Raw genomic sequence first — 71,802 nt, forward strand, 5'->3', positions numbered from 1 at the left:
GAGGTGGATTCGGTGTGGCGATGAACTTCAAGATGGACTCGATGGCGCGGAGTGAAGATCGACCAAGATGATGCCGGACGTGGGCGTCAATTTTGCAAGACCCTCTTTTGCGTTTGTCCTACTAAACTTGGCTTTTATTTGCGCGTAAACTGTGTTATGTTGTTTTGAATTTGAACTTATTTTGTGGGAACCTATGTCAAATGCGAGAAATGGGCGTTTTCTGTTTACGGGTCGACGCGGCGGTGTCCGAGCAGACCCCGCAAAAGCCGACCCGTAAAAAAGTATATTTCGCGAATATCCTTTTATACGAGTCCGTTTGGGGCGTCTGCATCTGCGGACGTCCGCCAGCCCGCAAAGGCCGTTTTCCACGAACCACAAACACGTTTTGCGGGCCGGCCGGATGCGGGGTCTGCTAGAGTTGCTCTTATGCTCGGTCAAAGACAAGTGGAACAACTAACAAGTGCAATTACGGTTTTCGTTTAAATAGTCTTAAGAATTTGGATTATGTGTTGAAATACCCTGAAGTTACAATGTTTGATTTTGATTTTATTGGTTCCATGTCATCTCGAACCAAAATAAAATGCAACTACGAATGGATAGTTCTTGTAAGAGCATCTATAACCGGGCACCTCAATCCCCCTTCATATGCCCGGGCGGAATGGCCCGGTCAGTGACCGGTTAGAGAAACGCGACCTAGACGGATGCTTCAAACCGGTCTCAAACGCCAGGACTGACTAGCACCCCTCATATCCAGCTCAAATATGGGGTGGATATGGAAAGGACCGGGCACGTCCGCCACGTCGGACGCAGCCCACACTGGCCCACCCGACCCCACCGTGGCCACTCCACACCGCCTTCCCGGACCAAAACGTAGCCACTCCACTCCGCCTCCCAAGCTCCCGTCCGGCGATCTTCGGCCTTCTTCGCCATGGCGGGCAGCGGATCCGAATCCTACACCTCCAGATACATCGACCACGAGTTCATCCCACGCAGCCCCGAGGAGGAGATGACCATCCGGCTTGCGCTCCGCCGCTTCTGGGAGGAGGACGCCCGACGGCAACGCTTGGACTTCTTCCGTCAGGAATCCATTGCGTCCACCCAAATGGCGCATGGATCCACCACTAGGTGTGCCATCATTGCCTCACTAGAGGCGGTGCGGTACGTCTGGCATCCGAACGCGGTGGCGAACACACAACCCCTCTGTTGGCGCGCCGAGCTGGAGGATGCACCATGGGCGTCGCCCGACGCAAACATGGCGCGGTGTGCCCGCCGTGCGAGGCAGTGGGCGCGGGAGGCGGCGGCAGCCCTTGCAGCGGTGGACGTTGGCGAGGCGGAGTCGCATTCTTCGGCGCCTCCTATGGTGCACCAGTGCGGGCGCCACAACCGCGTCGTGGTGGACGTCACCAGCTCCTCCCAGGACGGATCCATCATCGATCTGACATCCACCGGCACCGTCAGGGATCCGAGCTCCAACGAGGAAGAGTAGGGCATGGGAGACGGCGGCACCTCGAGTCCCTTGAGCCGGCTCGTGTCCCATGTCCTACTCCACCTCGCCGGCGACTGGACCAACACTCTGGGGAGTGCAGCCGGCCGTCGGGCATGGGCACGGTGGTGCCAGACGAGCTTCGCTTAATATTAGGTTTACGCTGCATGTAATAGTATGGATTTAAGGTTCCTAATTTGAGATATCCGGCTGTAGAATGGACTATTTAAGACTTGACCGGTCACTGTTAACGAACGCGTCCAAACGCATTCGTGGGTATTTGAGGGGTCGGATTTGCCAAGTCCGGCCGTAGATGCTCTAAGACCGCACACAAACTATTATCTGTTCGTGTTGTGACAGTGACAACAGCCATAATAAATTACCGACTTTTAACGACGGCAACACTTGCAACAATGAAATTCCTCTGCTTAACATTTGCAACATGAAGAAAAGCCATTTGCGACATGAAATTTATCTGCTATCAGTAATTAGCAACAAGTATAGGTTGAAACCCGACGCTTGCAAGTTGCAACAATCTACTCCATACGGCACCCCATACTGCTTGGCCTCCTACACGAGCCGACGAGAATGGAGCAGGCATACGCGTGCGTGCACCGTGCGCCGTGCACGGCTACTAGCCCAGCCCGTCCACGCGCCACCGGGGGTCGGCCCGGCCGCCGGCACCATCGACGAGCTCCGCGTCCTCCGAGGAGCCGAACACGAACCGCGCCCACTCCCTCGCCTGAGCCTCCACCTGCGCCTCCGCCTCGCGCGCGCCCCCGCCCGCCGACGCCGACGCGATCACCGCGGCCACGCCCACGACGACGAGCAGGGGTGCCAGCAGGGACACCAGCTCCGCCGCGCCCTCCGGGATCATCCTGCGCGCGCCGACGGTAGAAGACAGCCTGCTAGCTCCGAACGAACCTGTGCGCGTCAGGGAATGGCGGATGTGCAGGCATCATGCAGCGTCGTGCGTATATAGGGGCGCCGCGCCGCCTCGCCCTAGCTGGCGGGCCGCTGCTTTCTCGTGCAGCGCAACCGCCAACCAGCAGCCATGCATCGTGTGAGCGGGGGCGCAAAGGCCTCGGAGATCATTTCGCTTTCGGGCCATGAAACGCTTAAAGCTACGGAAGAACTGTACTGGGAGGAAGAAGAAGATTTGTTCGTGCATACTCTGTCGCTTTATGGTTCCCTGTCTCCGTGGGAATTCCAGTTCCGGCGCCCGTCTCGTGGGGTTGTGGTTGGTTGGGGATCCGGCGGTTGAGCTAGCACCCCTCCACAGAAGCCAGCGCCTCCCCTTTGGTCTTAGAGCATCCCCAGCCGTTGGCCCCCTAGGCGACGATTTTACGCTGCGCTAAAATCGGCGAGGGTCACCCCCCAGACGCGGGTTTTATTTTGAAAAAACCCAAATTCGGTAAAGTTCGGCTAAATTCGGCAAACTTGACATAATATTGGACATATTCGGCGTTACATAAGTTATTTAAAAAAAACCAACTACGGGGCGAAGAAGTCGCTGAGTGCGGCGGAGTCGCCTACGTCGCCGCCGTCCACGTCGTCGGCGGCGGCCATCTCCTTCTTGATTGCGCGATCGCCCCTGCTGGACCCCTCCCCGGCGTCTCCATGGCAGACCGGCGGCGGCGGCACGTCATTGTCGTCGTTGTCATCGATGACGACCACGCTCCCTTGTCCCGGCCACGGCGCCGAGCTTCGAAGCGCTCGAAGGCGAGGCACTGGCGCTGCAGCTCTGTCTGCGCCCAGTCGTCGCGCGCCCACTTAAGGGCCGCCGTGTCGTCGAGCTCCTCCTCCTGGACGCCGCCGGCGAGCCCGGGCTCCGTCTTCACGACGGGGAGCCCCGGCTCCATCTTGACGGTGGCGAGCCCCGGCTCCATCTTTGGCTTGACGTAGCGCGGAGGAGCCGAGGAGGGGGCGCGCCTGCCACCCTCGTTGATGACGATGCCGGCGCTGCGGGTGTGCCGGCCGAGCGGCGTCTCCGCAGCGGGCTCGGCATTGACGCCGAACAGCGCCGGCGAGCCGGAAGAGTGGGAGTAGGAGCGGGAGGACGACTGAGAGGAGGACGAGGAGGAGGAGACGAACCTCCTGGGCGCCCATGGCCCGGCGCTCCAGCGGGGGGGGGGGGGGGGGGGGGGCGGCCGCGGCAGGGTATGCCAGCGGCGGTCATTGCCGCCCTCGAGGCACAACAATACCTCGTGGAGTGTGTGGCCGGGGACGCCCCACCAGACGCGGCGGCCGTCGCTGTTCTTGATGCCGCCCACCACCGGTGTCCCGTTCGTGGACGCCAGCCGCTGCGCCTGCCGGCGCTGGAAGTACTACGCCACGCCGCGTGGTTGTCGGCGGCGTACTAGGGGAGGGCGCGCTGCTCGTCCGTCAGGGACGAACGCACGCGGTCGACCTCGGCGGCGAAGATGCCGGGGCACGCGTCGGCGTTGGGGGGATGGGGACGCCCCCGTTGCTGAGCCTCCACCCCGCCGGCCCGGCGCGCATGTCCGGCGGCGCCGGGATGTTGGCCTCGAACAGGAGCCACGCCTCCCACTCCTGGAGCGAGCGGCGGCCGAAGCCGTTGGCCGCCGCGGCGTTGCCGGGGAAACGTTCGGCCATGGAGAGGGAAAGGGGAAAGGAAGGGAAGGGGAGAGCGGCAGAGCTCGACGGCGGATGGGCAGCACGGCGGCTGGTTTGGGCTCGGCGGCTCGGGCTGGTGTGGCCAGCGGCGAGGGGAAGCCTCTGGTTTTATAGCCCCAGGTGGTGTGAACGCGTGGCGGAAGGGGAGGCGTCGCCGCGCCCGCCAGCCCGTGAAGCGCCGCCCGTGAGGAATCAATCGCAAGGCTGACCGGCAGCAGCCTTGCCATTGATTCCCCGCCGGAAACCGAGGCGTTCTGGGGAAGACGAGGCGCGTGCCGCTAACTCGGCGGGCCCGCGGCTCTTTCACGCCAAAACCGCTCGCCCCGGCGCACCCAGCGCGCCGGGTTCGGCCTGAGGCCGCCGGCGCCGATTTCGGCCCAAGCCGGCGAAAAACGTGCTCCTGGGAGCGCGACTGGGCCGATTTTTGAACGCCGGCGCGGAAAAAACTTCTGGGAGGGCCTGTTGGGGGCGCGTTTCAGCTAAAGCCGGGAGACAACTTATAAATGTGCAACTACACAATGCATGATTTTTTTTTAAAAAGACCAAGTTGCATACAGTCTATGAAATGTGAAATTACATTACAATCCTATCATCTACCTACTAACTTGCAGTAGATCGAGCCTTATACACTTCCAAAAATATAGCTGAATTTAATCAGTACTAAAAATTTACATTTTTTCTTTTGTATTTTGACATATATACTATCGCCCAAGAGGGGAAAAAGATGGATTTCATCACAATATACAAAGTTTTGTAGGTCTTTTAAGTTTTTTTTAAAGAACCATGTGATCGCAAACCTTTTGAGTACAAGAAAAAACATGAAAATTTAACATGTTATTACCACTACAAACTACATATTTTTCTAAAAGTGAAGGATTATCCAAGGAAAAAAATATGTATATATTAGTACCATGATTTCAAGTTTTAACTTGAATCTTGTACATGTCTTACTGGCTAATCTCAATTGGTATGAATGCAAAAAGTTCTTGCAGAAGATTATAAGCATAAAAATTAGTGAGACGGATAAGTGGTAACCGTTGGTTGAATCGAATCATAGCTAATCGTTGATAAATTATTTTCTACTTTCAACATAAAGCAATTCAAGGAAAGTTCAATACAGAGCAGAATGAGATATGTGAAATAATATAAGCTCAGAATATACATTTTTGTAGGTAGATGACAGGAAGCAGTCAAATCACACAAGTTTGCTTCTTACACAGACATCTAAGCAAACCATTGGAGTACCAAAATCAAAATAAAACAACAATAAAAATAGAAGCATAGCTGAATTTCATCACCACTAATTAACCATTTACATATTCTGATCTCGAGGTAGGATTATTCAAGAGATAATTCAGTACATAGTGATCGCCCGCTAATTTCCTTTTCCAAACCATGGCAGCCAATTTCCTTAACACTATGGTTGCAAGCTTCCACTGAATGTTGTACAAGTTTACTGGCTACTGCAGGGCCCTATAGCTCAAAGAGAGAGCCTTCATTTCTTTTTCCTGATGTCTCCTTGACAGTCCTACTCAAGAGCTGGTGCTACCTCAGTTGGATTACCTTCAAACACATCGGCGCCAGATGATTCTGACTCTTCGGGGAACTCCTGGACTTGGGTTGATTCCTTAAAAGCAGGAGTGTCTCTGAAGTCTGATGCCCCATCGTTATATGTAGCCACGGCAACGCCGCAAGCAACCAACTGCACAAGTGTGCAATTTTTTTTAAAAAAATTACTTCCATTGCATGAGAATTAACATGGTTAAATGGATGGATTAATGTGATGATCTAAGTGGATGGGATAACAGGTAGAGCTATCTCTACTTATTGAGTGGACATCTGCAACAATAGGTGGTTAAGTTGTCATAATGCCAATGATCAAACACAGGTCAGGAATGTTAGCCAGCAATGTAAGCTAACAAAGAAGTGGTAAATTATCTCTTGTTAAGCAGTCAGCAAATGTAAATAAATAGCTTCATGTATGTTTTCAGCAATCTAAACAAGTACCAGCAGAGTTCTAGACATTGGAAAGGATTCACTCTTTTGGTTCACATGAGGAAAAGAATTCAGTAGCTCAGTGCACTACAAAGAGTGGTTATAACATGAACATGGAGCCCTCTCTGTTTGCAACTATTAGAAATGATTTAGCAGATAATTACTCGCGATCTAAGCAATTTTAATGGCAGTCCCAGCTTGTCGAATTCAAGGGATTGCTTCATGCTGACTTCCACTTCCTTATGTGGGAAACATTTCAACTTAGAGCTATTCCACTGCAAACCAAATTTCTCTGGCGCGGACCTCTCAAGAAAAACTGAAGATTTCCCCTTTGAGAAACTATATTCAGATCCTACGTCACAGAAATGTGCTACAGCGCGAAGTAATGGAGGAGGAGGAGGTGCTCACGGAGAAGAAGACGCCGAAGGCCCACATGTACTGCACGAAGAAGCCGAGGACCTCCATGTTGGGCCCCTCCCAGAAGTCGGGCTTCTCCGGGTCCGGCAGGTACGGCATGGGCTCCGTCGACACCTCGAACCCCAGCGGCTCCCCCTCCCACTCCACGCCCTCCCACGCCGGGCCGGTGTCCTCGTCCGCGTCGGGGGTCTCGACGCCGCCGCGGCGCTTCTTGCCGCCGCGCTCCTCGAGGCGCCGCTGCGTGCGGGACGAGACGCCGGCCCGGCGCGCGAGCGCCACATGCAGCGCGGCGCGGCGGCCCAGGAGTGGGAGGCGATGGCGGGCGGCGGTGGCCGCGCCGAACGGCGTGGGGGAGCTGAGGAGAGACATGCGGCCTGGGGCTGGAGGCGGCAGTGGCTCTGCGCGACTGTGCGCGCGCGGGGATGTGAGGTGCTGACCGCGAGCTGAGAGAGGTCACGTGGAGAGCCTGGAGCGGGGAAGCTCTGTGTGGGAGAAGATGAGATAAGATTTTTATTTTCCTCTCCCCTTTTGTTTTTCAGTTAAGTGAAGTATTTACACGCGCATAGGTCATTTTTGTTTTACCCCATCTAGAGGGGCGAGATTACTTTTTTTAATACAGTACAGACACAAGCGCTCATATACACGCGCATATACTCACCCTTATGAACGTACATACGCACACCCTACCCCTATGAGCACCTCCGAAAGACTGAATGTGCATCGCCAGAAATCCTGAAATAAATCCAGGAATAAATGCGAGCACCAGGACTTGAACCCTGGTGGGCTGAGAATACCACAGTCCTTCTAACTATCCAACCACATGTTGGTTCGCCCTTTTTTTCTTTCTATTTTGTGTTCAACAACTAATTTTTTTTTTGTAACAAGAGGGAGGTGCACGAGGCGCCAAATTCATTCAAACATAGATCAAATACAAATTACAACGGTGAATAACAACACCTGGGCAAACCAACTGTGGGAATGCGGCTAAAGTTGGACAAGCGGTTTGTCTATGAGCTAGTTTGATGCACGAAACAGGTTCCGTGCTTATATTTAGAACCCAATGAGCACAGTCGTGCACAACTCCATTGAGATCCCTTTTGATATGAAAGATTAAGGGGTTGAACTGTGTGGAGTTGCAAAAGAACGCAAGAAGGTGTTCCGTAATGTCCCAACGAGTACAAGCAGAATTGTCATCCTTGGCGGTAACACCTTTGGACAAAGATAGGTTGTCTGTATGAAAAGTAGGTCTCTGAATGTTGAGCTTCCTAGCAATGACTGCAGCTAGATGCAATGCTCCAGCTCCAACCACAAGTGGAGAAGAAGCTTGATCCATTGTGGCTTCAACCATTATACTGGATGAGACTTCTTTATCAGGGATTTGAATATAAAAGCCTAATCTTATTGTTGTAAGGTGCAACCTTCCAACGACCTTGGAGCTCTTCCTAGAAGCATCCAAAAGAGATCTTTGGCCCCACAATAAAGATCTGTAGAAATAGAGCAACATTGGGAAGGCAAGGCATGGTTAGAGTCATTAGAGCTTATTTTTTATCAAGAGGTTGGTCCTGCTCATCAGAGTAAGTGTTGCAGACAGTGGTTGCATTCTCCATCTAATGTACCTAGTGGGGAGAGAATTTTTTTCCTATAGAAAAGACGATCATTTTCCAGCCTTCCAAAGGCACCGTAAGAAAGTAAACAAGTTTTCACATAGTTGTAGGGGTGGTTCATAAAAAGTAAATGTTGAATTATGCTTTTCCTGTTGTCATGATTGAATGCAAAAGTACCAAACCCTAAAGTACCACAGGCTATAAAACTAGGCTACTTTCGCAAAAAAAAACATACAAGGAAGAGGAGCATATCATCTAAGTCGGCCACACCTGCAACAAGTTTAGTTTATATAAACTCAGTACATGCCCGCTCTGAGCCCACTGGGGGGGAGCTTTCCTTAATAGCCTCCATGCAAAGGTTTGAATTCTTGACGCCAAAAGCTTTTGCTTCCAAGCCTGCTTAAGAATATTTTTTACCTGTGAAGAAATTTGTCTTTGCTGGTTGTTGGGAGATTTCTGGATTGTCTACAAGTAAAGTTTGCAAGTGCTCTTTGAATTGCATTTGCAAGAAGGGGTCAAATCCCAACACAAAATATCACTACCATTGTCCTACAAAATAGGAATTTGAAAGTGCATCTAATTTCATTGGTGGATTTTGATAATCAATGTCAACATATCTCAAGGAACTAATATCTCATACAAGTTTATTTCAGGAAAAGTTCCTTCTGGGTGCAACAAAGTAATAGAAGGTGACCCCTACAAATTGCATCAAGACAAGTGTTGGCCAAGTCTAAGGACGTCATTTTAGTGGCCAAGACCACATTGAGTCCATAGGCAATGACGGTGCTATCAAATTGTGATGAAGATGTTGTGGTGAGTTTAGTTCTCCATGTGCTTAAAGACCAAACTTCAAAACCCTAAAATTCCTTCAAAGATTCCTCCACTATATCTACCTAGTTCCATTCACTTCGGAGCTTCCGAGCTCTTCCAGTCGGAATCGCGGAACCTTTCACTAGATATAGTTGTTGCATACCTCTTTCCATTCAGAGCTTCCAAATGTTTAATTCGGAATCACCGAAGCATCTATAAACCTTTTGTTGTTGTGCCAGTCGGAATTTCCGAGGAGAAAATTGAAGTGTGTGCCATTGCTGAAGTGTACCTCTCAGAGCCTACGAATGATCTTTAGTTGGACCTTCTGAACCGTCAGAAAGTTGTCTCCTTGTTCACGTGGGAGCTTCCGAGCTATGTAATAAAGTTGGTAACAATTAGATTTCCGGCCCCTCCTATTTATGCCCCCACCTGTTCACTCAAAGCAAACTCCACTCACATCATATGTTTTGAGAGAGAACTCCACCTCCTTATGCTGATTTCAAGGGCTTTCTACTCCACCCATCCAGGTCAATCCTTTGAGATCTAATCCCCTCTTGCTTTTTCCTCTTTCCTATCCAATTAAAAAGCCATCTTGAGAGAGTTTGAGTGTTTAGGAGTTTGTCTTTTGAAGCACAAAAGCAATCCCTATCTTGTTATGTTTGGAGGGTATGCACCTCCTGAAGGAAATATGCCCTAGAGGCAATAATAAATTTATTATTTATTTCCTTATTTCATGATAAATGTTTATTATTCATGCTAGAATTGTATTAACCGGAAACTTAGTACATGTGTGAATACATAGACAAAACATAAGTGTCCCTAGTATGCCTCTACTTGACTAGCTCGTTTATCAAAGATGGTTATGTTTCCTAACCATAGACATGTGTTGTCATTTGTTGAACGGGGTCACATCATTAGGAGAAAGATGTGATGGACAAGACCCATCCGTTAGCTTAGCATTATGATCGTTAAGTTTTATTGCTATTGCTTTCTTCATGACTTATACATGTTCCTCTGACTATGAGATTATGCAACTCCCGAATACCGGAGGAACACCTTGTGTGCTATCAAACGTCACAACGTAACTGGGTGATTATAAAGATGCTCTACAGGTGTCTCCGAAGGTGTTTGTTGGGTTGGCATAGATCGAGATTAGGATTTGTCACTCCGTGTATCGGAGAGGTATCTCTGGGCCCTCTCGGTAATGCACATCACTATAAGCCTTGCAAGCAATGTGACTAATGAGTTAGTTGCGGGATGATGCATTACGGAACGAGTAAAGAGACTTGCCGGTAACGAGATTGAACTAGGTATGAGGATACCGACGATCGAATCTCGGGCAAGTAACATACCGATGACAAAGGGAACAACGTATGTTGTTATGCGGTTTGACCGATAAAGATCTTCGTAGAATATGTAGGAGCCAATATGAGCATCCAGGTTCCGCTATTGGTTATTGACCGGAGATGTGTCTCGGTCATGTCTACATAGTTCTCGAACCCGTAGGGTCCGCACGCCTAACGTTCGATGACGATTTGTATTATGAGTTATGTGATTTGATGACCGAAGTTTGTTCGGAGTCCCGGATGAGATCACAGACATGACGAGGAGTCTCGAAATGGTCGAGAGGTAAAGATTCATATATTGGAAGGCTATATTCGGACACCGGAAGTGTTCCGGGTGATACCGGGTCACCGGAAGGGGTTCCGGGCAACCCCCGGCAAAAGATATGGGCTTTATGGGCCAAGTAAGGGAACACACTAGCCCACAAGGGGCTGGTGCGCCCCCTATAGGGCTAGCCTCGTGGGGAGAAAGGGAAAGGAGAGGAGGAAAAGGAAAGTATGAAGTAGGACTCCTACTTCCTTCCCCTCCCCCCCTCCTTCCTTTCCCCCTTGTCCAAATATGGTAAGGGGGGCCGAATTGGACTAGGGGCCCAAGTAGGATTCCTCCTACTTGGGCACGCCCTAGGCTGCCTCCCTCCCTCTCCCTCCTTTATATATGTGGGGAGGGCACCCCCAGAACACACATCAATTGTTCCTAGCCGTGTGCGGCGCCCCCCTCCACAGTTAACACCTCGGTCATATCGGCGTAGTGCTTAGGTGAAGCCTTGCGCCGGTAACTTCATCATCACCGTCGCCATGCCGTCATGCTGACGAAACTCTCCCTCGGCCTCAACTGGATCAAGAGTACGAGGGACGTCATCGAGCTGAACGTGTGCTGAACACGGAGGTGCCGTACGTTCGGTGCTAGGATCGGTCGGATCGTGAAGACGTACAACTACATCAACCGCGTTGATAAAACGCTTCTGCTTTCAGTCTACGAGGGTACGTGGACACACTCTCCCCGCTCGTTGCTATGCTTCTCCTAGATAGATCTTGCGTGATCGTATGAATTTTTTTGAAATTACTGCGTTCCCCAACAGTGGCATCCGAGCCAGGTCTATGCGTAGATGTTATATGCACGAGTAGAACACAAAGAGTTGTGGGCGATAATAGTCATACTGCTTACCAGCATGTCGTACTTTGATTCAGCGGTATTGTTGGATGAAGCGGCCCAGGCCGACATTACATGACCGCGTTCATGAGACTGGTTCTACCGCCATGCTTCGCACACAGGTGGCTAGTGGGTGTCTATTTCTCCAACTTTAGTCGAATCGAGTGTGACTACGCCCGGTCCTTGTTGAAGGTTAAAACAACAAACTTGATGAAAAATCGTTGTGGTTCTGATGCGTAGGTAAGAACGGTTCTTGCTAAAGCTCGTAGCAGCCATGTAAAACTTGCAACAACAAAGTAGAGGACGTCTAACTTGTTTTTGCAGGGCATGTTGTGATGTGATATGGTCAAGACATGATTATATAAATTGTTGTATGATATGATCATGTTTTGTAACACAGTTATCGGCAACTGGCAGGAGCCATATGGTTGTCGCTTTATTGTATGAAATGCAATCGCCATGTAATTGCTTTACTTTATCACTAAGCGGTAGCGATAGTCGTAGTAGCAATAGTTGGCGAGACGACAACGATGCTTCGATGGAGATCAAGGTGTCAAGCCGGTGACGATGGTGATCATGACGGTGCTTTGGAGATGGAGATCAAAGGCACAAGATGATGATGGCCATATCATATCACTTATATTGATCGCATGTGATGTTTATCCTTTTATGCATCTTATTTTGCTTAGTTCGATGGTAGCATTATAAGATGATCTCTCACTAAATTTCAAGGTATAAGTGTTCTCCCTGAGTATGCACCGTTGCGACAGTTCGTCGTGCCGAGACACCATGTGATGATCGGGTGTGATAAGCTCTACGTTCACATACAACGGGTGCAAGCCAGTTTTGCACACGCAGAATACTCGGGTTAAACTTGACGAGCCTAGCATATGCAGATATGGCCTCGGAACACTGAGACCGAAAGGTCGAGCGTGAATCATATAGTAGATATGATCAACATAGTGATGTTCACCATTGAAAACTACTCCATCTCACGTGATGATCGGACATGGTTTAGTTGATATGGATCACGTGATCACTTAGATGATTAGAGGGATGTCTATCTAAGTGGGAGTTCTTAAGTAATATGATTAATTGAACTTTAATTTATCATGAACTTAGTCCTGATAGTATTTGCATAACTATGTTATAGATCAATAGCTCGCGTATAGCTTCCCTGTTTTATTTTTGATATGTTCCTAGAGAAAACTAAGTTGAAAGATGATAGTAGCAATGATGCGGACTAGGTCCATGATCTGAGGATTATCCTCATTGTTGCACAGAAGAATTATGTCCTTGATGCACCACTATGTGACAGACCTATTGCAGGAGTATATGCAAACGTTATGAACGTTTGGCAAGCTCGATATGATGACTACTTGATAGTTTAGTGCACCATGCTTTACGGCTTGAAACCGGGACTTCAAAAACGTTTTGAACGTCATGGAGCATATAAGATGTTCCAAGAGTTGAAATTAGTATTTCAGACTCATGCCCGTGTCGAGAGGTATGAGACCTTTGACAGTACTTTGCCTACAAGATGGAGGAGAATAACTCAACCAATGAGCATGTGCTCAGATTGTCTGGGTACTACAATCGCTTGAATCAAGTGGGAGTTAATCTTCCAGATAATATAGTGATTGATAGTGTTCTCTAGTCACTATCACCAAGCTACTAGAACTTTGTGATGAACTATAATATGCAAAGGAGGACGAAAACGATTCTCAAGCTCTTCACGATGCTAAAATCGTCGAAGGTAGAAATCAAGAAAAGCATCAAGTGTTGATGGTTGACAAGACCACTAGTTTCAAGTAAAAGGGCAAAGGGATAGAAAGGGAACTTCAAGAAGAATGGCAAGCAAGTTGCCACTCCCATGAAGAAGCTCAAAGCTGGACCTAAGCCTGAAACTGAGTGCTTCTACTGCAAAGGGAATGGTCACGAGAAGCGGAACTACCCCAAATACTTGGCGGATAAGAAGGATGGCAAAGTGAACAAAGGTATATTTGATATACAGATTATTGATGTGTACTTTACTAGTTTTCATAGCAACCCCTGGGTATTTGATACCGGTTCAGGTGCTAAGATTAGTAACTCGAAACGGGAGTTGCAGAATGAACTGAGACTAGCTAAGGGTGAAGTGACGATGTGTGTTGGAAGTGGTTCCAAGATTGATATGATCATCATCGCACACTCCCTATACTTTCGGGATTAGTGTTGAAACCTAAATAAATGTTATTTGGTGTTTGCGTTGAGCATCAATATGATTTGATCATGTTTATTGCAATACGGTTATTCATTTAAAGTCATAGAATAATTGTTGTTCTGTTTACATGAATAAAACCTTCGATGGTCATACACCCAATGAAAATAGTTTGTTGGATCTCGATCGTAGTGATACACATATTCATAATATTGAAGCCAAAAGATGCAAAGTTAATAATGATAGTGCAACTTATTTGTGGCACTGTCGTTTAGGTCATATCGGTATAAAGTGCATGAAGAAACTCCATGTTGATGGGCTTTTGGAATCACTTGGTGCTTGCGAACCGTGCCTCATGGGCAAGATGAATAAAACTCCGTTCTCCGGAACAATAGAACGAGCTACTGACTTATTGGAAATAATACATACCAATATATGTGGTCCAATGAGTATTGAGGCTCGTGGCGGGTATCGTTATTTTCTTACCTTCACAGATGATTTGAGCAGATATGGTTATATCTACTTAATGAAGCATAAGTCTGAAACATTTGAAAAGTTCAAAGAATTTCAGAGTGAAGTGGAAAATGATCGTAACAAGAAAATAAAGTTTCTACGATCTGATCGTGGAGGTGAATATTTGAGTTACGAGTTTGGTCTTCATTTGAAACAATGTGGAATAGTTTCACAACTCACGCCACCTGGAACACCACAGCATAATGGTGTGTCCGAATGTCGTAACCGTACTTTACTGGATATGGTGCGATCTATGATGTCTCTTACCGATTTACTATTATCGTTTTGGGGTTATGCATTAGAGACAGCTGCATTCACGTTAAATAGGGCACCATCTAAATCCGTTGAGGCGACACCGTATGAACTATGGTTTAGCAAGAAACCTAAGCTGTCGTTTCTTAAAGTTTGGGGCTACGATGGTTATGTGAAAAAGCTTCAACCTGATAAGCTCGAACCCAAGTCAGAAAAATGTGTCTTCATAGGATACCCAAAGGATACTATTGGGTACACCTTCTATCACAGATCAGAAGGCAAGATATCCGTTGCTGAGAATGGATCCTTTCTAGAGAAGGAGTTTCTCTCGAAAGAAGTGAGTGGGAGGAAAGTAGAACTTGATGAGGTAATTGTACCTTCTCTCAAATTGGAAAGTAGCTCATCACTGAAATCAGTTCCAGTGATGCCTACACGAATTAGTGAGAAAGTTAATGATGATGATCATGAAACTTCAGATCAAGTTACTACCGAACCTCGTAGGTCAACCAGAGTACGATCCACACTAGAGTGGTACGGTAATCCTGTTCTGGAGGTCATGTTACTTGACCATGACGAACCTACGAACTATCAGGAAGTGATGATGAGCCTAGATTCCGCGAAATGGCTTGAGGCCATGAAATCTGAGATGGAATCCATGTATGAGAACAAAGTATGGACTTTGATTGACTTGCCCAATGATCGGTGAGTCAGTAAGAATAAATGGATCTTCAAGAGGAAGACGGACGCTGATAGTAGTGTTACTATCTGCAAAGCTCGAATTGTCGCAAAAAGTTTTCGACAAGTTCAATGTGTTGACTACGATAAGATTTTATCACTCGTAGCGATGCTTAAGTCTGTTCGAATCATGTTACCAATTGCCACATTTTATGAAACCTGGCAAATGGATGTCAAAACTACATTCCTTAATGGATTTCTTAAAGAAGAGTTGTATATGATGCAACACGAAGGTTTTTTCAATCCTAAAGGTGCTAACAAAGTGTGCAAGCTCCAGCGATCCATTTATGGACTGGTGCAAGCCTCTCGAAGTTGGAATATACACTTTGATAGTGTGATCAAAGCATATGGTTTTATACAGACTTGCGGTGAAGCCTGTATTTACAAGAACGTGAGTGGGAGCACTACAGCCTTTCTGATAAGTATATGTGAATGACATATTGATGATCGGAAATGATGTAGAATTTTCTGGAAAGCATAAAGGAGTGTTTGAAAAGAGTTTTTCAAAGAAGGACCTCGATGAAGCTGCTTACATATTGAGCATCAAGATCTATAGAGATAGATCAAGACGCTTGATAAGTTTTTTCAATGAGTACATACCTTGACAAGATTTTGAAGTAGTTCAAAATGGAATAGTCAAAGAAGGAGTTCTTGCCTGTGTTGCTAGGTGTGATGTTGAGTAAGACTCAAAACCCGACCATGGCAGAAGATAGAGAGAGAATGAAAGTCATTCTCTATGCCTCAGCCGTAGGTACTATAAAGTATGCCATGCTATGTACCAGACCTATTGTATACCCTGCCCTGAGTTTGGGAAGGGAATACAATAGTGATCTAGGAGTAGATCACTGGACATTGGTCAAAATTATCCTTAGAGGACTAAGGAAATTTTTCTCGGTTATGGAGGTGATAAAGAGTTCATCGTAAAGAGTTACATCGATGCAAGCTTTGACACCGATCTGGATGACTCTGAGTCTCGATCTGGATACATATTGAAAGTGGGAGCAATTACCTAGAGTAGCTCCATGCAGAGCATTGTAGACATAGAAATTTGCAAAATACATACGGATCTGAATGTTGCAGACCCGTAGACTAAAATTTATCTCACAAGCAAAACATGATCACACCTTGGTGCTCTTGGGTGTTAATCACATAGCGATGTGAACTAGATTATTGACTCTAGTAAACCCTTTGAGTGTTGGTCACGTGGCGATGTGAACTATGGGTGTTAATCACATGGTGATGTGAACTATTGGTGTTAAATCACGTGGCGATGTGAACTAGATTATTGACTCTAGTGCAAGTGGGAGACTGAAGGAAATATGCCCTAGAGGCAATAATAAAGTTATTATTTATTTCCTTATTTCATGATAAATTTTTATTATTCATGCTAGAATTGTATTAACCGGAAACTTAGTACATGTGTGAATACATAGACAAAACATAAGTGTCCCTAGTATGCCTCTACTTGACTAGCTCGTTTATCAAAGATGGTTATGTTTCCTAACCATGGACATGTGTTGTCATTTGATGAACGGTGTCACATCATTAGGAGAATGATTTGATGGACAAGACCCATCCGTTAGCTTAGCATTATGATCGTTAAGTTTTATTGCTATTGCTTTCTTCATGACTTATACATGTTCCTCTGACTATGAGATTATGCAACTCCCGAATACCGGAGGAACACCTTGTGTGCTATCAAACGTCACAACGTAACTGGGTGATTATAAAGATGCTCTACAGGTGTCTCCGAAGGTGTTTGTTGGGTTGGCATAGATCGAGATTAGGATTTGTCACTCCGTGTATCGGAGAGGTATCTCTGGGCCCTCTCGGTAATGCACATCACTATAAGCCTTGCAAGCAATGTGACTAATGAGTTAGTTGCGGGATGATGCATTACGGAACGAGTAAAGAGACTTGCCGGTAACGAGATTGAACTAGGTATGAGGATACCGACGATCGAATCTCGGGCAAGTAACATACCGATGACAAAGGGAACAACGTATGTTGTTATGCGGTTTGACCGATAAAGATCTTCGTAGAATATGTAGGAGCCAATATGAGCATCCAAGTTCCGCTATTGGTTATTGACCGGAGATGTGTCTCGGTCATGTCTACATAGTTCTCGAACCCGTAGGGTCCGCACGCCTAACGTTCGATGACGATTTGTATTATGAGTTATGTGATTTGATGACCGAAGTTTGTTCGGAGTCCCGGATGAGATCACAGACATGACGAGGAGTCTCGAAATGGTCGAGAGGTAAAGATTCATATATTGGAAGGCTATATTCGGACACCGAAAGTGTTCCGGGTGATACCGGGTCACCGGAAGGGGTTCCGGGCAACCCCCGGCAAAAGATATGGGCTTTATGGGCCAAGTAAGGGAACACACCAGCCCACAAGGGGCTGGTGCACCCCCTATAGGGCTAGCCACGTGGGGAGAAAGGGAAAGGAGAGGAGGAAAAGGAAAGTATGAAGTAGGACTCCTACTTCCTTCCCCTCCCCCTCCTTCCTTTCCCCCTTGTCCAAATACGGTAAGGGGGCCGAATTGGACTAGGGGCCCAAGTAGGATTCCTACTTGGGAGCGCCCTAGGCTGCCTCCCTCCCTCTCCCTCCTTTATATACGTGGGGAGGGCACCCCTAGAACACACATCAATTATTCCTAGCCGTGTGCGGCGCCCCCCTCCATAGTTAACACCTCGGTCATATCGGCGTACTGCTTAGGCGAAGCCCTGCACCGGTAACTTCATCATCACCGTCGCCACGCCGTTGTGCTGACGAAACTCTCCCTCTGAATCAACTGGATCAAGAGTACGAGGGACATCATCGAGCTGAACGTGTGCTGAACACGGAGGTGCCGTACATTCGGTGCTAGGATCGGTCGGATCGTGAAGACGTACGACTACATCAACCGCGTTGATAAAACGCTTCCGCTTTTGGTCTACGAGGGTACGTGGACACACTCTCCCCGCTCATTTCTATGCTTCTCCTAGATAGATCTTGTGTGATCGTTGGAATTTTTTTAAATTACTGCGTTCCCCAACACCTCCTAGATCAGGTAGGTGCTTGGAAGTCTTCAAACTTATGAAGAACCCAAGAAGTTTGTAAGGGCTCAAAGATCGCCTACTTTGTGATCGTGGGCGTGCTCCATGGTGAAATAGGTCAGTTGCTCCTTTGTGGACCCTTCGTTGGTGGACCGTTCCATCCTGGAATCTCATAACCGAGATCCTTATAATCTTAGACCGTTCTTCAGTCAAAGCCTGCATTGACCGAGATCCTTATAATCCCTTATTTGTGTATCTCTAACTCTACTTGTTTACTTTCACTTGCATGTATTTATTTTCCGCTGCCTATACTCTAGCAAAATTATATTTGTATGTATTTTACTTTTCAGTGGCTATACTCTAGCAGAATTGCATGTGTAGCGTGTTTGATAGAATGTTAGAAAAACCTAAAGTTGACAAACAAAAAATTAAGAAAAGATGCCATTTTTGGCTCACTAGTATATTCACCTCCTCTCTAAACATGCTTATCGATTAAAGTGGTATTCGAGCTTGGTCTCCTTAGCAAGGTGCTCCTTTAATGAATCATTCGTAAGTTGACCTTTTGCTTTGACTTAACCACCATTTTTTATTTTAAGGTAAGGCCATCATGGCTAGCTTTATTGAAACTCGAATGGGGTTACATCGTTCGCAAGCACACTAATAAAAAACTCAGGGTGCTCGTCTAACCAAGTAGAAGAATTTATTACAAAAACTATGGTTTGCTAGCACATGAGTCGCTTCATTAGCAGTTCTAGAACAATGCTTAAACATGACCTTCCTGATCTTGGACGCTAGATCCACACACTCTGCAAAAATTGCTGAAGCTTCATAACACCATTGCGTTCTCCCGTTGCAAAACTCAATTACTTGTGAAGCATCTGATTCTGCCTCCAGTCAATTTAAACCAAGGGAATTTGCAAGCTCCAAACCATCTCTCATGGCTAACTCTTCAGTAGTGATCACATCAGTTGCATATTGTATAGATTTGCACCAGGCGGCAACGAAGTTACCTCTTTCATCTCGAATAATAGCCGTTGTGGTACCCATTCCTTCATTAACAAAGAAAGCTACGTCTACATTTAATTTGACATGTCTTGGCTGGGGTTTCTTCCATCTCATTTCCGTCATCAGATTAGCCTTGCTAAGACTATTTTGAAAATTACAAACGATGGATAAAACCGAGATCGCCCATCTCCACACTGGCGGAACACTTTCATTATGAGTTACACACCTTCTGATCCACCAAAGATACCACCCACCTACCAACAGGATCTGATTGATCGTCACTACTCGGTGCACTGGTAGTTGTTCATCCGGCAAAGACAATAAATGTTCAAGGATTATGGATCATGATCTGTCCACTGGCAAGGCATGTTCAATGTGTTCCAGAATACCCAACCTATTCCACAGTTCCATCGCGTTAGTACACTGGAATAGTAAATGTCTAACATCTTCGGCTCCTTGATGACAAATATGGCAAGCGCCTATAGATCCAATGTGTCGGTTTGTGAGTACTGCTTTTAGCGGGACAATTCCTCGAAGCTCTCCACCCAAAAATTTGAACTTTACGTGGTACTTTAAGATTCCAAAGAGTACTCCATATAGCCAACGGAGTGGAGCTGCCTGGATGGACTAGCTGGGTTGTATGTGCCCTGAAAGTATGCATCCACTGCAAATGATACGCAGTTCGTACTGAAAATAACCCTGATCGGTTCGGCTGCCACGCGACAAAATCTTCAAAAGCGTTGATATTCAGGGGTATTTGAAGGATTTGTCTTGCATCTACATGATTGAATATCGAACGTACCATCTCCTCGTCCCATGTTCCATGCTCAGGGTCAATCAATTCACTCACCCTAGTCAAGATCGTTTGTCCTCTAGGGGTTATAATCTTCATGTCAGGACTCAATGGGATCCATCGGTCACTGCTACCTCTTGAGCATGCGTTGGTTTTCCCTTCAAGAGGAAAGGGTGATGCAGCAAAGTAGCGTAAGTATTTCCCTCAGTTTTTGAGAACCAAGGTATCAATCCAGTAGGAGGTTACACGCAAGTCGCCTAGTACCTGCACAAACAAATAAGAACCTTGCAACCAACGCGATAAAGGGGTTGTCAATCCCTTCACGGCCACTTGCAAAAGTGAGATCTGATAAAGATAATAAGATAAATATTTTTGGTATTTTTGTTGTATAGATTGAAAAGTAAAGGTTGCAAAATAGTAAACGAGATGCGATGTAAATAAAAGAGATATAATATGATAGAAAAGAGACCCGGGGGCCATAGGTTTCACTAGTGGCTTCTCTCAAGATAGCATATTTTACGGTGGGTGAACAAATTACCGCCGAGCAATTGATAGAAAAGCGCATAATTATGAGAATATCTAGGCATGATCATGTATATAGGCATCACGTCCGTGACAAGTAGACCGAAACGATTCTGCATCTACTACTATTACTCCACACATCGACCGCTATCCAGCATGCATCTAGAGTATTAAGTTCATAAGAACAGAGTAACGCATTAAGCAAGATGACATGATGTAGAGGGATAAACTCAAGAAATATGACATAAACCCCATCTTTTTATCCTCGATGGCAACAATAAAATACGTGCCTTGCTGCCCCTGCTGTCACTGGGAAAGGACACCGCAAGATTGAACCTAAAGCTAAGCAGTTCTCCCATTGCAAGAAAGATCAATCTAGTAGGCCAAACCAAACTGATAATTCGAAGAGACTTGCAAAGATATCAAATCATGCATATAAGAATTCAGAGAAGAACCAAATATTGTTCATAGATAATCTTGATCATAAACCCACAATTCATCGGATCTCGATAAACACACCGCAAAAAGTATTACATCGAATAGATCTCCAAGAAGATCGAGCAGAACTTTGTATTGAGATCCAAAGAGAGAGAAGAAGCTATCTAGCTAATAACTATGGACCCGAAGGTCTGTGGTAAACTACTCACACATCATCGGAGAGGCTATGGTGTTGATGTAGAAGCCCTCCATGATCAATTCCCCATCCGGCGGAGTGCCGGAAAAGGCCCCATGTGGGATCTCACGAGTACAGAAGGTTGCGGCGGTGGAAATAGGGTTTTGTGGTGCTCCTGGATGTTTCCAGGGTATATGAGTATACATAGGTGAAAGAAGTTGGTCGGTGGAGCTGCGAGGGGCCCACGAGAGTGGGGGGCGCGCCCTCCTGCCTCGTGGCCGCCTCGTGGCTTCCTTGACGTCCACTCCAAGTCTCCTGGATTGCGTTTGTCCCAAAAACGGTCCTCGCGAGGGTTTTATTCCGTTTGATATTCCTTTTCTGCGAAACATTTAAATAGGCAAAAAAACAGCAATTTGCACTGGGCCTCCGGTTAGTAGGTTAGTCCCAAAAATAATATAAAAGTGCATATTAAAGCCCATTAAACATCCAAAACAGATAATATAATAGCATGGAACAATAAAAAATTATAGATACGTTGGAGACGTATCAAGCATCCTCATGCTTAATTCCTGCTCGTCCTCGAGTAGGTAAATGATAAAAACAGAATTTTTGATGTGGAATGCTACCTAACATAATTTTCAATGTAATTTTCTTTATTGTGGCATGAATGTTCAGATCCAAAAGATTAAAGACAAAAGTTTAATATTGACATAAGAATAATAATACTTCAAGCATACTAACAAAGCAATTATGTCTTCTCAAAATAACATGGCCAAAGAAAGTTCGTCCCTACAAAATCATATAGTTTGTCTATGCTCCATCTTCGTCACACAAAATACTCAAATCATGCACAACCCCGGTTTCAGCCAAGCAATTGTTTCATACTTTAGCCTTTTCAAACTTTTTCAACTTTCACACAATAGATGAGTGTGAGCCGTGGATATAGAACTATGGGTGGAATAGAATATGATAAGGGGGATTGTGTGGAGAAGACAAAAAAGGAGAAAGTCTCACATTGACGCGGCTAATCAACGGGCTAGGGAGATGCCCATCAATTGATGTCAATGCAAGGAGTAGGGCTTAACATGCAACAGATGCACTAGAGCTATAAATGTATGAAAGCTCAACAAAAGAAACTAAGTGGGTGTGCATCCAACTTGCTTGCTCATGAAGACCTAGGGAATTTTGAGGAAGCCCATTGTTGGAATATAGAAGCCAAGTTCTATAATGAAAAATTCCACTAGTATATGAAAGTGACAAAATACGAGACTCTCTGTCATGAAGATCATGGTGCTACTTTGAAGCACAAGTGTGCAAAAAAGATAGTAGCATTGTCCCCCTTTTTCTTTCTTTTTTTATTTGGCCTTTTTTTGGCCTTTCTCCTTTTTTATTTGGGAAAATGCTCTAATAATGATGATCATCACACTTCTATTCATTTACAACTCAATGATTACAACTCGATACTATAACAAAATATGACTCTATATGAATGCCTCCGACGGTGTACCGGGATGGGCAAGAGTGACATGTACGAATTGTGCATGGTGGCTTTGCCACAAATACGATGTCAACTACATGATCATGCAAGGCAATATGACAATGATGAAGCGTGTCATAATAAATGAAACGGTGGAAAGTTGCATGGCAATATATCTCGGAATGGCTATGGAAATGCCATAATAGGTAGGTATGGTGGCTGTTTTGAGGAAGATATAAGGAGGTTTATGTGTGATAGAGCATATCATATCACGGGGTTTGGATGCACCGGCGAAGTTTGCATCAACTCTCAAGGTGAGAAAGGGCAATGCACGGTACCAAAGAGGCTAGCAATGATGGAAAGGTGAGAGTGCGTATAATCCATGGACTCAACATTAGTCATAATGAACTCACATACTTATTGCAAAAATCTACAAGTCATCAAAACAAAGTACTACACGCATGCCCCTAGGGGAAGGGTTTGTAGGAGTTAACCATCGCGCGATCCCGACCTCCACACAAAGGATGACAATCAAAGAAATACCTCATGCTTCAAATTTGTCACACAACGGTTACCATACGTGCATGCTACGGGACTTGCAAACCTCAACACAAGTATTTCTCAAATTCACAATTACTAAACTAGCACAACTTTAATATTACCATCTTCATATCTCAAAACAATTATCAAGTATAAAACTTCTCATAGCATTCAATGCACTTTATATGAAAGTTTTTATTATACCCATCTTGGATGCCTATCATATTAGGACTAATTTTATAACCAAAGCAAATTACCATGCTGTTCTAAAGGACTCTCAAAAGAATATAAGTGAAGCATGAGAGATCAATAATTTCTATAAAATAAAACCACCACCGTGCTCTAAAAAGATATAAGTGAAGCACTAGAGAAAAATTATCTAGCTCAAAAGATATAAGTGAAGCACATAGAGTATTCTCATAAATTTCGATTCATGTGTGTCTCTCAAAAAGGTGTGTACAGCAAGGATGATTGTGGTAAACTAAAAAGCAAAGACTCAAATCATAAAAGACGCTCCAAGCAAAGCACATATCATGTGGTGAATAAAAATATAGCCTCAAGTAAAGTTACCGATAGACGAAGACGAAAGAGGGGATGCCTTCCGGGGCATCCCCAAGCTTAGGCTTTTGGTTGTCCTTGAATTTTAACTTGGGGTGCCTTGGGCATCCCCAAGCTTAGGCTCTTGCCACTCCTTATTCCAAAATCCATCAAATCTTTACCCAAAAACTTGAAAACTTCACAACACAAAACTCAACAGAAAATCTCGTGAGCTCCGTTAGTATAAGAAAACAAACCACCACTTTAAGGTACTATAATGAACTCATTATTTATTTATATTGGTGTTAAAACTACTTTATTCCAACTTCTCCATGGTTCATACCCCCCCGATACTAGCCATAGATTCATCAAATTAAGCAAACACCACACGAAAAACAGAATCTGACAAAAACAGAACAGTCTGTGGCAATCTGTATCAAACGTATACTTCTGGAACTACAAAAATTCTACAAAATTAGGAAGTCCTAAGAAATTTGTTTATTAATCTTCTGCAAAAAGAATCAACTGAAAATCTCGTTCCTGTGATTTATGAAAACTAATTTTGTGCGTGCAAAAGTTTCTGTTTTTCAGCAAGATCAAATTAACTATCACCATAGGTTATCCTAAAGGTATTACTTGGCACAAACACTAATTAAAACACAAAACCACATCTAACCAGAGGCGAGATGAATTATTTATTACTAAACAGGAACAAATAGCAAGGAACAAAAATAAAATGGGGTTGCCTCCCAACAAGCGCTATCGTTTAACGCCCCTAGCTAGGCCTTGATAATTCTAACGATGCTCACATGAAAGACAAGAATTGGAGCGCAAAGAGAGCATCAAGAAACACATGACAAACACATCTAAGTCTAACATACTTCCTATGCATAGGCATCTTATAAGCAAACAAATTATCATAGCAAGCAAAAACTAGCATATGCAAGAAAGCGGAAAGAAACAATAGCAATCTCAACATAACAAGAGGTAATTTATTATCATGAAGATTTCTACAACCATATTTTCCTCTCTCATAATAATTACATGTGGGATCATAAGCAAATTCAACAAAATAGCTATCACATAAAATATTTTCAACACGATCCACATGCATGCAAAGTTGACACTCTTCCAAAATAGTGGGATTAACATTAACTAAAGTCATGACCTCTCCAAACCCACTTTTATCAAAAATACCATAAGATTGAACATTCTCCAAATATGTGGGATCTAAAGTTTACACTCTTCCAAACCCACTTTCAATATTATTGCAAACACTATTATCAATCTCATATTCATCATGGGGCTTAAATAAATTTTCAAGATCATAAGAAGAATCACCCCAATCATGATCATTGCAACAAGTAGTGGACATAGCAAAACTAGCATCCCCAAGCTTAGGGTTTTGCATATTATTAGCACAATTGACATCAAGAGAATTTATAGTAAAATCATTGCAATCATGCTTTTTATTCAAGGAGCTATCGTGAATCTCTTCATCACAATTTTCAGATTCACGAATTTCAAGCAAAACCTCATAAAGATAATCTAGTGCACTCAAATCACTAGCAATTGGTTCATCATAATTGGATCTCTTAAAAAGATTAGCAAGGGGATGAGGATCCATAAACTTTTAGCAAGCGAAGATGCAAGCAAAAAGAAGGCACATGGTAACACAAGATCGAACGGAAGGAGGGCGAATAAAACGGCAAAGGTGAAGTGGGGGAGAGGAAAACGAGAGGAAAATGGCAAATAATGTAATGCGAGGGATAAGAGTTTGTGATGGGTACTTGGTATGTCTTGACTTGAGCGTAGATCTCCCCGGCAACGGCGCGAGAAATCCGCACGTTGGCGGGAGATCAATCTCGACTTGGCTTGGTGTAAACCTCCCCGGCAACGACGCCAGAAATCCTTCTTGCTACTTCTTGAGCATGTGTTGGTTTTCCCTTGAAGAGGAAAGGGTGATGCAGCAAAGTAGCGTAAGTATTTCCCTCAGTTTTTGACAACCAAGGTATCAATCCAGTAGGAGGTTACACGCAAGTCGCCTAGTACCTGCACAAACAAATAAGAACATTGCAACCAACGTGATAAAGGGTTGTCAATCCCTTCACGGCCACTTGCAAAAGTGAGATCTGATAAAGATAATAAGATAAATATTTTTGGTATTTTTGTTGTATAGATTGAAAAGTAAAGATTGCAAAATAGTAAACGAGATGCGATGTAAATAAAAGAGATATAATATGATAGAAAAGAGACGCGGGGGCCATAGGTTTCACTAGTGGCTTCTCTCAAGATAGCATATTTTACGGTGGGTGAACAAATTGCTGCCGAGCAATTGATAGAAAAGCGCATAATTATGAGAATATCTAGGCATGATCATGTATATAGGCATCACGTCCATGACAAGTAGACCGAAACGATTCTGCATCTACTACTATTACTCCACACAACGACCGCTATCTAGCATGCATCTAGAGTATTAAGTTCATAAGAACAGAGTAACGCATTAAGCAAGATGACATGATGTAGAGGGATAAACTCAAGCAATATGACATAAACCCCATCTTTTTATCCTCGATGGCAACAATAAAATACGTGCCTTGCTGCCCCTGCTGTCACTGGGAAAGGACACCGCAAGATTGAACCCAAAGCTAAGCACTTCTCCCATTGCAAGAAAGATCAATCTAGTAGGCCAAACCAAACTGATAATTCGAAGAGACTTGCAAAGATATCAAATCATGCATATAAGAATTCAGAGAAGAACCAAATATTGTTCATAGATAATCTTGATCATAAACCCACAATTCATCGGATCTCGACAAACACACCGCAAAAAGTATTACATAGAATAGATCTCCAAGAAGATCGAGGAGAACTTTGTATTGAGATCCAAAGAGAGAGAAGAAGCCATCTAGCTAATAACTATGGACCCGAAGGTCTGTGGTAAACTACTCACACATCATCGGAGAGGCTATGGTGTTGATGTAGAAGCCCTCCTTGATCGATTCCCCCTCCGGCGGAGTGCCGGAAAAGGCCCCAAGATGGGATCTCACGGGTACAGAAGGTTGCGGCGGTGGAAATAGGGTTTCGTGGTGCTCCTGGATGTTTTGAGGGTATATGAGTATATATAGACGAAAGAAGTAGGTCGGTGGAGCTGCGAGGGGCCCACGAGGGTGGGGGCGCGCCCTCCTGCCTCGTGGCCGCCTCGTGGCTTCCTTGACGTCCACTCCAAGTCTCCTAGATTGCGTTTGTCCCAAAAACGATCCTCGCGAAGGTTTTATTCCGTTTGATATTCCTTTTCTACGAAACACTGAAATAGGCCAAAAAACAGCAATTTGCACTGGGCCTCCGGTTAGTAGGTTAGTCCCAAAAATAATATAAAAATACATATTAAAGCCCATTAAACATCCAAAACAGATAATATAATAGCATGGAATAATCAAAAATTATAGATACGTTGGAGACGTATCAGTCACTCCATATCCTAATATTTTCTCCCATTCCAACCCTCCATATGTAACCTTTTTTGAAAGTTCCAACCCCTTGAGTATACTCTGCCACGTAAATGATGATCCACTCTTTGGGGTAGCTTCCAGAAGGCTCCCATTAGGATAGTATTTCACTTTTAACACCCTTGCACATAGAGATGTTGGGTCAGTAATTAGCCTCCAACATTGCTTTGCAAGCATGGCTAAGTTGAAGGAATATAAGTCTCTGAATCCCATTCCCCCTTCACTTTTCGGAATGCACAACTTCCACCATGCCATCCAATGCATTTTTTGGTTTCTTCATCATCACCCCACAAAAAATGTGCAATAATGTCAGTTATTTCTTTGCATATTCCCTTTGGTATACTGAATACAGACATAACAAACACTAGAATTGCCTAGGCCATTGCTTTTATTAATATTTCCTTTCCCCTGACGATAGTTGTTTTTCCATCCAACCAATAAGCCTTATCTTAATCCTCTCACAAAATGCCTGAAGCAATCACTTCTATCTGCCCCAACTATTGCTGGCAATCCAAGGTATTTATCTGATAAGGCCTCTATACCAATGTGTAAGATCTCACATATTTCAGCTCTCGAGACCACACTGGTATTAGGACTAAAGAAAATGCTTGATTTCGCCAAACTCACCATCTGTCCAGAACACTAACAATAGGTATCTAGTACTTGCTGTAAGGGAGTTGCATTTAACACATCTGCTCTCATGACTCGTGAGAATTAGAGAATCGTCAGCAAATAAGAGGTGTGATACTGACGGTGCATTTCTACACACTCTAACCCCATTCATGCCACCAACTTCTTCTTCATACTACAACATACTAGATAATCCTTCTCCACAAAGTAAGAAAGGATAGGGAGAAAGAGGATCTCCCTGCCTAATACCCCTTGAAGGTGTAAATATACCAGTCTCTTGAGAATTGAACCTCACCTTATACCTGACTGAGCATACACATGCCATTATCATTTCAATCCATTGTGCATGAAACCCAAGTTTCTGCATCATAGCTTTCAAAAATATGCACTCCACTCTATCATATGCCTTGTGCATGTCTAGATTCACATCACATAAACTTTCATGTCCCGACTTCTTACTTTTAATCTTGTGTACGCACTCATAAGCAATGAGTACATTATCCGTGATTAATCTCCCAGGGACAAAAGCACTCTGAGTGGAGATATGATTTCTGGTAGGATACATTTCAATCTTGCAGCCAACATCTTAGAAATGATTTTATACAACACATTGCATAAGCTAATGGGTCTATACTGGGTTACCAACTCAGGAGAATCTATTTTTGGTATAAGGACAATAGATGTATCATTTCATTCAGCACGTGTCTGTCTTGAGTTAATAGCATACATGACTTCCCGTGTAATCTCATCTCCAAGGACATGCCAAAACCTTTTAAAGAATATAGCATGAAGCCGATCTGGCCCAGGTGCCTTGAGATCATCAATACTAAAAACAGCTTTGCGGACATCATCTGGTGTATAAGGCGCCATTAACATATTATTCATGTTTTCTGTGACTTTAGTTTGCAGTTTCTCAATGATAGATGGGTCAACTTGCTGCACTTCGGACATGAAAAGATTACTAAAATAATTCTAAATATGAGATGACAAGGCATCCATACCTTCTATCACATTGCCATCTGGGTCTTGGAGCTTTTTAATGTAGTTTTTCTTCCTCCTAGCCGAGGCATAGGCTTGAAAAAACCCCGGGTTTCGGTCACCAAACTTCAACCAATTAACCCTGGATCTCTGCATATAATGTATTTGTTCCAATTCCAATAAATATTCAACCAGCTCGGATAACTCTTTCCTCTTCTCTTCGGACTCATCAGATATATGTCATGTCATCATTTTCTCAAGTTCCTTTTGTGCCTTCCGCAGTCACTTTTTTGGCTTCTTCAATACCTTTTGATCCCAATCATGAAACGCTTCATGCATGCGATCAAGCTTTGCATGTATGTTGTGTACTGCGGGGTCGACACCTGCTTCGTTCCACGCTTCTTGGACTTTGTCACTAAAAGTTTGCTCCTGTAACCCCCTTGACTCAAATCTCTTTGGTCTTGCATTGCCTTGATTTGGTTGAGTAAAGTGTTCTGTATTTACCAACAGAGGCCTGTGATCTGAGTGATTGTAGGGCAGGTTTTCTAACGCAACCATCGGGAAAAGATTCACCCATGCATTATTTACGAGTCCTCTGTCCAACCTTTGTCGGATCCGTCCTCGCTGCCAGGTGAATTTGTCGCCGAGGAACCCAAGATCTCTCAGTTCACAGTCATCTATAGCATTTTGGAATGCCTGCATGTACTGCCGTGGGCGATGATTTCCGCCCTCTTTCTCATGCAAAAACTGAATCTTGTACAAATCACCTATGAGGAGCCAGGGAAGATGTTGTGCCCGATGAAGATGGCGCATGCGGTCCCATACATGCCCGTAAGTCTCCACATCAACATGTTTGATTCTTCCAATCTCACATCAATGTTCATCGTATCTAAATTCAGACGTTGAATTTCGATCTCCTTCTTCCAAAACAAGATTAGCCCACCTTTTCTTCCATCTCCAGGACACACAAATTTCTGATCCATGTGCAATCTTTTCCTTAAACATTCTGCCGGATAACTTTCAAGATGTGTCTCTAACAAAAACATTACTTAAGGATTACATGCTCGCTGGACATCCAGTAGAGCACGGATTGTCGCGGCTTTTCTGAGCCCGTTGCAATCCCAGCTTAAGACTTTCATGACGATCGGTCAGCCGCCAACGAGGAGACCGTACACCTAGTGATCGACAACGAAAAACTCTCGGTCGGTGTAGCCACCAGAGGGCAGCGAAGAGAACTCACGGTTAGCAGAGCCGCCGGAGGACAAAAACCCCTAGCTCTTTTGCCAGGGGACAGAAAACTGAAGAGGGATCACCTCGTCAGTACATCAAGCCAGCCTCACGAGGAGGCCACAGGGCCAGCGGCCGCCGCCGGCGGCGGCGACGCACCAACCCTAGATCACCAAGGAAGTCGCCTTTTTTAGTCAAAGTTCAACGGGGCGGCTGTGTCTTGGTGCCTTTGACTTAACCCCCTTTGGAGACTACGACGCCTTCTAGTATGAGGACTCTTCTTTGTAGAGTTTCGATCCTTTTGAATACTTCTCGACGAAAATTCACAACCCATCTCCTACTATGACTGGTTGTTTTTGCTATGGACTATGGCATCAAAAGCCTTTTAATTCAAATTTATATTGCACTTCAACTTTTTTTTGTTCTTGCGTTTTGACAACCCCGCTAAACAATTCGGCTCTTGTTTGCTCTTGTACAAGTACGAAGACAACCATAACATGCACGTACAATTGTTACCAAAAACTACTCTTCTTTCAGGACTCCCTGCTCTCATTTCCTTAATTTGTGATCAACAAGTTGTCCGGTGTGTAATACGAGTAGGAAGCATAAGAATAGCATGATCATACTAGAACCGCCTCTTCGTTTAGAATTAGATTTTTGATATAATCGTACAGTACAAGAGACAGTGCGAAGGGAGAGCATTCACAGCCCCACCAAGGCTAGAAAGCTACGAGAGAAAAACAATAAAACAATGACATCATTAGCAGCTCGTGAGGAGAGCTGCAAGCATGATCCTCGATTCAGTTCACCAATCTAGGACAATGTTCCTAGAGAGGAACAGGTTATCGATGTATTCTATAATGGGACTAGATGCATCAATGTATCTCCGCATCTCCTTCTGCACAGAGCAATCTGCAAGCACACACAGACAGAATTGGATTATTGGTCTACCAATAATATCCCTAGACAAGTCAAGGTGCTTGACAGAATTTCGTTATTGACCTATCAATCAACATATCATCTGATGAAAGCATTAAACTATCACTGAATATAAGTTAAGGTAGGTATCCTCTGATGGTGATGGATGTCAAATCATTTGCTTACCAGTTTCGTTCAGCCTCATTATCAACTGCTCTCTGCTGGGGAGAGTGTACATCCCGGCGCCAACCGCCTTTCGGATCGCCCAGCTATGAAACGGGGCGCAAACCTGGCCATAGGCCGTCGTCGCAGCATCATACAACGAGCCGCCCCTGAAAAATTAGACGCCAGAGAGATTGTAAGTTGTCGTCCGTCCGTATGTTGGCCTCATCAATGATGATTTTATTAGCAACAAACTGATGATGAACCACCATTGATTGCTGCACAAAGCATTTGCTGCTGCTGCCAGCGGAGGAGAGCAAGCTGACAAATTTGTGCTCTGCTGGAACGAACGAATGAGTGAGTGAATGGAGAAACGTACTCGGTTGCGAGGAACTGCTCGAAGAGGGCCTTGATGAGGCCGAGGCCGAGCCGGACCCGGCGCAGGTTCCGGGAATGGCTGCCCTGCTTCTTGACGGAGTCGTTCTCGACGTCCTTGTCCAGGATGTCGTTCAGCGTCGCGTACTCCTTTGATGCCCCGATGAGGTCGTTCACCTGGACGGTTCACCCGAGCAAAAAGTTGGGTTACATTTCTTTCTTTCTTTCTACTACAGGTCGTGGTCGTGACCGAACAAAAAGAGAATAAAAACGATCGTCGATTGCATTTCTTTCTTGCAAACAATCTTGTTGGGGAATCCTAAAAGCTTGCCCATGTTTGTGTGGTTACTTTCTAATCGCAATGAGAACGGGAGAGAATATTCGATCAATTGCGAGCGACGCTGCAAAGATGCCATGGCAGGACAGGAGTACAAAATTTTACCAAAGTCAAACACAAAACAGAGCTTTGTTTCTTGGAAACGGAGCAGGTAATGCGATTTTTCTATCTGATCGCCATGCGGAATCTCGAGACTTCGTCTCCAAGAATAACAATAACAGATCGAAGGGACTCCGAATTACCGGAGGGGAAAAAGAGGCGAGATCGGTTTGGTTTTTACCTTGGTGACGTACTCGCTCTCGGCGAACTTGAAGGCGATGCCGAGGGAGCTGAAGAGGACGGAGACGAGGGCGCAGGTGTCGCCGAAGGGGGCGAGGCGGAGCTCGCCGCCGTCGGCCTCCATCCCGCGCGCCAGCTCCTCGAACGCCTCGGCCACGGCCGTGAGCGGCTGCTCCATGCCCTGCCGCGCCGCCACCACGGCCGCCGCCGCGTCGCACATCTCCTCGGACTGCGCCGGCCTCTGCCCCCTGAACGCCATCATATTATCCTTGACCGATCGATCAACCAACCGCCCCTCCTCCTCCCTCGCTCGCTCTCGCCGGTGGCGCGCGGAGGCCGTTGCTCCCCCTCCTCCTACTCCTCCTCCTGGCCGCCCCTCGTCCTCTCTCTCTCTCTCTCTCCTCGGCACCGAAGGCGCGGCCCAACAACCGTTAACGGATGGTGGTGGTGGCACGGGCGGACGGGCGGGCGCACGAGGCAGAATGGGCTCACGGAAAATATAGCGAGGTGAGGTCAGACGCGCGTCCGGGGAGAGGAGGATGCCGTCTATGTATAGGGGGAGGCTGGGGTGGGGTGCCGCCGGGAATCTGCTGCGGGGGGTGGGGAGCAGGATCGGAGGAGGAGAGGGACTTGGAGAGGAAGTGCGAGGCGAAATCGGGGTCCTCTTTTTTTTTTCCTATATAGGCATCGTCCAGGATTTTCGTGAGGGGGCGGCGCACGGGAAAGGGGGCCAGGTGGAGTCCTAAACTGAAACCAGACGAACGAGAGAGAGAGACTGGTCGTGGTCGGTCAGTTGATTGGCGTGTTGGGGGAGTAGAAAAGTGGTAGGAACTCGGACGCGATGATGTTTCCTTGTACTTACGGCAACAGCGATATTACTTTACTTTTTTTTCGGGGGACAGTGATATTACTTAAGCTAATAAAAATATATTTCAAAAAAAAAAGAATAACTAAAATATGATATCACTTCGGAATCGGCACGTGCTCCTGCACGCGAAAAATGGTTCTTGAAATGCCAAAAATATCCCAACAAAAACTTGACGTGCTCATAGACACATCCAAATGCTACCTGCAAATTTTTAGATAAAAGATTAAGCATGTTGGCTTATAAAAAAAACAAATTGAACACCAAATGTTACACCCAGATTAGCTTTTTCACCGATGGAACACTATTACTCTGTTTCGCATGAAAATTGTCAAGCATGCTTGCGACACTAACAAGAACATCTAAAAAAGTTCGAATTTTTTTTTTAAAAAAAATTGATTTTACTGTTCATGCTGGAGCAAATGCACCCGAGAGCCAAAACGCCCGAGTCTATTTTTGGCCGGAAATCCAATACGGCTCCCACATGCACGACACTCCTAAGACTTTAAGCAATTTGGGAGGAACGCTTTTTTTTTACTGTCCGATCTTCCTGCGCGGATCTTAGCACGAAGTTGGTGACACGTCAATTTTTGTAGTCGTTCGCTAGGACGTCCTCTCGGTGCTAACGGTTTTCAGATTCTTCTCCCCATCGACCCGCACTCTCTCCTCACTTGATCCTCGATCATTCGTCCACCGCCTCATTCAGTTCCCACACTGCTGCGCCATTGTAGCCTCCGCACCGCGCAGTCCTGCGCCACCACGGCACAACTCTTGGCGATGTGCCCCCGCACCACCACCGGGGACACGACCATCTCCATCCCCATCGACGCTCCTCCCCAAGGCGAACGGTGACGGGCTCGAGCGCATGGAGGCGCCGCCCTCGACGACGCGCCCCCTCCAACAGGGTGACGCGCCTCCTCGAGGTCGACGACGGCGAAGGTGGCGCAATGCTCGAGTTGACGGTCGGGGGATCCTCGCGCGCAGTGGCGGGTTCAAGCGTGTGGAGGCACATCGTGTCATGGCCTCGTCTCCCGTCCTGCGCCAGTAGGGCATAGCCACAGGCCTCCAGCCACATGTCGGCATGCTGGTCGCATGCGTGCAAGTAACGCCACCTCAGAGAGCAGCACGCCGTGGCCGTCACGCTCCAGGCCGGAACTGGCACCTCGCAGTCCATGATGGTCGCACCGTCGCCCGGGGGGGTGGGGGTGCTCTGAGTTTTGCAGGAGCTCCAGCCGATAGCGCCGCCACCCAATTCCCCTCTGACATTACTGATTTGGAAAGGGAAGGAGACCTGGAGGAGCTAATGATGTGCGCCCGCCGTTGCAATTTCCTTTCATGGACCACATACTCTGTAGGAGCTGGTGCGATTGCTGCTCTGACCTTTCCCAAAATGGCTTCATAATGATGAGATGCGCGGTTTTGTGTTCTGGTCTATGGCAACTTATAAGGCAAAAGGGAGTTCTATATCCTGGGCATTTTTGCCATATAGTATCATTAGATAGAAATTGTTGCATCATATATGACATGTCCATGGTTGCATCACATAAGTATTTTTTCCTCGAAATCAGTAGATCAAAATGGTTGCATCACTTAAGCTCGGACCTTGTTTAGGCTTAGTTGGTTCATAGGGCCTCAGAATATGAACCTTTTGAAGTATATGTAGATTCTTGAAATTGATCAAGCCCATGGAAAATTTGCACAATATGTTTTTGATATGCCCCTCATGGCAGAAACATTGACACTTAGGCCTATGGCAAGTTTTGCTTTAAGCCCAATCCATCTTCTGGTAGATATTGGATTTTATCTTTGTCACATGGCAATTTGTAGATATTTTTCCAATATCTTATGAGATAAAATGCCACATGCCATGGCAATTGTGTAAATGGCAATTTCTTGTGGGGCTTGATTTGTTTGAGCCGAAGCGAAGTATGTGAGTATGGTCCCCCATGAGATTGCGAAAACGGTATGGCAAATTTGTTTTTTTTATAATCATAAGTGTGTATGCGAAATCAAAACGAGACAGACTTCATATTTTGTTTTACCATCAGACCAGTACCTTTTTCATCATCCTTACATGTGCCATGACCCATAGACCAAGACATTAAGAAATTGCCATGTCTTTTTTTGTACCTTTTGCTTCCTTCCAAACAAAGCATTTTCATACTTTTACCATGGCCCATATATCAATTTTTACTAAGAAATGCAATATCACTTGTATCTTTTCGTACTTATAAGTTTCCCAAAATGCTTGGCTAATCTGGATTCACAAGGTTGGCAACCAATTTGAGCAAACATATCTAGGGTCATCAAACATGGCAAATAATCCAATCACCCCATGTCAACTTTTATACATTTATAAATTTTTTGCCATGGCAAAAGTGTTTACAGTTTTTGCCATGTCTCCAGTATAGCTTTTGCCATGTAGCCAATTCAACTTTTACCGTGCCATAAATACTTTTTTACCATGGAAAACTTGTTAAACTCTTTGCCATGTGAAAAAGTTTAACACGGTTGACATGTGACCAACACTCTTTTTTGAAATCATTGTTGCCGTGATTTTCTCTCTCATGGTCACATGGTATATTAATAACATTTTTGTGTTCCACAAAATGACAAATTTAGTTTTTTTCAAATAATTTTTCCCAAGGCATGGCAAATGTTAGTGCTCTCATGGCAAATACAAGATTTTTGTTCCACGCACATGGCAACTTTTAAAATTGCTTCTTACTGCCACTTTTGTTGCAAAACATGGCAACTTTTAGAACCTTGGCAAATCCTTTTTTTGCACCATGGCAATTTTAGGATGTACTGTATAATTTTTGTACTAGGTAAATATGATCACCATGGCAATTGCTTTTTTTTTTGCAATGATATTCCAAATACCAAACTACATGGCAAATTTAACTTTCATGTAACATTTTTTTCAATATATTACATGGCGAATTTAGTTTTTGTGCACCATTTTAGATATTTTCGCAATGATATATTTTTGAATAAATTTTGATGGCAAATTTACCATTTGTCTTTATGGCAAATCTATTGTATACACTATGGTTTTTTTTAACATAACATGCCAACGATTATGTTTTGTACCATGCCAAATTTTGCCATTTCCAATAGTTGTTTTTGTTTTTCTAGATAGAAAAATCCCTAAATTTACCTTTTTTCAATCGTAAATTTTCCATGTGCCAATGGAAAAATTCCTAGATTTCGCTAAGTGCCCGTGGAAAATTCTTAAACTATTCATCTTTTCAACGAAGAAGATTACCAAATTTTCTTTTCCCATGTCAACTTTTCATTGAGCAAACTTATGTTACTTATCGTGGAAAATTTATTTGAACAATGGATGGTAAATTATTTTCATAATCTATGGAAAATTTAGTTCACACATCATGGCAAATATAGTTTTAGTGGATCATGGCAAATTTATTGTAATTTTTTACCATGCCAATCTTGATTTGTGGATCATGGAAATTTCGTTTTGTTTCATAAGCAAAACCATAGTTTTCCCATGGATATCTTTTGTGTTGAGTACAAAAACGACGTAGCACTTGGCAATAGATTTGCCATACTACATGGCAATTTTATTTTTTGGACCATGGCACATTTATCTTACGAACCATCGCAAATTTAGTTCACGTGATGAAAATTTAGTTAAATGGATCATGGAAAATATGTGCATCTTTTACCATGTCATTTTTGAAAAAAAAAATTGAATCATGGCAAATTTTGTTCGTTTTCATAAGCAAAACCATTTGTTTTGCCATGCATATTATGTGTTCAGGACAAAAAAACCACTTCAAATAGTATTTTTTTAGAACATAGACGCCAGGGGCGTCCGGCTTTAAATTAATAAAGCCCTTAACATAGGCAGCATGCACAACCCAACAACCAACAACCACAACCAAACTTAATGTCCAGGGACCCAAACACAGCACAAAAGGAAACAACATAGGAATAAAGTTCAGTACATGGCATATCCAGCCAACATAAGAGCACGCAGGCTCGGAGGAAACATTCCAAAAGGGGCTACCCATCCCTATGTAGCAGCGGAAGAGGGCGACGGGGCTCGAGACTCCGAGTAGACGGTGCAAAGGCGTGCAAGAGCATGACGATGGAGATCAGAGTCCTGTTGTCTTCCCAGCGGGGCCCACTGCTGCAAGAACAAGATGCATTTGTAGATTACGTCAGCGGGGTGAGAGGGGAACACTCCCTCAATAGTAAACTTGTTACGAATATGCCATAAGGCCCACAACATGGCCGCAGCACTTGCCCACATGATACGGCGCGAAGAACCCTGGACCAAGGACAAAGACGACACGAGCTCGGAGCGGCAGCGTGGATCCCAATCCACACCCGCGGCCTCGCGGACCATGCTCCAGGCAAAGCGCGCCAAAGAACACCGGAAGAACGCGTGGTCTGCATCTTCCGGGACACCACACAGAGCACAAGGCCCCGAGGCCGGGCCATTGCGCTTGGCTATATTGATAGAAGTAGGGAGGCGATTTTGGCAAAGTTGCCAGAGGAAAACCTTGATATTGAGAGGAATTCGAGCCTTCCAAAGCCCCGAGGCAGCCAGAGGGACAGGGCCGCGGGTCAGCTCTCTATAAAGGGAATTGACAGTGAACTTGCCAGAGCCCGTAAGTCTCCAGGACACTGAATCCACGGTGTTCGACAAGCACACGTCCGCTATCTTAGCCCGCAGGCGGTCCCAATCCTCCATCTCCGGCCCCGAGAGCTCCCTTCTAAAGTAAATAGGAGGCGGGGAGGAGATTAGAGCCGAAGCAACCAGTTGGTTGGGCTCGACAGCGATTGAGTAAAGTTGGCCAAACTCCGACCAAAGGGGTTGTTGGCCTATCCAAACATCGTGCCAGAAACGCGTGGAGCGACCATTATTAACCGATAACCTCGCGCCCCTGGCGAAGAACGGTTTTAGGGATTGGATGGAATTCCATAAAGGAGACCCATGGGATGCTGCCTCAAAGAAGTTCCCATCAGGGAAGTATTTGGCACGCAGGAGGTCCATCCAGAGGCCGGTCTCGCCCTGAGACAGCTTCCAGATCCACTTGCACATGAGTGCAATGTTCATCAACTTAGAGTTGATGATCCCGAGGCCCCCCTGGGCTTTAGGTCTACATACGGCCTGCCATTTAACCATATGGTATTTACGTTTCGGTCCCGCTCCTTCCCAAAAGAAATGGGCCCGCGGAGTGTTCATTTTGGTGTGGACCCCATCAGCCAGCAAGAATAGTCCCATGGCGAACATAGGCAAGGACGAGAGGCTAGAATTAGTTAAGATAAGTCTAGCCCCTGAAGACATAAATCGACCTCTCCACGGGCAAACACGGCCCACCACCTTAGTGCAGAGAGGCTCCCAATCGGCAATCGAGCATTTCTTCTCTGCGATCGGGAGGCCGAGGTAGGTGAACGGTAGTTTCCCAAGTTTGCAATTGAGCAAATTGGCTACCCGCAGACTTTCGGCCGTGTCCATCCCTATGGACACCACTTCACACTTGTGGAAGTTTATTTTTAGCCCAGACATAAGCTCAAAGCACAGAAGAATGGCCTTAACCGTTGCGATACTGTGCAAGTCCGGCTCGGAAAGGAGGAGTGTGTCATTCGCGTACTGTAGGTGTGACACGCCTCCTGGGATCAGATTGCCGACCACTCCCCTGATGTGGCCAGCAATACGAGCTTTGTCTAGCATAGCGCCCAAGGCGTCCGCCACAAAATTAAAAAGCAACGGCGAGGCCGGGTCCCCCTGACGCAGCCCACGCTTGTTGCGGAAGAAGTTCCCTACTTCTCCATTCACCGCAATCGCCGTTTGGCCCCCCGAGACCAATTGCATCATGCGATGAACCCACACCGATGAAAAGCCTCGGTCCAGGAGGACTTGTCGGAGAAACTCCCAATTCACTCGGTCATACGCCTTCTCAAAATCCAATTTCAAAAGAATGGCTGGCTATCGAGTGCGTTTAAGCGAGTGAGCGATCTCTTGGAGAGCCAACGGCCCCTCCAAAATGTTACGACCACGTATAAAAGCCGACTGGTTCCTACTAATAATACGATGTGCAATCGGAGAGAGGCGTGTTGAACAAGCCTTAGAGGAAATTTTAAACGGGACGTTAATAAGCGCTATGGGTCGAAAAAGTCTAATACAGCCCACACCCTGTACTTTGGGGATCAGAGAGAGAACCCCAAAGTTCAGGCGTGAGATATCTACATTACCACGCATGAACCCATTACACACGTCGAAAATTGGCCCTTTAAGCACTTGCCAAAACCGTTTAAACATCGCCACCGGCCACCCATCTGGACCAGGGGCGGTGTCTGATTTCATCCCAAGAGCCGCCACATCGATCTCCTGGGGAAGGAAGGCCAGCCCCAGGCCCTCATTTTCCTCGTCCGTGACCCGCAACGCAGGATCCCAAACATCTACCCGCAGCCGAGCGCGGGACTCCTCCCTGGAGACCATCAATTGGATGTAGAAATCGTAAATGTGCCGGACGATGTCCTGTTGGCGCAAAAGGAGCCCCTGCTCGGATTGCAGTCGCAGGATGGCGCACTTACGGCGTCGGCCATTAGCGTATGCATGAAAGTACTTAGTGTTCGCATCGCCCTTGAGCGTCCACTTAATGCCACCGCATCTACGCCAGTACTCCTCCTCTACCCTAAGGAGGGACTCGACTTGGGCTTCTAACGCATAGCGCTGAGCCCAGTCTTGCTCCGAGAAACCCTGCGCATCCGCAACCGCATCCATACGAGCCAGGTCCGCGGTCAAACGCGCTCGGAGCAGCTTATCCTCGCGGCCCTGGTTGCCCCCAACCTTTGAGAGCCGCACGCATTCCCGCCCCCGCGGCAATCCAAAACTCCATTGGCCCGCGCGTGTGCCCGATCCGGGCCACGCATGTCTCCCATTTGGAGAGAAAAATTTGCTCAAAATCCGGAGACTCGAGCCACGCGGTTTCAAAGAAAAAGCGAGGGCTACGCTTTAACCTGTCCTCCCCTAAGGAAAGGGTTAAGGGGATGTGATCCAACCCGATCCTCGTTTCAACGTGTAAGGAGCACATGGGGAAAAGCATTTCCCACTCCGCAGACATGAAAACCCGGTCCAGCACGGACCGCACCGGCGTTAGCTGCTTGTTGGTCCACGTGTAGCGTGCTCGCACGCGAGCCACTTCCCTAAGGGCCATAGATGCTATCGCATTATTAAACAAGGACACCCTTTGTCCAGTTAATGATCCCATTGTTCTTATCCGCTCCCGAGCGGATTAAGTTGAAATCGCCACCCATAAGCAGTGGCAGGTTTCGCACACCCAAGGTTGCAACCTTCTCCTGGAGTTCTCCCAAAAACTCTTGCGAGTGCGAGTGGTCGGCCGGGCCATAAACCACAATAACCTCCCACTCGCGAAGGGTCGCGCGGTGGCGCACGTGTGCCGACAAGAAAAATCTACCGGCATCCCACGACACCACCTCGCAGCAAACTTGGTTAATGCCAAGCAGCAGACCCCCCGAGTGTCCCACCGCGGGCACCCATTGACACACAAAACGTTCGAGCGGGTCAATAGCTAGCAGGTCCCGATGGAAAAAATCAGCCTTGATGGTTTCCTGCAAGCCAACTACGTCGATCCCCTCTTCACGGATGAAATCTTTCAACTGGGTCCGCCTCCCAGCGTGGCCGAAGCCTCAAATGTTCTAGAAGATGAAATGAATTATATAATGCGGTTGCGGAGGCGGATACCCCGAGCAGTAACCGCTTTGGCCACACGCCGTGTCTTGACTGGACAACGGGTTGAGGGGGACGGCGCAGCCCCTGCTGCTGTGTCCTCCTGGTCGGGCTGCGCAACGGTCAACAGAGAAGCCCCTGCTTCCTCTACTACTGGCGCAACGCGGGCCGCAGCTGCCTGAGCTAGCGCGGCCTGCGCGATTTCCTTCGAGTGAAGGAGAGATAGAAGTTCGCGAGCTTCACCCACGTTGGACATATCAACACCACTGTCCTCTAACATACCCCCTAAACGCTCATCAGAATAGTCGTCGAAAATCGTAAAACGAGGCAGGGGGTTACCTTCAATTTCCATGTTCTTCTGGGCCACCAGGAGTTGGGTGCGTTGCAGCGCGTGAAGGTTGCCCTTGGCGCCTTTTGAGCGCGAGCTGGCCCTCTCCTGCGGCGCCGGAGTCGCCACCACCGCCTTAGAGTGCTTGGCCGTGGAGATGGGCACCGTCTTGGTCACCTCCGCCCGAAGCGCATCTGCGGAAGGAGGGGGAACGGTCGCCGAAATCCCGCCAGCCGGACCACCAGGAGAGGCCAGCGCCATCACCACCGGCCGGTGCGAGGCAGGCGTGCCCGCACGGACCGATGGAGGGCTCGCCGGCGCCACCGGGGGAGTCTTGCGGCCCGCCATCTTCTTGTGGATCCGCGTCCCGCCGCCACCGAGGCCGTTCGCTGGCATAGGTGAGCGGGCCACGAACGCGCGCACCCCACCCGCCTCCGCAACCACCGGGGAGACGAGCATCGAGCGTCCCTCCGAGTCACAGGAGGCCGAGACGCCCTTGTCGATGTCGAGGCCGAGCGACATGTTGGAGCCATACTGGTTGAAACCCGTTTCGTTGCTGCCCACGACCACTTGATGCTCCTCCTGGTCCTTCGCAGCCCCCCAAGCAGGAGCCGCGGCCTCGGAATCCTTGTCCTTGATACCCAACTTGTCCCAAGTCGCCGTATCGATTGAGTCATCACCCATGCTCGTGTCACGATCCTTATCCTTGCCATCCGATCCCTTGTCCAAGCTAGCAGGGGGAGGGGGAGGGGCGCAGCACCCTGCAGACCGTCCGCCTCGGCCTCCAACCGAATGGTGTAACCCTCACTATTGAACCACAGTTGGACGTACCCACGAAGCTTAGCCGGGGAGCGACATGCGAAACGCATCCGCATCGGCCCGAGCCCCACCAGCGACGCCCTGTCTACCTCCATGGGGCGACCAATCATCACAGTCCCAGCCATGAGGCGATCCACACGACGGTGTTTGGGCGGCACACCCCACAACTTGACCCACACATCCGGCATGATCTCGGCCTTGGGCTCCTCCGGGAGAGATTCCTTGATTTCCGCCATGATGTTGTTGAGGGAGAGGTACAGCTTGCCGCTGCGAGTCGCCATCCGCAACATGGCCTTGTTGGGGAAGACGACCGAGAACATGTTGTCGCCGATCGCTGTCACCTGCCAGTCCCACTCCCCCTCTAAGAGATGGGGGAATTCCGCCTCCAAGATGGGGACCGACAGCATTCCAGGCGCCGCCGAGATGACCGCAGCGTCCGCCACCAGCGGGGCGCGCACCTCCTCGCCCTCCGTCTCCATGAAAGGGAGGCAGAAGAATCCCTCGCCGGGGATGGCGTTGCCCATGATCTGCAGCATCAGAGGCCGCCTCCGCGTGGGGCAGTGCGCCGGCGCATGCCCCTCCTCATCGCACACGACGCAGAGAGGTTTGAAGTGGCACATGTTCTGGTAATGGCCCACCCGGCCACACTTGAAGCATTCCGGCCCGTCGGTCTCCTCCACAGGGATTGGGGCATCGGCCGAACCCTTCGAAGCCGGTGGCCCGGCCACCAGAGCCAGCTGCGCCGACCGCTTGGGGTCCGCCGAGCTCCCCCCTTCTGCTTCTGCTTTTTGGCTAAAGGATCCCCGATCCGTTCGCAGCTCAGAGGAAGCTGGGACTCCTTCCTCTTGAGCTCCTTCTTCTGCTCCAAACCCCGACGCCGGTACTCCTCCTTCTTCTTCTTCTCGCGCTCGCGCTCCTCCTGCTTCTTCCTTTCTTGCTCCGTGAGCCACCATGGAGGCGGCGGCCCCAGCCCCCCTCCTCTATTGGGGACACCAGCATCTTGGATAGCGCCTTCACCCGCCGATCTTGCTCCCGCAGACGCTCAGCCGCAGGGATCGGAGGCGACATGGGGGGCTTCTCCACACGGCGGGATCCCATCCGCACCGCGGTCGCGAACGAGCAGGTGAGAGGGGGAGGGGAGCGGAGCGGAGCAGGCGACGAGCACGATGCCCGAAGCGCCGCACTTGCGAGGGGGATGCGGGAAACCCTAGTGATAGATCTAGGGCACCCTTTGGCAGCCACATCCATTTGTAAAGGGGAGGGGGCAGCCGCTCATCCACCACCGCACTGGGCCCGGGCCTACCCACAGGCGTGCACAAGGCCAACGGGCCAGGGAGGCCAGGCCACTGGAGAGCGCCCATGCGTCCCCACAGACAAAGAAACGGGCGGGTCACCCGCTGGCCCCCCCGGCCCACGCACTGGCAAACTGGGCCATTCCGCTAGGCCCAGCAGAGGGGTAGGCCCGTCCGTCCTCGACTGCGGAACCCTAGCCTGGACCTGCGGCTCCCTGGCAGGGGCAGCCCCGCCGCCGCCGCCGACCCCTGTCGATGCCGGCGAGCTCACCGAGTCCGAAGGCGACACAGCCGGCACCAAATCACGGCGCCCCGTCTCCTGCAGGACGCGCGAGCGGCCCTCTGGGCCCGCATCCACACCCCTTGGCGGCCGCCAGATCTGCGACGCCCGCCATGCCCACCAGGAGCAAAAGCACGCCGGCGACCAGCCACGAAGGAGCCCCCAAGCTCCTCCGCACGGGCGACATAGTCACCCACCGAGCACGCCGCGCGCGGCCTCGGCGAAGCACCACCACTTACCTGGCTACTTACCTGGTTGGCCTCCTCATCGTCGTCGTCGGAGTCGACCCCCGCCAACGCCCAGAACCTGCTGCCGGAGGAGGACGGGCCAGGGGACCGCCCACCGGACGGAGCACACCACCGCGCACGCCCCTCGGCAGACCGAGCTGCCGTCCAGCCGTCCTCCGCCGCCACGGCCCCGCAAGGGACCCCCCCGCCGTCGCCAGCGAAGTCGCCTCCCGAATCGCCTGCCCGTACGAGAGCCGTTGGGTCGCTCTCCATGTTACTTAACATGTGTGGCCATGACATTTTTTCAAATGTGTTTTGCCATGGCAAACTACGTGTTGCATACCTTTGTCATCATATAAATTGGTATGTGCAATGTGACTTTTGTCTACATTTTTTCTTTTCTTTTTTGCATTTATCAATTTCCTATGGAGGGATAAGGCACGGGAGGACGTACAAAAACCGGACCTAGAATGTGCAGGGAGAACATGTGACGGGCGATGAAAAAAATGTTCGAGTAGGTAGGCGGACGACGTACGAAACATAAGAGGAACATGGTCTGTCACCTGTTTTTTTTGTGCGTGTCATCCTTGCGCAGGGGCCATGCTAATCTTCTCTGTATCGTTCCAATTTCATCGGATGTTCCCGAAGGGACGGTCTGTCACCTGTTGACTATAGTACTTACGTGCAACTTTCCATGAAGAAATAACAGTCATCCTGCTCTGACAAAAAAAATACCGGCCCTCCAAAAAGACTATTTTTGAAAGATTTTGAAATGCTTATTTTGTTATTTTTGCCTAGCTATCTAAGGAAATACGATTTCATCACAAAAATTTGCACGTAGGCACAAAACTAAGCGATGTTTGTTGGGGAAAATAGTTTTTTAATTTACTTTATCTTTTCCGATTTTACTGTTCATAGCAAAAGCATTTAATCTCATAATTAGAAGGACACTTTCAAAGCAAAATCAATATCCATTATCCCGAATCGATTTCAATGTTATTTTGAAGATAAAGCCTGACTACTATTCATCCATCCTAAATAATCAGAAAAATGTTATTGAAAAACCATAGTAAGCGATTATCAGGGGAGTTTTTTTGGGGAAACGTTTAAAGCCGGACGACCGGCTGAAACTCGGCCGGTCACGTCCACGCTGGCTACAGGCCCACCCACCACCGCTTAGTTGTCTCCCTTATCCTGCAGGAAGCGCTCCACACCATTCGTTCCTTTTCCTTATCCCCTCGCTCATCTTCTTCCCATGTGGCTCTCCCAAATAAATTCTCGCTGGTGATGACCGCCGTTGATGTCGGGAGCAGCCGTCGTCCACCAGCCCGGTGCTGCTCCGGTGAGTGGCCGCCATCCACCCGCCCCGCGCTGCTCCGGCGGGCATCTGCCCATCCACCACCGCAGCCATGTGGCAACCCAGCTTGCGGCGCGGAGTGGGGTGCTTCAACCAGCGGCGAGCGGGAGTGGCAGCCGTTGGCGACCGAGGATGACCGCAGGCTGCCACCGGGTGCTGCAACCGACAAGCAATTTTGCTGGAACCACGGCAACAAGTGTGGCAGATCCGGTGAGGTTCTTTTTTGCTGGAAGCAGCCCCAAATTTTGCTACCATTGTCTTCTTTTTTTGCTGGAACCAGTCATTTTTTTGCTACCACGGTTGTGTTTTGCTGGAACCAGCGTACCAATTTGCTACCATCATGTTTGATTTTTGCTGGAAACAACCCCAAATTTTGCTACCATGTTTTTGTTTGGTAGAAGTAGGACCAGAGTACCAATTTTGCTACAACCATCTTCGATTTTTGCTGGAACCAATCAAAATTTTTGCTACCATGTCTTTTTGTTTGATGGAACCAGTGTACCAGTTTTTGCTACCACCGTCTCGAGTTTTGCTACTATCAGCATGGTTAATTGGTACATCCTTTTTCACGATGCACTGAGACCCACGACTATGTGTTTTTACTGTAACCATTCTTGTTTTTGCTACTATGGTGTTCAGGATTTATGCTTATGTTGACTGTTTTTGCTACTACCATAGATGAACAAGGGAAGGCCATGGAGTTGATTTGCTGGGACGGTGGACGGCGGTGGCGGCGGAGCTGCAACGGCGGTTGGTGGTAGGGATGCGATTGTGTGCCCCCGTGCTGCAACCACGGGGCGGTTGGGAGTTCCAATGACAACCTCGAACACGGCGGTGACCTCGCGCGCGCGACGACGACGACTTGTTTGCGGCGCGCTGGCACGAGCCACCGACGGCAAGCGCAGGTCACGGGGCGGCCGACGAGCGCATTGTTGTGCGACCGTGCGGGAGGCCGGGAGTGCGGATGAAGACGACCAGATGCGCTGGGTCGCGTTGGGCTCTATCCTCTTTTTTTTTCTGCGAGATGAACGCAAGATCGTACGGTCTGAAAGCGATGTATCGTGTGGTAGGGCAGTGACCAGCCCAAATTTAGGCCGGTGCGCCGGCGCCTATCACTCGCCCTTTTTTATACGCGGAAGATGTTCTTATGTTATTGGCGACAGCGCTCGTGCCATTCCCTTCCCTCATCAGAGAAGCAGGTACTTTCCCGCAAAACAGAAAAGAGAAAATAAAATAGAAGCAGGTAGTATACCAATATTCAAAAAAAGTACTCCCTCCATCCGAAAATACTTGTCATCAAAATGAATAAAAGGGAATGTATCTAGATGTATTTTAGTTTTAGATATATTTTTTTGTCCATTTTGATGACAAGTATTTTGGGACGGAGGGAGTATTCAGTAAGCGACGATCGAGCTCCTGCTGTGCCTCGTTGTGAGGCACCACCGACCGAACAGTCTGGACTGCAAGACCCAACCCGAATATGCAGGCGAAGGGCATTTGGCAACTCGCATGTAGGGCCGCGGGCGTAGCAGGCCCAGTGACAACGCTATAGCCCAACCACCTACACTGTCGATGAGCTGGTGGTGCAAATTCTTCTGCACATGCTGTGTGTTATTGCGTCACAGTACTACTCTTCTTGGACCTGCCCTGATATGTAAACAAAATGCCAACTCAAACCAGCCATAAAAAGAAGAAAAGAAACGTTGTTAGATGATTTGTATATACTCAGCATAGCAATTGGGATCCTCTCCTGTACCCAGTAAGTTCTTTTTTCTTCCCTTTTTTGAGTGGATGGTACCCAGTAAGTTCTTAGTATTACAAAACTATCGTATCGTCCGTACTGTAGAGATATCTAAGATACCCATATCCTCGGGCAAATTGAGATGTGAATTCATATAGGTCGTACACCGGTGTAATTGAGGCATGTTTGGTTACCTGTATTGTTTTTAGGTTGTTTGCATTTGTGACACTCCTGGGTCTAGCTGAGTGAATGCAGGCAACAAAATCATGTTCTGCACATAGTTCGGTAGTATGCATATGGGCTTCGTGCATTAGGGCAGCAACAACCCTCCCCCCACCCGCGAAACCTATATCTCGCTTCTAGCGAGTGATCCTTCCGTCTCGCCTGAAACTTTCTTCTACCTCTGTTGTAACTAGGTCGGTCTGTCTGTTCGCTTTTTTTGAATCGCTCTACTCTACGTTCGACGATCGCTGGATGTAGTCTCGTGTGGTGGACGTACATGTTTGGTCCAGGTTTTTTCTTCCCCTTTTCATTTTCTCTTATGTTTTCCTTTGGTTTAATTTGTTTCTTCATAGGGTTTTTTTTCAGCGTTTTTTTTTCATGATTTTCATTGGGTTTTTTCCCTACGTTTTTCTTTGTTTCTTTCTCGGTTTTCACTGGGTTTTTTTGCCTTTTCTCTTCACTTTTCTTTGCTTCTTTCTTGGTTTCCATTGGGTTTTTCAAAAAAAAAATTCTTCTTTCTTTCTCAGCTTTCTCAGTTTTCAATCTTTTGCATTATTTTTGTAGGTTTTCATTTTATTTTTTGCTTTCTATGTTTTCCTTTTTTATTGGGTTTCTTCATTTTTCTTAGTTTCTTTGTCTATTTTCATTGATTTATTTTTTATTCAACACATGTCAACTTTTGTTAGTACACATTCAACATTTTTCGTATACATCAAAAACATATTCTATATAGACGTTTATCATTTCCATAAATGATTAAGATTTTTTGAAAACTTATATTTGTTATGTCTACTTTTTTACTTACACATTGTGCATTTTTGGTACATATCTAATCAATTTTTAATACACGTTTGATATTTTCTAAATACAAGATTAACATTTTTTAATAATTGGTCTACATACATTTTTCAATACATGGTGAATTTTTTTTCAATGACAACAACTTTTTTTCATACAAAATGTACATTTTTATTATACGTTAGGAACATTTTTATATGCATGTTTAACATTTTTTGAATACAGACTCAACTTTTTAAAACTATAGGTTTTCATGTCTAATTTTATTTAATGTATGTTGTGAGTTTTTATACACCAAGGACAGTTTTTTATACACATTTAACATTTTTTAAATACATGATCAACATTTTTTCATACACATTGTATATTTTTATATTTTACTGTATATATGACAAACATTTTTTCTATACACATTAGCATTTTTTAAATGCTTGATTTTTGTAAATACTTGATTAATATTTTAAATTACATGATCAAGTTTTCCATACACACGTATATTGAGTTCATCCCAAATCCTACGAAGGAGATGAGGTCTTGAATCCAAAATGGATCTTCCCTAGATAGGGGTCTTGATACCCACTAGGGGGTCTTCTCACATGGAGGCCTTTGATCTCCATGGGAGAGGTGCTAGATATGAGCAAAACTCTCTCTAGATCTAAGCTATGACTTAGCTAACCCTAGTTCGTCCAAGTGAAGCGGTATTTATGGTCTAGGGGGGGAGAAAGGGATACATGGGTGAAAACTCGAGGGTCTGCGTGCAGGCAATGTCGTACGTCCGACGATTGTCGTTCGTCCGGTCGCTCGCGGGAGTCCAGACGTCCGGAGGGCGCCGGACTTCCGACGTTTCTTCTCTGGTCATGTGGCACCGGATTTCTGGTCTGCTTCGATCGTCCGGTGGCTGAAGTGTGTCGGACGTCTGGTGCCTTGTCAGTCGTCCGGCCTCTATAGCGTCCATCGGCTGCGGTTCTTCTGGCTGACTTGTTTACATCGGGATGGTCGTCCGGTGGTTGTAGCACGCCGACAGCTCCTTCTCTTGCTTCTCGCGTTCTGTCTCCTCGTCGTCTTGTCCATTGCTTCTATCTGCTCCATGGCCTTCCTCTTGGTTCCTGATCATGCATAGCACATCCATTTTAGGTAGTAGCCATGTCTTACATGTATCAAAGGAAAATCACTAAGGAGTGAGTTCACCTTATGTCCAGTGGCACATGCGCGAGCTCTCGTCATAGGCTCACTCTGTGTCTCGGGTGACGATGGCATATCCCTGGGGATGACCATAGGATGCTCTGCATCATCCCCTCCCCCTCCAGAAAGATATGTCCTCAAATCATAAACTTCATCGCCATGCAAATGGTAGACATGGAGGGACTTGTAGTTGGACGTCGTGTATGTCATGGCTCAATCAAAGTACTCCAAGATGCACTACAAGAAATATGCTAAATTATGACCTTCTCATAACGACCTTGGGTGAAATGGTCATAAATTTATGACCATTTCAAACCAATTGGTTGTAAGCTGCGTGGGAGGGTCCAAACCCTAAAGCATAACGACCATTTTGGTCAAAAGGTCGTAATTTCCTTACATGAAATGGTCATAACCAGACAACATTGGTTTACTTCTCTATTTCTACTCGATTAGACCAATCTAGATGGCCATATCTACTAATTTGTGATGCCTTGAAATGACTGGGCGGCCACCTCAGTAATTTTTCCTATGAGTCATGTCCATGTGTCGACCACCTCAACAGTTTCGTCAATGTGTCAATTTCCGCTTACATGTCTCTGTTGCACTAGATTTAAACCTACCACTGACAGACAAGACCCACACATTGACATGTTCACCAGGCAATCCAACTACACCGCCCAATGACACTCAAATATTTGGTAGGTTTTCACAAGAAACTTATTTTTGACACTCAAAAATGAAAATAGTTTTTTGTGAAAATATATAGGCATATCCCCACCACTCCTCCCGATGTCCACCCCATCCCATGGTCACGGGGTGCGCCCCTTCTCATCTGTAGCTAGGTCTCCCCATTGGCCTCCCGAGCCAGATCCGCCGCCCATTCCTCGTCCCTCCCTCCCTAGCTAGATCCGACGCCAGCCACCAACCTCTCCTCCACCGACGGTGACGTGGTACTCGTGAGCGTGGGGTGCCATGGAGGAGGCCGCGCTGAGCGCCGCCGCCCAGCAGACCATCTTCAGATCCGGCCAAACCGCCTCCACTGATCCTCCAGGTCTCTCTCTTTCCCATCATGCTCTCCGTTTCCCTCTCTTAGTCTCTCTCTCTCTCTACTTGTAGATTCCATCGACCGTGTCGTGCCCCTCCTACCCTTGGAGTCAAAGCGGCAGAAGGATGGGGATGCTTCTGGCGCCTACAATGGTGTTCAAGAAGGAGCACATGGTGGACAAGTACCCCAAGGGCCTCCCGTGGCCGCTAGTGGAAGCACCTCCTCCTGAAAGATCAAGAAGAGGGGTCTAGAGGGGGGCTGATTAGACTCTTAACAAGTAAAAGTAGCAGTTTTAAAATTCTTCAAGTTAAGGTTGAGTTTAGCACATGTTAATGGGCACACAAGACATTTTACACAAGCATAGCATGAGTATGGGCATCGGAAAGAATAAAGCAAGCAAGTGCAAGAATGTAAAGGGGATGGGAGTTGGAATGAGCCAACGCAATGGAGACAGAGGTTTTTGGCGTGGTTCCGATAGGTGGTTGAAGGAAATATGCCCTAGAGGCAATAGTAAAATTGATATTTTATATTTCCTTATTCATGATGAAGGTTTATTATTCATGCTAGAATTGTATTGATCGGAAACTTAAATACATGTGTGAATACATAAACAAATACCGTGTCCCTAGTATGCCTCTACTAGACTCGCTCGTTTATCAAAGATGGTTAAGGTTTCCTAACCATACACATGTGTTGTCATTTGATAACGTGATCACATCATTAGGAGAATGATGTGATGGACAAGACCCACCCGTTAGCTTAGCATAATGACCATTCAGTTTTATTGCTATTGCTTTCTTCATGTTAAATACATATTCCTTCAACTATGAGATTATGCAACTCCCAGATAACGGAGGAATGCCTTATGTGCTATCAAACATCACAACGTAACTGGGTGATTATAAAGATGCTCTACAGGTGTGACGCCCCCGATTTGACCGTACACTAATCATACACGCAAATGTGTACGATCAAGATCAGGGACTCACGGGAAGATATCACAACACAACTCTAAAAGATAAATAAGTCATACAAGCATCATAATACAAGCCAGGGGCCTCGAGGGCTCGAATACAAGTGCTCGATCATAGACGAGTCAGCGGAAGCAATAATATCTGAGTACAGACATAAGTTAAATAAGTTTGCCTTAAGAAGGCTAGCACAAACTGGGATACAGATCGAACGAGGCGCAGGCCTCCTGCCTGGGATCCTCCTAACTACTCCTGGTCGTCGTCAGCGGGCTGCACGTAGTAGTAGGCACCTCCAGTGTCGTAGGAGTCGTCGTCGACGGTGGCGTCTGCCTCCTGGACTCCAGCATCTAGTTGCGACAACCAGGTAGAAAGGAAAGGGGGAAAAGAGGGAGAGAAGCAACCGTGAGTACTCATCCAAAGTACTCGAAAGCAAGGAGATACACTACATATGCATGGGTATATGTGTAAAGGGGCATATCAGTGGGCTGAACTGCAGAATGCCAGAATAAGAGGGGGATAGCTAATCCTGTCGAAGACTACGCTTCTGGCCATCTCCATCTTGCAGCATGTAGAAGAGAGTAGATTGAAGTCCTCCAAGTAGCATCGCATAGCATAATCCTACCCGGCGATCCCCTCCTCGTCGCCCTGTTAGAGAGCGATCACCGGGTTGTATCTGGCACTTGGAAGGTTGTATTTTATTAAGTATCCAGTTCTAGTTGTCATAAGGTCAAGGTACAACTCCGGGTCGTCCTTTTACCGAGGGACACGGCAATTCGAATCGATAAACTTCCCTGCAGGGGTGCACCACATAACCCAACACGCTCGATCCCATTTGGCCGGACACACTTTTCTGGGTCATGCCCGGCCTCGGAAGATCAACATGTCGCAGCCCCACCTAGGCTCAACAGAGAGGTCAACACGCCGGCCTAAATCCTATGCGCGCAGGGGTCTGGGCCCATCGCCCATTGCACATCTGCACGTTGCGAGGGCGGCCGGAAGCAGACCTAGCCTAGTGGCGTTCCAGTCCAATCCAGTGCGCGCCGCTCCGTCGCTGACGTCAAAAAGAGCTTCGACTGATACCACGACGTCGAGTGCCCATAACTGTTCCCGCGTAGCTGGTTAGTGCGTATAGACCAAATGACCAGACTCAGATCAAATACCAAGATCTCGTTAAGCGTGTTATGTCGAAGTAACCGCGGACGCCGTCCAGGGCCAGGCCCACCTCTCACCTAGGCGGTCTCAACCTGCCCTGTCGCTCCGCCACAAAGATCCACTTGCGGGTACTCCTACGAGCCGACCCGACTTTAGTCACCACCTGTGTCATGTATAGAGTATATAAGTATATACCCATGATCACCGCCTAGGTGATCACGGCCCGATAGTATAGCACATCAGACGGACAAGAATGTAGGGCCACTGATGGAAAACTAGCACCCTATACTAAGCATGTAGGATTGTAGGTAAAGGTAACAACAGTAGAAGCAAGGGCAGGCTATGCATCAGTATAGGATTAACGGAAACCAGTAACATGCTACACTACTCTAATGCAAGCAGTATAGAGAAGAATAGGCGATATCTGGTGATCAAGGGGGGGGGCTTGCCTGGTTGCTCTGGCAAGTAGGAGGGGTCGTCAACTCCGTAGTCGAACTGGGCAGCAGCAGTGTCGGTCTCGTAGTCTACCGGAGAGAAGAGGGGGGAAGAAACAGTAAATACAATGCAAACATAAGCATGACGATGCGTGACATGACAATGAGCAGTGCTAGGTGTGTCCTAACGCGGCAGTAGGTGGTACCGACGAAGGGGGGGAACATCCGGGAAAGTATTCCCGATGTTTCGCGTTTTCGGACAGATGGACCGAAGGGGGAAAGTTGCGTGTTCGATAGGTTAGGGAGGTGTGGTGGACGAACGGGCTGCGTATCCGGAATCGTCTCGTCGTTCTGAGCAACTTTCATGTACAAAGTATTTTCATCCCAGCTACGGTTTATTTTATATGAATTTTAAAATATTTAAATTAATTTCTGGAATTTATTTAATTATTTAATATATACATTATCCGAAACAGTGTTGTGATGACATCAGCATGACATCATGCTGACGTCAGCAGTCATCTGACACGTGGGTCCCACATGTCATAAACTGGTTAGGATAATTAGGGTTAACTAATTAATTAACTAATAATTAAACTAATTAATTAAATTAGATTAATCTAAACAGTGTTAATTAACTAAATTAATTTAGTTAATTAATTAATTAAATTTATTATTATTATTATATATATATTTTTTGTCGTTTTGGGGGTGGGGCCCCCTTGTCATTGGCCCAAGGGCCAAACGGGCGCTGGGCAGCGGTTACAGGTGCGGGCGGGGCGTGCGCCCACATGCAGGCCCGAGGCCACCAAGGGGGGGGGCGCCGGCCACGGCGGCAGCCGGAGCAGCGTGGCAAGGGGGCGACAGGGCGGGGTTCGGCCCCGGCGGGAAGCGGCTCGGCGCGGCGGCCGGCTGCAGGGAGGGCGCAGAGCGACGGGCTAGGGGTCACGGTGGAGGCGACGATGGGGCGAGCTGGGCGTTGCAGCGAGGCGTGGCGTGACGGTGCAGAGGCGGCGCGGGTCAGGCGGCCCGGGCTAAGGCGGGGCGCAACGGCGACGGCGAGCGGCTGCGCTAGGCGAGGACGTGGCCGGAGCGGTGCGCTGCTGGCAGCGAAGCGGCGAGCAGGGGCCGCGGCAGGGGGCCTAGTGGCGCGGTGGCGCGGGGGTGCGATGGATGAGGCCACCGCGGGCGGGCGACGCGAGCTGCGGCGCGGGCGTGCGTGCGAGTGCAACGAGCGGCCGGAGTGGGCGGGCACGGCGTCGGGCGGGACAAGTGGCGAGCGGGGCTTGGCCCGAGCAACGACGCGGTTGGGCGCGGCGGACGAGGTCGTGGCGCACGGGGCAGAGGGGAGAGGAGGAGGGCGCGACCCTCACTGACGTTGGAGAGTAGAGGGGGCGGCGAGGCTCGATGAGGTCCGATGGGGAGGAGGACGGGGACGGGTTGGCGACGGCGGCGGGGTCGACGACGGGGACGAGGAGAAGCAGTCCGGCGAGGAGGAGGAGGCAGGCCGGCGAGGGCGAGGCGGCGCATGCTCCTGGCGGCGGCGGGCGACGGCGGTCTCCTCTCGATCCCGATCCAAATCGGGGGAGAGGGGGGAGATATTTCGAGGGAGTGGGGGGGGGGGGTGTCGGTGGTGAGTGGATAAGGGGGGGGGGGAGTGGGTGGCCGGCTGGGCCTGATGGGTTGGCCCAGTTGGGCCACGGCCCAGGGGGTTTTCTCTCTTTTTTTCTTTCTGTTTTGTAATTTCTTTTATTTTATTTATTTTCTTTTCTGTTTTAAATCATTTTAAATTATCTAGGCATTTTATAAAAATGTGTTTATTACACCATATTTACTTATGCAAAATATGGCACCTCCCGAACATTTTTGTTTTAAATTTTGAAAACTTTTATCGTTGACATTAATTTGAATTTGAATTTTTAAACGGTTTGACCTAACTGTAGATTAGCAAAGTAATCGTGGTGTCGTGGCACCATTAGCGTGGGATTACTGTAGCTTGATTATCCGGGCGTTACAAAACTCCTCCACTACAAGAAATCTCGTCCCGAGATTTAGGAGGTAGAAGGAAATAGTGCGGGGTATTCATCACGCAGGCGATCCTCGCGTTCCCAAGTGGTTTCATCTTCAGAATGGTGCGACCACTGGACTTTGAGGAACTTGATCGCCTTTTGACGTGTGCGGCGTTCAGCTTGGTCGAGAACGCGGACCGGATGCTCCTTATAGGAGAGGTCCTGCTGCAATTCGAGCACTTCATGATCCACTGCTCGGATTGGGTCCTTGAAGCAACGGCGGAGCTGTGACACATGGAACACATCGTGAACCTGAGAAAGGTTCGGCGGAAGCTCCAGTTGGTATGCCACTTTTCCACGCCTTTCGAGAATAGTGAATGGGCCAATATATCGAGGAGCTAGTTTGCCCTTAATTCGGAAGCGGTGAGCACCCTTCATTGGTGTGACTCGAAGATAAGCCTTTTCGCCAGGTTGATAGACCATGTCTTTATGATGACGGTCATACTGACTTTTCTGACGTGACTGAGCAGTCTTGAGATTCTCACGAATAATGCGGACTTGTTCTTCGGCATGTTGGATAATATCCGGACCGAAGAGTGGACGTTCCCCAGTTTCTGACCAGTTCAGAGGGGTTCGGCACTTTCGTCCATATAACACTTCGAAGGGGGCCATCTTCAGACTAGCTTGATAGCTATTATTATAGGAGAACTCAGCATACGGGGGAGATTCCTCCCATTTCTTGCCGAAGGAAATAACACAAGCTTGAAGCATGTCTTCGAGAACTTGGTTGACGTGTTCAACTTGCCCTTGCGACTGAGGATGAAATGCAGTACTGAATGACAGATGAGTTCCCATAGCTTCTTGGAAACTTGCCCAGAATCTTGAAGTGAATAAGCTACCACGGTCTGAGCTGATAACCAATGGAATACCGTGGAGTGAAACAATCCTGGACATATAGAGCGTTGCCAGCTGACTAGCAGTGATCGTTTCTTTGACCGCCAGAAAATGTGCAACTTTGGAAAGCCGATCAATGACGACAAGAATAGCATCATTACCTTTCTGTGATTTGGGAAATCCAGTGACGAAGTCCATCTCAACATGGTCCCATTTCCATTCAGGAATAGAGATAGGTTGCAGAGTTCCAGCAGGCCTTTGATGTTCCGCTTTGATACGACGGCAAACGTCACACTCAGCAACATAACGAGCAATGTCTTGTTTCATATTAGACCACCAGAATCTCTGACGGATGTCTTGGTACATCTTTGTACTACCAGGATGGATACATAGGGGCGTATCATGAGCTTCTTTCATAACTTCCTGTGTCATATCCAGGTTTTTCTCTGCACATGGCACCACTAGGCGGCCCTTGAAGTACAAAGTGCCATCTTCAGCAATAGTGAAGAATGAGGGCTTTCCTTCTGCAAGGTAGCGCTTAATCTTGTGGGCTTTAGAGTCATACACTACTGGAATCAGCTAATTTGCCATCTGCCAGCTCTTTGCCGTCTGCTAGCTGACGGCAAAGAAGCTCTTTGCCATCAGCTACCCAAAAGCAGACGGCAAAGAAAGGGCAGACAGCAAAGAAGCTCTTTGCCGTCTGCCAGCTCTTTGCCGTCTGCCAGCTCTTTGCCGTCGGCCAGCGGACGGCAAAGAATCTTTGCCGTCCGCTGGCGGACGGCAAAGAGTGAGGTGGCCCCCACCCCCCGCCCGTTTTTGAAAAACTTAACGGGCCACCTCTTTGCCGTCCGCTAGCAGAGGGCAAAGAGGCAAAAAAGCGGACGGCAAAGGGGGGCGGACGGCAAAGAGCCTACTACCTAACGGCCCGTACCCCCCGCCCGTTACTCACTTCTTCCCTCTCCCTCGCCGTTTCTCTCCTCCCATGCCGCCGCCCGCCGCGCGCCGCCGCCGCCCCGTCGCCCCCGCCACCCCGGCTCGCCGCCGCCCCGAGGCCCCGTCGCCCTCACCGCCCCGGCCCCCCGCCGCCCCGGCCCCACCGCCCGGGCCCGGCCCCCCGCCGCCCCAGGCCCGCCCCCTGCCGCCCCAGGCCCGGCCCCCCGCCGCCCCAGGCCGCCTCCTCCACCGCCCCGCCCCCTCCTCCACCGGCCTCCTCCACCCCCCAGGTGAGCCCCCCATTTTTCAGTTTTTTTTCTGTTTTTTTCTTTTTTTTCCTTTTTAGTTTTAGTTTTAGTTTAGATTTAGTTTTAGTTGTAGTTTTAGGTTTAGTTTTAGGTTTAGGTTTAGTTGTAGGCTTAGTTTAGTTTGAGGAAAGAAGAAGAAGAAGAGAAAAAGAGGAGAGGAGGAGAAGAAGAAGAGGAAAAAGGAAAGGAAGAAGAAGAAGAGGAGGAGGAGAAGAAAAAAGAAGAAGAGGAAGAAGAAGAAGAGAAAAAGAGGAGAGGAGGAGAAGAAGAAGAGGAAAAAGGAAAGGAAGAAGAAGAGGAGGAGGAGAAGAAAAAAGAAGAAGAGGAAGAAGAAGAAGAAAAAAGAGGAGAGGAGGAGAAGAAGAAGAGGAAAAAGGAAAGGAAGAAGAAGAAGAGGAGGAGGAGAAGAAAAAAGAAGAAGAGGAAGAAGAAGAAGAAAAAAGAGGAGAGGAGGAGAAGAAGAAGAGGAAAAAGGAAAGGAAGAAGAAGAAGAGGAGGAGGAGAAGAAAAAAGAAGAAGAGGAAGAAAAGGAAGAATAGGAAGAAGAAGAAAAGGAAAAAAGAGGAAAAAACCCCGACCCGACACGGCACCCCGACCCCGACCCGGCACCCCGACACGACACCCAGACCCCTAGACCCCGACCCCGACACCCCGACCCCGAGCCTGACCCGACACCCCGACCCTGACACCGACACGGCACCCCGACCCCGACCCCGACCCCGACACCCCGACCCCGACCCCGACACCCCGACCCCGAGCCTGACCCGACACCCCGACCCTGACACCGACACGGCACCCCGACCCCGACCCGGGACCCCGACCCGACACCCCGACCCCGAGACCCCGACCCCGACACCGACACGACACCCCGACACCGACACCCTGAGTATTATGGGAGAGTTGAAGCAATTTATGAACTTCTATTCTATGGTGAAAACCCACCGAATGTCGTAGTCTTCAAATGTTATTGGTTTCAGCCGAAGGAGACTAGAAGGACTCATGAACATATAGGGCTAGTTGAAATCAACCAAAGCACCCATTTAGATGTTCATGATGTCTATATTACGGCTCAACAGGCGACCCAAGTATTCTATCTACCGTGGGCCTGCCAAACTAATCCAAATCTGAAAGGTTGGGATGTCGTTTATGAAGTGCCGCCACGTGCTAGACTATCTCCCCCAAAGGAAGAGGATTATGAACCTCACATTAACCCAGACACATATGAAGGAGAATTCTTCCAAGAGACACGTCTTTCCAAAAAGCGTTTCAAGAACCGCTATACTTCACCCCAAAACATTGAAGTAGACAGCGACAGTGAATCCGACATCACCCCAGAGGAGGAACAAGAAGAGCCGGAACAAGAAGAGGTTACTGCTGCGGATGACCTGTCATTGCTTCACCGATTACGTCAAGGTGGCCTTGCACATGTTGATGCCACTGAACCCTATGAGCCCGTCATTGATTATAGTGATGATGATGATTATGCATTTATTGATGATACTGATCGAGATTATTAGTAGTGTCAGGTATTAAAATTTTTAATGTTGTACTTGATGATGATACACTTAAGTGATACACATATTATTATTCATGTCGGTCTTTTTTTTATGTTGTACTAATTTCGTTTACTGTTTGTCATGGCAGGTGTTGAAAGATGGTGGGCGCTGGTCGGGAGCGCGCCAAGGCCCCTTCTTCGTCGGCGCGTGGTCTGAGGTCTTCGATTCCAGACGTACCTCTCCGCCGAGCGTTGCTGGACAGTATGTCCACACCGCCGGGCCCTTCTTCGTCGACCGCGGTGCCCAGCAGGGGACGAGGTAGGAAGAGAGGAGGTGGGGCACGTGGTCGCGGGAGAGGAGGTAGGGTGACTGCTAGGGCACCTTCCTCGCCGCCACCCCCAGCTGTTTCACCCGAGCACGTGACTGCTAGGGTGGACTCGTCCGAGGAGGAGGCTACACGGACTCCGGTCCACGAGCCTCCGGTCCACGGGTCTTGGGCCCACGAGCCTCGGGTCGACTGGCCTTCGGCCCACGAGAGTTCGGCCCACGAGACCCCGGAGGAGCACACGTCCGGATGGGGTACCTGGCCGGATCAGCCCGAGGAGCCGAGTGGCCATGCTGGTGATGGCGGGGAGCCGACTGATCTTGAGGAGGAGGGTGGCACCGTGTACCAGCGTGGTGCTACACGGCTCCCGTCCGTGCCGGCGACCCGCGAGCAGAGGTGGTTGATCTTCCCTGATGGGGAGAGGTACGTAAGTGCATTTAATATTTTTGTACCTTCTGCATTCACGTTTCTTCAAATAACTAATGCGTTGGCCTTGTCATGCTGCAGGGGTTGGGACCACCATCATAGTGTCCGCCGGCCCAACTCCGTCCTTGGAGTTCTTTGCCGGCAAAACTTCCCGGGGTTTGTCACGTTGCCTGGTGAGGGTCGGCTTCCAGAGCTTGGGTTGAGCTGGGAGCACTACGTGGCTGCCCCGGCCCCGCCGGATGTCATTATCGACGGTGTCGTGTGCGACACGAGGGCAGACATGGTGATCAGGACGTTCTGGGTAATTTCTCCTTTACACATTTCAAAATCTTCAACTAGCTAGTTATTAATTGTACTAATCAATATTGTCTCATTTGATTGCAGACATTCTACAGGTGTGAGGAGGGATACGAGGAGGACTGCGCAAATGTTATCCAGAACGTCTGCAAGCGCCTACTCCAGAACTTACGGCACGAGGCTCGGGTGCAGGCTGTTCGAGACTACTACGCCTTGCGTGGTATCAAGAAGACCAAGCCGGCGTGCCGCGATAAGTTCCTGAGTAAGGAGCAGTACATGAAGGTAATTCTTAAGGCCTTCTACTTAAGTTCCTTCATTTAGTAATTCTTAGCCGTAGCGCTCAAGTTTCTATTTGCTAACTTAGGCGCCTCCGAGATGGTGTGCGGATCGGATGGATTGTTGGGAGGTGTTGGTCGATGAGTGGTGCTCACAAGAATGGCTAGCCCTCCACAACCAGGCCAAGGACAAACGTGCCCAAATGGAAGGTGTGCCACACCATCAAGGCAGCTCCAACTTATATCAGTTCGGGCGCAACTGGGTATGTGGTTTGCTTCATGATTCATGCAATTCATTCATCATGCTAGCTTGAGCCCTTTAATTACTAATTTTCATTGTTTCTCTCTTTCAGGCACGCCACAATAAGGCGGATAAGGTGCCAGAGGTGTACGACCTGTATGCCATGGCCCACACTGGCTCTTACAAGAAAGTCAAGGCTTTCTCTCAGTCTGACCTCGATGATGCAAACAACTTCACCAACATCTCCTCCCACAACAAGCTCGTGAGATATAGAGATGAGGGGAAGGCGAGGAAAGGGGAGGACTTTAACCCGAGCCAGGGTCCCATTGATCCAGAGCTGGTGATGATATCTGGTGGCGGGAGGTCCCATGGCTCCATAGCCATTGGAGATGGACTTATCCGTTGTCCTAGCACTCTCCCGGAGATCAAGGCGCGCCAGTCGAGCTCCGCTCCTGAGATAAGGCCTCGTGAACGGCCAGTGCAACTCGCCATCAAGGTTAGTGATACGTACTCAGTTATCTTTCTCCATTACATTGTGTGCGCTTCCATCAATGATTACAAATGGTCATGTGAGTGGTGTTGCAGGCTGCTATACAGACTGAGAGAGATAGAACGGAGAAACTTCTGGCGGAGGCGGCGGAGAGGCAGCGGGAGATGGAGGAGAGGACGAGAAAGATGATGGAGGAGGAGAGGGCACGGAATGACATGCAGGCAAGGGCCATGTACGAGCTCCTTGTGGTAAGTTTCTTCTGCAGATTACTTGCTAGTCTTAACATTTGAGTCTCATTACTAACTAGTATGACTCTGTTCTGAAAACCAAATGTGCAGTCTGTGTGCGAGAAGTCCGGTCAGCCCGCTCCGCCGATGCCAGTGATTGCTCCTGGGAGCACGGTGAGTTTAGTTTGAATGGACATTACTTGGTAGTCTTAACATTTGAGTGTCGTAATGCTAACGAGACATTGGAAATGATCTTTGGTGCAGCTTAACTCCAGAAACGCATCGCACGATCCTTCTCCAGGTAGCGGCACTAGCCACCCCGCTCCTACACCTCCCTGATCACGGTAAGTTTCTCTAGTGTTTTGCTTAACAAATGCATAAAGACCTAGACTTAGCTTTATTTCCTCCAATATGCTTACCATAATGACCTAGAGTTAGCTTATTTTCCTCCAAAATGACCCATTTTACCTAGGTTAGCTTATAAATGATGCAGTTCATCCAAGTTAGCTCAAAAATGACCCATTTTACCTACATTAGCTCCTAAATGATCCATTTTACCTACGTTAGCTTTAAAATGGCCCATTTCACCTAGGTTAACTCCAAAATGACCCATCTTACCTAGGTTATCTCATAAACGATCCATTTCAACTAATTTAGCTCATAAACGATCCATTTGACCTAAGTGAGCTAAAAAACGATCCATTTCACCTAAATTAGCTCTTAAATGATCCATTTCACCTAAGTTAGCTCAAAAAGATCCATTTCAACTAAATTAGCTCTAAAATGACCCATTTTACGTAGATGAGCTCCTAAATGATCCATTTTACCTACGTTAGCTTTAAAATGACCCATTTCACCTAGGTTAGCTCCAAAATGACCCATTTCACCTAGGTTAGCTCCAAAATGACCCATTTCACCTTACTTAGCTCAAAAACGATGCCCTTCACCTTAGTTAGCTCATAAACGACCCATTTCAACTAAGTTAGCTCATAAATGATCCATTTCAACTAAGTTAGCTCATAAACAACCCATTTCAACTTAGTTAGCTCATATATGATCCATTTCACCTAAGTTAGCTCATAAATGACATATACTTCTTGTTCTAGTCTTCTTCTTGTTCTAGTCACCTATTTCTAACTTTCTTATTTACCATTTTCCAGATTTCATTCACTTGATGGAAGCTAGCTTGCTATGATGGAGTGCTTGCTTTTCCTTTGATGAAACTTTGCATTGTATCTAGCTTGCTATCTTCATGACACTTTGCATTGTAATATATATATGGATGGAACAATGTGTATGGATGGAACTTCCTTATGTATGAACAATGTGTATGGATGAAACTGATGTGATATGTGATATGAAACTTATGTGCTAGATATGTGTTGGATATGTGCTGGATATGAAACTTATATATGTGATATGTGCTGCAAATTGTGGGATTTAATAAAAAACAGAAAAAACAGACAATATGCAGGCTCTTTGCCGTCTGCCACCGACGGCAAAGAGCTCTTTGCCGTCTGCCGCGGACGGCAAAGAAGCCACGTGGCAGCCAACTGTGCTTCCTGGGAGCTGACCCATTTGGTCAGTTTGCCTACAGTGGCAGACGGCAAAGACTTTGCCGTCCGTGGCAGACGGCAAAGAACCTGCACTTTGCCATCAGTGGCAGACGGCAAAGAACCTGCCATCTAGTGACGTGTAGATGACATCATAAGGCGGACGGCAAAGACCAAAGGCTCTTTGCCGTCTGCGGCGGACGGCAAAGGTCTGCCGTTAGCCACTTAACGGACTGACAGCGCAATTATTGCCGTCCGCCCTCTTTGCCGTCCGCCGCAGACGGCAAAGAGCCTTTGCCGTCCGCCGCCAGGAAGCAGACGGCAAAGCAGCTGTTTACCGTAGCCTTCTTTGCCGGAGCCTTTTGCCGTCCGTGGCTGACGGCAAAGGTCTTTGCCGTCCGCCTTTCGAGCCTTTGCCGTCCGCCATGGCAGACAGCAAAGTAGCTGTTTCCTGTAGTGATATTCCTGTATTCTCTTGATGGAGTCCAAGAGATCTGGTTCGACGGCCAGGGTATTGAGGGAACCTTGGGAAACAACACGGAGGTTCATCTTGCGAAACTCCTTAGGAGGGGGAGCGAGTGCACCCGGAGGAACAATATGGAGGTTCAGCTTCCTGAATTCTTCAACAAGCGAAGGCTGAACTTTGTGAACCTGGAGGTGGTTGCAGTAAGACTTGTGGCTCAAGGCATCAGCCATTACATTAGCCTTGCCTGGCGTATAGGAAATACCCAAGTCAAAGTCTGCAACAAGCTCCATCCATCTCTGCTGACGGAGGTTTAGGTCTGGCTGAGTAAACAGATACTTCAGACTTTGGTGGTCAGTGAAGATCTTCGCAACGATTACCAAGAAGGTAATGTCGCCACTGCTTCTGCGCATGAATGACAGCAGCAAGTTCGAGGTCGTGAACTGGGTAGTTCTCTTCGTGAGGGCGCAATTGCCGAGAGGCATAAGCAATCACCTTGCGGTCTTGCATTAGGACACAGCCTAATCCTTGACGGGAAGCGTCGCAGTAAATGACGAAGTCCTTCTTAGTATCAGGTGGAGCTAGAACTGGGGCAGAAGTCAACTTGTCTTTGAGTGCCTGGAAACTTTCCTGACATTTGTCTGTCCATTGGAACTTGACGCCCTTATGCAACAGGTTAGTCAGAGGCCTGGCGATCTTGGAGAAGTTCTCGACGAATCGACGGCAATAGCTGGCGAGACCGAGAAAACTTCTGACTTGCTTAACGTTCTTGGGAGGAGTCCAATCAAGGATAGCCTGGACTCGTTCAGGGTTGATGGCAATACCATCCTTAGAGATGACATGCCCAAGATAGGTTACTTCCGGTAGCCAGAATTCACATTTGGAGAACTTGGCATATAGTTGATGTTCTCGTAGCTTTTCCAGCACAAGTCGAAGATGTTCAGCATGTTCTTCTTCGTTCTTGGAAAATACCAGGATATCATCCAGATAAACCACGACAAACTTGTCGAGGTAATCCATGAATATATAGTTCATCAGACGAGAGAAGGTGGCTGGAGCATTGGTTAAACCGAAAGACATGACAGTGTACTCGTATGAACCATATCGAGTCACGAAGGCAGTCTTTGGGATATCCTCTTCGCGAACACGGATCTGGTGGTAACCCAACCTCAAGTCGAGCTTAGAGAACACTGATGAACCTGCCAGTTGATCATACAGATCATTGATCCGAGGAAGAGCGTATTTTATTCTGAATGGTAGCTTGGTTTATAGGACGGTAGTCTTGAACTAATCGGTTTGTCCCATCCTTCTTCTTGACAAAGAGAGAAGGTGCTCCCCAAGGAGAACAACTTGGGTGAATGAATCCTTTGCGAAGAGATTTATCGATTTCCTCCTTAAGCTCAAGGAGTTCATGCGGCGGCATCTTGTAGGGTCGCTTGGCTATAGGAGTGGTGCCTGGTTTCAAGTCGATGATGAATTCGACAGCTCTAGCAGGGGGAATCCCTGGAAGTTCTTCGGGAAAGACGTCGAGGAATTCACGCACGACGGGAATGTTTTCAATGCCCTCGAGTGGTGCAGCGTTCAATGCATTCAATGCATAGAGCCTCGCCTCGGCATTTTGCACCAGATGGGCTTGGTAAGTAACTATTTCATCTGAAGGGTGTAGCAGATGGACGGTCTTAGTGGTGCAAATGATTGAAGCAGTATGCGCTTTTAACCAATTCATTCCCAGAATGAGATCAATGCTACAGGACTTCAGTACGATGGGAGAGACAAGAAATTCCAGTCCTTCGATTTCAACGGGGACGTCGTTGCAAATCATGGAGGTTCGACATTGGCCCGCAGGGGTGTGTACTAATAGTGAAGCATTCATGTCTTCGCTTCTAATGCCATGCATGAATGCAAAATCTTCTGACATGAATGAATGTGATGCACCTGTATCAAATAAAACGGATGCTGGTACTGAATTTACGAGGAGTGTACCCATCACAGTAGCAGGCTGGTCTTGAGCTTCGTTGAGATCAACGTGGTTGGCATGAACACGACCATAAGACTTGGCCTTGTTGCTGCGGGGCTGGTTGCTTCCATGGCTAGTTGCTGGAAGGGCCAGTTGATTCTGGTTCTGGTTGCATTCTCTAGCACGGTGTCCTGGTTGACCACACCTGAAGCACAAACCATTATTGGGAGTGGGAACAGGAGCTTGGGGTGGTGGAGCTGGAAGTCTTGACTGCCTAGATGGTGGTGGGGGCAGACGCGGTGCAGCATAGGTCTGCCTTGGGGCAGATGCATTTGGACGGTACATGTTGTTCGGGATCCATATCTTACGCTTCTGTGAGGGCGGGCCCGAAGATGAGCCCGTGTCACGGTTGTGCCGGTGAGAGCTCTGGTATTCCTGCAGACGAGTTTCGACATTGATGGCCTTGTTCACCAGGGTGGCGAAATCAGCAAAGTCATGCACTAGAAGTGTGAGCTTGATGTCAGCTTGAAGGCCATCACGGAACTTCTCCTGTCTGCGTGCATCAGTTGCAAAGTCCTCTTCAGCATAGCGAGACAAGTCCAGAAACTCCCGCTGAAAAGCTTCAACAATTTTGTTGCCTTGGGTGAGGTTGCGGAACTCACGCTTCTTCCGGTCCATGACTCCCTGAGGAATGAAGCGGGCACGGAAAGCTGCTTGGAAGTCTGGCCAGGTGATGATTGTTCCAGCTGGCAGAGTACGCCTGTGGCTGTCCCACCATTGAGTTGCGGGTCCCTTCAGAAAGAAGGAAGCAAAGTTGACATAGCTGGCAGGGGCTACATTGGCAGACTCCATCTCATAGGTGATGCACGGAGCCAGTCATCAGCATCCAGAGGCTGAGTTGAGCTGCGGTACACAGTTGGATTGAGGCGCATGAATTCCTGCAGAGTTACTGGGGTTGGTTGCTGGTCCATATTGGGGCGAGGAAACTGAGCCATCATATTTTCCATGAATTGGCGGTTCAGTTCAAACTGTTGGATCATACCAGCCATGTACTCAGGTGGTGGTGGGGCATTGCCACCCCTACCACGACCACCTGGTCTGACCATCCTACTAATATATAACAGGGGTAGTTCAGCATTGAGAAATTTGCAAAGGCAAGAATCATTCATGATGAAACAAGCATAATGAAAGGAGCACGATAGCTACTACATAGTAGTCGGCATAACTTATAAAAGGGGTCATGCATAGAGTTTAGTACACAGAGTTTAGTACATAGACTAAAACATCATAGGCGGCACACAGGCTCGCGGAGAATGCATCTAACACTAACAAGCAAGCCTACATCAGTCCCAAGAGGTACTGTGGAGGTAGGTGTAGCCTGAAAGCTGGTAGTGTCGCATCGGGAACTCCACGTCAGCAACCTGGGGTCCGCCAATACTCTGGTGCAGAACCTGACGCTCAGGTGGCAGAAGAGGTCCAAGTGCGGGAGAGTGGCCTCCCACATCTGGCCAGCCGACACCCTGGGGCATCACAGTCCTGGCTGGGTAGATCGCAGAATGGGGCAGCTCCCTAGATCGGACAAAGGGGTGCAGCAGCGTCAGAGCACGGTAAAGGTGCTGACGGGTGGTGTACAACTCGTGGTGAAGAGCTCGGTTAGCTCGATCCAGCCCATCCGCATGCAGAACCAGGTTCTGATGGTAGAAGGGCTCTCGGGTGACAGTGGAGTAGGCAGCAGTATAGTATCCCTCCGCACCAACATCAGATGCGATAGCAATGTGCCTGAAAGGGAAGGTGTCCAACTCCCGATACTCTCCACGAAGACGTGTCAGAGCAGCATAGGCAGCATCGTGGACAGCCATATCGATGGTCACACCAACACCATGAGCGGTGTGCAGCACAGTAGTGGAGTCATACTCCCGCGAGTAGAGGTGGACGATGGCATGGTACTGCTCCTGGTTAAAGTCCTGGTACTCCTCGTAGACGATGTACTCAGGGTGCCAGCGATAACCCAGATAGGTCATCATCTCAGCTAGCACAGCAGGTGATCCCGAGGCACCAATGGCCGTCGTGTGGCGCACGACCTGCCTCGTGGGTTCCATCTGAAAGCAAAGATGTTTCAAAGGAGTCAAATGACAGTGTGTGAATTGTTCAAAATACTATTCTAAGAAATAACTATGGCTTATCCAACTTTGGGGTGAATGCGGTCACGGGATCCTAGTGTTAGAGTTAGTAAATTCGTTTAACCCGAGTAGAAGAGAGTTCAGAGTCCCAGAGTAAAGGTCGAGGAGTAAAAGATCCTAGTACCACCCAATAGCGACGTGGGCCCGTAAGCCACACAGCCATGTTAGTAAAAGTTTTGTAATGTCTAGACTCGACTTCGGCCAAGGAGTGTGAAAAGGGGGATTCCTACAGGCAGTCGGCTCTGATACCAACTTGTGACGCCCCCGATTTGACCGTACACTAATCATACACGTAAATGTGTACGATCAAGATCAGGGACTCACGGGAAGATATCACAACACAACTCTAAAACATAAATAAGTCATACAAGCATCATAATACAAGCCAGGGGCCTCGAGGGCTCGAATACAAGTGCTCGATCATAGACGAGTCAGCGGAAGCAACAATATCTGAGTACAGACATAAGTTAAACAAGTTTGCCTTAAGAAGGCTAGCACAAACTGGGATACAGATCGAACGAGGCGTAGGCCTCCTGCCTGGGATCCTCCTAACTACTCCTGGTCGTCGTCAGCGGGCTGCACGTAGTAGTAGGCACCTCCAGTGTCGTAGGAGTCGTCGTCGACGGTGGCGTCTGGCTCCTGGACTCTAGCATCTGGTTGCGACAACCAGGTAGAAAGGAAAGGGGGAAAAGAGGGAGAGAAGCAACCGTGAGTACTCATCCAAAGTACTCGCAAGCAAGGAGCTACACTACATATGCATGGGTATATGTGTAAAGGGGCATATCAGTGGGCTGAACTGCAGAATGCCAGAATAAGAGGGGGATAGCTAATCCTGTAAAAGACTACGCTTCTGGCCATCTCCATCTTGCAGCATGTAGAAGAGAGTAGATTGAAGTCCTCCAAGTAGCATCGCATAGCATAATCCTACCCGGCGATCCCCTCCTCGTCGCCCTGTTAGAGAGCGATCACCGGGTTGTCTCTGGCACTTGGAAGGGTGTATTTTATTAAGTATCCGGTTCTAGTTGTCATAAGGTCAAGGTACAACTCCGGGTCATCCTTTTACCGAGGGACACGGCTATTCGAATAGATAAACTTCCCTGCAGGGGTGCACCACATAACCCAACACGCTCGATCCCATTCGGCCGGACACACTTTTCTGGGTCATGCCCGGCCTCGGAAGATCAACACGTCGCAGCCCCACCTAGGCTCAACAGAGAGGTCAACACACCGGTCTAAATCCTATGCGCGCAGGGGTCTGGGCCCATTGCACATTGCACAGCTGCACGTTGCGAGGGCGGCCGGAAGCAGACCTAGCCTAGTGGCGTTCCAGTCCAATCCGGCGCGCGCCGCTCCGTCGCTGATGTCAAAAAGAGCTTCGACTGATACCACGACGTCGAGTGCCCATAACTGTTCCCGCGTAGCTAGTTAGTGCGTATAGACCAAATGGCCAGACTCAGATCAAATTCCAAGAGCTCGTTAAGCGTGTTATGTCGAAGTAACCGCGGACGCCGTCCAGGGCCAGGCCCACCTCTCACCTAGGCGGTCTCAACCTGCCCTGTCGCTCCGCCACAAAGATCCACTTGCGGGTACTCCTACGAGCCGACCCGACTTCAGTCACCACCTGTGTCATGTATAGAGTATATAAGTATATACCCATGATCACCGCCCAGGTGATCACGGCCCGATAGTATAGCACAGTAGACGGACAAGAATGTAGGGCCACTGATGGAAAACTAGCACCCTATACTAAGCATGTAGGATTGCAGGTAAAGGTAACAACAGTAGAAGCAAGGGCAGGCTATGCATCAGTATAGGATTAACGGAAAGCAGTAACATGCTACACTACTCTAATGCAAGCAGTATAGAGAAGAATAGGCGATATCTGGTGATCAAGGGGGGGGGCTTGCCTGGTTGCTCGGGCAAGTAGGAGGGGTCGTCAACTCCGTAGTCGAACTGGGCAGCAGTAGTGTCGGTCTCGTAGTCTACCGGAGAGAAGAGGGGGGAAGAAACAGTAAATACAATGCAAACATAAGCATGACGATGCGTGACATGACAATGAGAAGTGCTAGGTGTGTCCTAACGCGGCAGTAGGTGGTACCGACGAAGGGGGGGAACATCCGGGAAAGTATTCCCGATGTTTCGCGTTTTCGGACAGACGGACCGGAGGGGGAAAGTTGCGTGTTCGATAGGTTAGGGAGGTGTGGTGGACGAACGGGCTGCGTATCCGGAATCGTCTCGTCGTTCTGAGCAACTTTCATGTACAAAGTATTTTCATCCGAGCTACGGTTTATTTTATATGAATTTTAAAAGATTTAAATTAAGTTCTGGAATTTATTTAATTATTTAATATATACATTATCCGAAACAGTGTTGTGATGACATCAGCATGACATCATGCTGACGTCAGCAGTCATCTGACACGTGGGTCCCACATGTCATAGACTGGTTAGGGTAATTAGGGTTAACTAATTAATTAACTAATAATTAAACTAATTAATTAAATTAGATTAATCTAAACAGTGTTAATTAACTAAATTAATTTAGTTAATTAATTAATTAAATTAACTAAATTTATTTTTATTATTATTATTATATATTATTATTATATTTTTTTGTCGTTTTGGGGGTGGGGCCCCCTTGTCATTGGCCCAAGGGCCAAACGGGCGCTGAGCAGCGGTTACAGGCGCGGGCGGGGCATGCGCCCACATGCAGGCCCGAGGCCACCAAGGGGGGGCGCCGGCCACGGCGGCAGCCGGAGCAGCGCGGCAAGGGGGGCGACGGGGCGGGGTTCGGCCCCGGCGAGAAGCGGCTCGGCGGCCGGCTGCAGGGAGGGCGCAGAGCGACGGGCTGGGGGTCACGGTGGAGGCGATGATGGGGCGAGCTGGGCGCTGCAGCGAGGCGTGGCGCGACGGTGCGGAGGCGGCGCGGGTCAGGCGGCCCGGGCTAAGGCTGGGCGCAACGGCGACGGCGAGCGGCTGCGCTAGGCGAGGACGTGGCCGGAGCGGTGCGCTGCTGGCAGCGAAGCGGCGAGCAGGGGCCGCGGCAGGGGGGCCTAGTGGCGCGGTGGCGCGGGGCGTCCGATGGATGAGGCCACCGCGGGCGGGCGACGCGAGCTGCGGCACGGGCGTGCGTACGAGTGCAACGAGCGGCCGGAGTGGGCGGGCACGGCGTCGGGCGGGAGAAGCGGCGAGCGGGGCTTGGCCCGAGCAACGGCGCGGTTGGGTGCGGCGGACGAGGTCGTGGCGCACGGGGCAGAGGGGAGAGGAGGAGGGCGCGGCCCTCACCGACGTTGGAGAGTAGAGGGGGCGGCGAGGCTCGATGAGGTCCGATGGGGAGGAGGACGGGGACGGGTCGGCGACAGCGGCGGGGTCGACGACGGGGACGAGGAGAAGCAGTCCGGCGAGGAGGAGGAGGCAGGCCGGCGAGGGCGAGGCGGCGCGTGCTCCTGGCGGCGGCGGGCGACGGCGGTCTCCTCTCGATCCCGATCCAAATCAGGGGAGAGGGGGAGATATTTCGGGGGAGTGGGGGGGTGTCGGTGGTGAGTGGATAAGGGGGGGGGGAGTGGGTGGCCGGCTGGGCCTGATGGGTTGGCCCAGTTGGGCCACGGCCCAAGGGGTTTTCTCTTTTTTTTGTTTTTTGTTTTGTAATTTCTTTTCTTTTATTTATTTTCTTTTCTGTTTTAAATCATTTTAAATTATCTAGGCATTTTATAAAAATGTGTTTATTACACCATATTTACTTATGCAAAATATGGCACCTCCCGAACATTTTTGTTTTAAATTTTGAAAAACTTTTATCGTCGACATTAATTTGAATTTGAATTTTTAAACGGTCTGACCTAACGGTAGATTAGCAAAGTAATCGTGGTGTCGTGGCACCATTAGCGTGGGATTACTATAGCTTGATTATGCGGGCGTTACAACAGGTATCTCCGAAAGTCTCTGTTGAGTTGGCATAGATCAAGATTAGGATTTGTCACTCTGAGTATCGGAGAGGTATCTCTGGGCCCTCTCGGTAATACACATCATAAGCTTGCAAGCAAACGACTAAGGAGTTAGTCACGAGATGAAGTATTACGGAACGAGTAAAGAGACTTGCCGGTAACGAGATTTAACTAGGTGTGAAGATACCAACGATCGAATCTCGGGCAAGTAACATACCGATGGACAAAGGGAATTACGTATGTTGTCATAACGGTTCGACCGATAAAGATCTTCGTAGAATATGTAGGAGCCAATATGAGCATCCAGGTTCCGCTATTGTTTATTGACCGGAGAGGTGTCTCGGTCATGTCAACATAGTTCTCGAACCCATAGGGTCCGCACGCTTAATGTTCGATGACGATATAGTATTATATGAGTTATGTGATTTGGTGACCGAATGTTGTTCAGAGTCCCAGATGAGATCACAGACATGATAAGGAGTCTCGAAATGGTCGAGAGGTAAAGATTGATATATAGGACGATGGTATTCGGACACCGGAAGTGTTCCGGAGGGTACCGGGTACATATCGAGTCACCGGAAGGGGTTTCGGGCACCCCGGCAAAAGATATGGGCCTTATGGGCCAAGAGGGGAAACACACCAGCCACAAGGGGCTGGTGCGCCCCCCATATGGGCCGGCCAAGGTGGAGAAGGAAAGGGGAAGGAGTAAAGGGAATAGTATTCCCCCTCCCTTCCCCTCCCCCCTCTTTCCATCCCCCTCCGATATATATGGCAGGGAGGCGCGGCTTGGGAGGAGCCCAAGTAGGATTCGGTCCTACTTGGGGCGCCTCCTGGCCTCTCCCCTCCGCCTCCCACCTATATATATGTGGGGGTGCCCCTAGCACACACCAGACAATTGCCTCGCCGTGTGTGCCCCCCCTCCATAGTTTACACCCCCGGTCATATTCTCATGGTGCTTAGGTGAAGCACTGCAAGGATCACTTCACCATCACCATCACCACGCCGTCGTGCTGACGGAACTCATCTACTAGACGTCTTGCTAGTTCAAGAAGACGAGAGACGTCATTGAGCTGAACGTGTGCAGAACTCGGAGATGCCGTACGTTCGGTACTCTATCGGTGGAGCACGAAGAAAGTTCGACTACATCAACCACGTTGTGAAACGCTTCCGGTTACGGGCTATGAGGGTACGTAGACACACTCCCCCCTCGTTGCTAGGCATCTCCATGGATAGATCATTGCGTGTGCGTAGAATTTTT

At 48.1% G+C, this 71,802-nt stretch overlaps 3 protein-coding genes and 1 non-coding gene across 4 annotated transcripts; 1 reads left to right on the forward strand and 3 right to left on the reverse strand.

The window, feature by feature from the left end:
• Positions 1-5,247: 5,247 nt before the first annotated feature.
• Positions 5,248-7,021, reverse strand: LOC123095858 (uncharacterized). Its single transcript, XM_044517429.1, has 2 exons — positions 6,524-7,021; positions 5,248-5,822 (listed from the first exon to the last, which is right to left on the reverse strand). The coding sequence occupies exons 1-2, from the start codon at positions 6,899-6,901 to the stop codon at positions 5,649-5,651; spliced, it is 552 nt and encodes a 183-aa protein (XP_044373364.1). The 5' UTR covers positions 6,902-7,021; the 3' UTR covers positions 5,248-5,648.
• Positions 7,022-30,640: 23,619 nt separating this feature from the next.
• LOC123099476 (ACD11 homolog protein) lies at positions 30,641-32,696 on the reverse strand. The gene is made up of 4 exons (XM_044521626.1): positions 32,090-32,696; positions 31,477-31,649; positions 31,122-31,267; positions 30,641-30,929 (listed from the first exon to the last, which is right to left on the reverse strand). Exons 1-4 carry the CDS (start codon positions 32,348-32,350, stop codon positions 30,823-30,825), a joined length of 687 nt encoding a protein of 228 aa, XP_044377561.1. The 5' UTR covers positions 32,351-32,696; the 3' UTR covers positions 30,641-30,822.
• Positions 32,697-44,173: 11,477 nt separating this feature from the next.
• On the reverse strand, positions 44,174-44,277 carry LOC123100976 (U6 spliceosomal RNA). Its single transcript, XR_006448579.1, has one exon. It is a non-coding gene; the product is annotated as a U6 spliceosomal RNA (small nuclear RNA).
• A 557-nt stretch (positions 44,278-44,834) lies between these two features.
• LOC123095859 (uncharacterized) lies at positions 44,835-46,312 on the forward strand. Its single transcript, XM_044517430.1, has 2 exons — positions 44,835-45,192; positions 45,661-46,312. The coding sequence occupies exons 1-2, from the start codon at positions 44,913-44,915 to the stop codon at positions 45,741-45,743; spliced, it is 363 nt and encodes a 120-aa protein (XP_044373365.1). The 5' UTR covers positions 44,835-44,912; the 3' UTR covers positions 45,744-46,312.
• Positions 46,313-71,802: the final 25,490 nt, after the last annotated feature.

The sequence above is a fragment of the Triticum aestivum genome, chromosome 4D, assembly GCF_018294505.1.
Source record: "Triticum aestivum cultivar Chinese Spring chromosome 4D, IWGSC CS RefSeq v2.1, whole genome shotgun sequence".
In the NCBI taxonomy this organism is placed as follows: domain Eukaryota; kingdom Viridiplantae; phylum Streptophyta; class Magnoliopsida; order Poales; family Poaceae; genus Triticum; species Triticum aestivum.

Coding starts and splice junctions, on each gene's coding strand:
- LOC123095859 (XM_044517430.1), top strand. CDS start 44,913: ATGACCGCCGTTGATGTCGGGAGCAGCCGTCGTCCACCAGCCCGGTGC. Junction 45,193..45,660: donor CAACAAGTGTGGCAGATCCG/GTGAGGTTCTTT, acceptor CTACTACCATAG/ATGAACAAGGGAAGGCCATG.
- LOC123095858 (XM_044517429.1), bottom strand. CDS start 6,901: ATGTCTCTCCTCAGCTCCCCCACGCCGTTCGGCGCGGCCACCGCCGCC. Junction 5,823..6,523: donor CCTTCGGCGTCTTCTTCTCC/GTGAGCACCTCC, acceptor ACACTTGTGCAG/TTGGTTGCTTGCGGCGTTGC.
- LOC123099476 (XM_044521626.1), bottom strand. CDS start 32,350: ATGATGGCGTTCAGGGGGCAGAGGCCGGCGCAGTCCGAGGAGATGTGC. Junction 31,650..32,089: donor AGAGCGAGTACGTCACCAAG/GTAAAAACCAAA, acceptor TGAACCGTCCAG/GTGAACGACCTCATCGGGGC. Junction 31,268..31,476: donor GAGCAGTTCCTCGCAACCGA/GTACGTTTCTCC, acceptor CTAATTTTTCAG/GGGCGGCTCGTTGTATGATG.